This window comes from Callospermophilus lateralis, chromosome X, assembly GCF_048772815.1.
Source record: "Callospermophilus lateralis isolate mCalLat2 chromosome X, mCalLat2.hap1, whole genome shotgun sequence".
Taxonomy (NCBI): Eukaryota; Metazoa; Chordata; class Mammalia; order Rodentia; family Sciuridae; genus Callospermophilus; species Callospermophilus lateralis.
In genome coordinates this window covers 110,000,958-110,073,046 of record NC_135325.1, presented here as the reverse complement: position 1 = coordinate 110,073,046, position 72,089 = coordinate 110,000,958, and the positions used below count along the sequence as shown (strand labels likewise).

At 42.0% G+C, this 72,089-nt stretch overlaps 1 protein-coding gene, 1 long non-coding RNA gene and 1 pseudogene across 2 annotated transcripts; 2 read left to right on the top strand and 1 right to left on the bottom strand.

The window, feature by feature from the left end:
- Window positions 1-26,047: 26,047 nt before the first annotated feature.
- On the top strand, window positions 26,048-50,171 carry LOC143638691 (cancer/testis antigen 55-like). Its single transcript, XM_077106508.1, has 5 exons — window positions 26,048-26,138; window positions 28,879-29,066; window positions 37,304-37,448; window positions 48,780-48,892; window positions 49,980-50,171. The coding sequence occupies exons 1-5, from the start codon at window positions 26,048-26,050 to the stop codon at window positions 50,169-50,171; spliced, it is 729 nt and encodes a 242-aa protein (XP_076962623.1).
- Window positions 50,172-60,752: 10,581 nt separating this feature from the next.
- On the bottom strand, window positions 60,753-61,779 carry LOC143638690 (dol-P-Man:Man(5)GlcNAc(2)-PP-Dol alpha-1,3-mannosyltransferase pseudogene; annotated as a pseudogene).
- A 6,436-nt stretch (window positions 61,780-68,215) lies between these two features.
- On the top strand, window positions 68,216-71,677 carry LOC143638831 (uncharacterized). Its single transcript, XR_013154642.1, has 2 exons — window positions 68,216-68,842; window positions 69,771-71,677. It is a non-coding gene; the product is annotated as an uncharacterized LOC143638831 (long non-coding RNA).
- Window positions 71,678-72,089: the final 412 nt, after the last annotated feature.

Sequence of the window (72,089 nt, the reverse complement as noted above, 5' to 3'; positions counted from 1 at the left end):
TTATTACGTCTATGCGCATCCCTCAGTGTCCACATCTACCGCTCAGATCTTGGCCTGTTTCCTGTTGTTGCTGAGTTGGGAAATCTGGCTCACCCAGTTTAGGCAGGTCCAATTCAATGGCACCCCTCTGTGCAGACCAAGCTGTGCCCTGCTCTGATTGTAAGTATAATATATGTATATAATGAGTTACTGGGGATGGACAGAACAGCAGTTCTTAGACTATGCCTAAACCTGAGTTACTATACTTTATAAAGCAGGAGCTTTTAAGTGCCAAGGAAGAATGGCTCTGTATTTTATTTGTACAAGTAGACAGCCACCATCTGCCTTGTACAACTGAGCAAAAAGCAGACACATAATTATGCTAATAAAATGACTACCTTTGAAACTATTGAATTAATGAGAAACACGTGGATGCACGGGGGCATCAAATGCATGTCAGAAAAGCTAGGCCCATGAGCCTATGGAACACACCAGACCACCAAAGGAAGCAATCCCCTCACTCGAGGCTCATAAAAGGAGGAGCATCCTGAGACAGGACACAGACTTTTACTTCCTGGTAAAAGTCTAGGTGCCCTGATCCATTACCTGGTCATTCATCATAAGCCTTGCCCAGTAAAATTTCCACAGTGACCAACCACTGAATCTCTGTCCTTGGGCGTTAGCACACTGTGGATTGTCCTGCCTGTGAAGATCACACACAGTCCACTCCAAGCTGCTGACACTCCAGGCTGACACTCTGAAACCACTGTCTTTCTGGACCTTGGCCTAGAATAATTTGTGTTCTTTGACAGCTCTGTACCTAAACAACTTCTTGAGCTGGGTTGTATCTTCTCTGGCCACCTACAGTGACTCTTTGACTTTGCATTCATCTCTCTCTCTCTCTGCCTGTGCTGTTCCTTCAGCATCCTGCAACTCTGTGGCCATCTTAACAATTATTCTCTCTGTGACCTATTTATACATCATCGTGTGTGGTGGGAGGTGTGACTTGGCTGTTATAGAAATGAGAAATTAGGACAGGAATAAAGTAACTTGTGCTCACCAACCTTACGACCACCAGGTGACCCACAAGTATTCAATGAACTGCTGCTTTGTTAATGACATAGCTTGCTCACAATACTCCTCCAGGAAACCTTCCAAGAGTTACTGCTCTTGCCCCTACAGGGGAATGAACATTCTTTGCTATTAGGTGAGCACATGGGGGGACATCAGAGCTGGGATGCTGGGGAAGATGTGGTCTCTGAGATGACTAATACCACATGGTCTAGGATCACCTATTCTCCTTGTGCTTCACAGATCATTCTGGCCCATTCACACTTCATACTAGGTCAATGCCCTGGCCTTCAACCTGTGTGGGAAGAATGAGCACCCTCTCATTATATACTGTGGACTCTAGCATGTGGTCATGCGCATGGGCTAGAACAACACTCCTTGGATTCACATCCCATCTCTTGTTCATGCGATGCCTGTGGTGAACCTGAGATGTATGAGTTCTACAAGTCCCCCATGGTGTGCCCCTGCCAATAATCTCCAACCAGCCACAGTGATATCAATCCCCTAAACAGAATGCCGTCCCCATAGGTCTCATGCCCCCACCCCAGACCCCTTACAGGTGCGGCCTGGGCTTCCTTCTCAAGTAAGCTACTTGTAGTCACAGGTTCACCTCCAGGGCTACTTCCTGACAACTCACACTTGGCACCGGGCATGTTCATCTCCCACAATGAAGTCCGGGGCAGGAAGTAAAATCCCATGCTCTGTGGTACTGGGCACCAACCCTCGACAGAGAGGCTCCCCACCATTCTTTGTCTCCTGCACCTGATGCCTCATGACCCTCCTTTTTCTTTTCCTCCATTGATGAACTGTGTCAGGAATACAGAAATGAACAGGTAACAGCAAAAGGAATGCCTCTCTACCCAATTCTGAGGATATGAAACGTCCAACAGAAGGACTCTACTGGTCCCTGAAATCAGTGCTACTCTGAGTCTGGACTTCTTTCTTCCCATATCTGTGTGGCTGGCGCATAGAAAAGCACAGGCTGAAACCAAATAGTTTTGTCCCATGACATCACAGTGCCCAGTCATGTCCATCTGCTGGGTTCCTTCTTCACCATGGCTCACTATCAATCAGAGGGTCAGCTCTATCAAAAGTGACGTTTGGCATCACTTTCAAGCTATACCATGCCTTTGGTGGCCTTGGTATCCCGCCCAGTGAGTGAGTATTCAGTCATTTCTCTGTTCTGTCCAAGGTGATGATCACAGCTCTCCCCTCTCAGGGTTGCAGTTTCTCACTTCCTTCCACTGAGGAAGCCTGCAGTGGGAAAGGCAGTGAGCTGTGCTCTGATCCTTCCAGCTGGACGTGGTCCCATCTTCCCTCCACCCCTTCTGTAGTCTTCTTATGCAGGGTCTGTTAAACAGGGGATAGACACAGATCAGACTCAGGAAGTGGCCCTTATCTGAATGGAGTTCAGAAGCTCTGTTCATCGCATCTCTTCCTCTTCTGGGGACTACCTTCATACCTACTTTGGAGGACACACCATTGAGTGTGCACCTTCTGCTGTCCCAGACACATGGCCTCCATACTGATGTCTTAAGAGAACTCCCTCCCGCCCCCAGCTACTACTGCTTACGTGTGATTTGGACTCCTTCCCACTGATTCCACCAAACTTGCAGGGTGACAAATGAAGCCCCAACTCCACCCCATGGCCACTAGTGGCCTTTTGGAAGCCCTGTCCCTAGTAATTTGGAGGTGGAGGTTATTTCCACAGGTCCAATCAGCCAACCTTAAGGTGCCCTGAACATGACCCACCCTTGGCTTCCAATCCCCACACTTTGCAATGTTAGTATCCACCTTCTTAAGGGTTGGTGGCCAAAGCTCACATGCCTGTGGCCCTGGAGTAGCACCCAGATGTGTCACGAGTACAAAGTCTATGAGAAATGAATAATGTCAATCACAAAGAAATGAAAACTCAGTTTCTGTTTTAATGGTTGCGTCAGGGGAAGGATTTGTTCAGCCACAGCATTTTCCTGGGCTTCTCATCAACCTCAGGGAACTTGAGTGTGGGAGTCACGTGGTGTTTGGGCAGTGGCCAACTCCACCCTGGTGTGGCTTGGGTCAGTTTCCAGAGCCACTGTGCCAGGTGCATATCACTTCTGTAACTCCCCAGTTGTCTACCTAGTAAAACGCTCAGCAAGGATTTAGAGGCCCGGGTTGAGTTTCAGGTATTCATCTGCCTTTCTCCTGGAGTCTTGTGGGGCTGGTGCTGGAACTGACTTCACAGTGTTGTTTATCTGTGATCACTGGCCTCCACAGATGGCTGCAGAAACAAGACACAACAAAGAACACCTGTCAGCAAGGCTGGAGTCCAGAATTACCTTTAAGAGAAACCCCAAGTGGCCCAGAAAACTCTATAGACATGTATGCCTGTACTCTCTCTCTCTCAGTGTGTGTGTGTGTGTGTGTGTGTGTGTGTGTGTGTGTGTGTTTTAAGGGCACAAGTGAATCAAAATGTCGGATGTTTGATCTTCACATGTTCATGAGTCTATTTCTGAAATCTTTGTTTTGGTTCAATGACACACATTTGTCAATTGCTCTTTCTATTTCCAATCCTTACAGTGAATTTTAGGTATTCAGTATGAGAAGACCCCTGACATATATTCCTGCACATTTTCTCTTCAAAATAATTCTAGGGCATGCCTTCCAGATTCACATACATTCACATTCTTGTTGTGATTTATGTTGGGATTGCACTAAATTCATAGATTAATTTAGAGTACAGTGGGCACCATTTCTTTTTTTTTTTAAATTCCCATGAAAGGCTTTAAAGAAGTCCACAAAGAAAAAAGAAAAAGCATCAAACCTCGATAATATTTCATTTAAATGGAAGAGTAGAGTCATAAGAGCATACTCAGATGTCACCTTTACCATTACTATGATCCAGGGATAAAAGTGAACCTTTCAACCTTCATTACATGTTCATTTCATACTTAGTAACTCCATAATTTCTTGTTTGTGTGATACATTAGTTAATTGACATTTACCACTTTTAGCAGTTTTTTTAAGGAGGGAGGGAGGGAGGGAGGGAGGGAGGGAGGGAGGGAGAGAGAGAGAGAGAGAGAGAGAGAGAGAGAGAGAGAGAGAGAATTTTTTAATATTTATTTTTTAGTTTTCGGCAGACACAACATCTTTGTTTGTATGTGGTGCTGAGGATCGAACCCGGGCCGCACGCATGCCAGGCGAGCGCGCTACCGCTTGAGCCACATCCGCAGCCCCTGTGTCATCCCTTGATGCTAACAAAACACTTGTTCTACATCAGAGACCTGGAGGGTTCCTTGGCTTCAGAAGGGTGACTCTTCATCTCAACACCCAATGTTTCTCCATCTAAACACCCACTGATGTGAATGGTGTCTTATAAAAGCAGTGACTGCACAGTCATGACCAAGTCTGGTCCAGAGGTTGACAACTGTGGCATTCCACCAGGAACTAAGCTCCTGATTGAAACAAAAGACTGAATAACTGAGCATTGCCCAGGGGCCCTGTTGAGATGTCATGGATATGGTGAGGCACACAGGTCTGTTGGTAAGATCTTGCACACAGACCTGTTCTCAGAAGGTCTGTTGGGAAGATTTTGCACAAGCCAGGGAAAAGTTCTGAGGATGAGGAAACAAATGTTCTACCAAGGGAATAGCTAATGCAGATGTTCCCATATCCAGATAATGTCTGCCTCCTTTCATGGCCCCTTCCACTCACCTATCATCATTGAACCAGGAAGAGCTCAGGGGCAGGGGAGGCCAGTATGTAGATCCCACCAACTTCTGTGGTTCCAAGGTTCCAAGGCCCATTGTGCCTCACGAAGACTTTCATGAGGCTTAACCAATAAGGCTCTGGGACTCAGAGAACCTGAGTGAACCACGGAGACAGAGACAGTTGCCTCTCACTACTTATCCTGGTTGCCTCTTGCTCTGCTCCTTATTACAGCGCCTCTCACTCCTTATCCTTATCTTTATCTTATCACGTCCTCAATAACTCTCTTCCAGAGAAACCACAGTGGTCTGACAGGTAAGACATCCTGACATAACTGGATACAATGGCATCTTTTGGGCCACCACCCACATTGTCTATGTGGTGACTTCCAACCCTGCTGGGTACTGGGGAGGGCAGGGGACAGTTGTATGTTCCATCTGATAGACTCTCCAGAGGGAAGTGGGTAGGGGCCCAGGCTGTAGATAGCACATTCTCACCTCCCATCTCAGCTCTGGGTCCCCAGGGATGAATCCTTTCATCTCTCCTAGAAAGCAAACACTGAGAACACCTTGGGCACCTACTTCTGGCCTTGGTACTTTGTCAGATTCAAACCAAGTACTGCTCCAGGCTTCTGGGGGTGAGTCATGGGCAGCTCTCTGTGGCAGTGGGGCTGGCAGTGGAGTGCAGGCTGGTGCGGGGTGCGTTTTGAGCTGTTGTGGACTCCAGCTGCTCTGTTGGTGGCCAGTTCTGAGCTCTCAGGACAGACCTGGCCTTGGGAGGCCTACCTGCCCTCTCCTGATTCCTCACTGTTGTCCTAGCCCTGCCTTTTTGCCCCTCTAGACCTTAAACAGGTTCGTCAGTACTTAGTTCCTGGCCTCCGATCCCTTCCTTCCTGAGATGTCTGTGGTGGTTTCTCTTTAACTCTGTCCTTGGCAGATTCAGGGAGCAAGTCAGACAAGTCCCTGCCTTCACCAAACTTGGAATGAAGCGGAATTGGCCAAGGGAGCTCACAGTTACCAAACAGCATGAAGGGTCCCATCAGTCAGGCAGTCAGAAAGATTCGTGAGAACTCACACATTTAGCAATTGAAATGGGTCGTGAAAAGGTGTCAATGGAACAGAAAACAGATACTAGGTATTGACCCATTTATATGACAGAAAGAAAGAACTGATAAAGTTGGTACCGCAAATCAGAGGATGCCCCAAACCTATCTCTTACAACCATTGCTGGATGGCTGTGTGTGTGTGTGTGTGTGTGTGTGTGTGTGTGTGTGTGTGTGTAAGAGAGTGAGAAGAAAAGACCTTTGGTCCTGTTGATCATGGAGGTTTCTTTATCTTTCTCAGGCTTTATCAGTTGTGCTGCCTTCGTGAAGCCATTGGTAGAGTCCACCCGTCATGGACAAAGAAAATGCCATGGATACTTCCACCCCACCTGAGCCGAACATGGTGGAGAAGACAGATCCACAGTTCAAACCCCGTGGGGCCTCCAACAACATACTGACCTATTTAATCAATAGACAACTGGGGAGGCCCAGATACGATGTAGATCTGTCCAAGTGGGTGTGGATGCTCACATGAGCTACCCCACAGTGGAGTGGCCTTTGCCACAGTGTCATTTTGTCATGGGACTCCCCTACTCATCTTTATTTGGAACTATATATTTGAAAAAAATTACAACAAACCTTACCCATGTTTGATCCAATAATTAATTTGTGCTTAACTCCTTTTGGTTTCGTGTGTGTTTTTTGTCATAGTCGCCTTGGGTTACACTGTACAGGGGATCCCAACCATCTCAACACTCCATGTAGTGACTACAGGTAGAAAGGTTTTATTTTTCAACGTATCCTTTACCCTTTTTTTAGACTATTTATCTGATATTTCTTCTGCAGGCTTAAAAAACTCTTAATCCTATATTTGTATTTGCAGAGGCAGGACTTAATTGAGAAAAAGAAGAAAATTTATATCTCAAAAACACAATTTAGCTTAAACATCATTGAGAATGGTCTCCCACAGCAAAGGCCCAATAAAAGCCAAATGGTTTAAATGTGAGGCTTGATATGGAGAATGATATCAATATTTTTCCTTATTTTTAGCCAGCAAGAGATGCATCTACAAATTGAAATTTTTTTATATAAAGAGCTAGAAGTCATACTTTGTGTAACTACCTAGTTATATCCTTGTTAATCTAATTTTGAAGTATATGTTCCCCTTTCAATGAATAAGTCAAAGAGTACATTTTATGCCACCCTTCCTGGGAAAGCTTTCTTTGAACTTTCTCCAAATCTTTTCAAATTTATAAACACACACTAACAGCAACACTAAAAAGACAAAAGAACACATTTAACAATTACCTTAGACAAAAAGAAATCTAAAAGGCAAAAGAACACATTTTACAATTACATTAAACCAGAATGCACTTTCTGTTTTGTGGGAAATAGATGGGAGCCAGAGTAGGAAAGAATGGGAGAAAAATGAATCACAATCAGAGAGGGGACTTAAATTCCTTTTTAAGTAAGCTGTGGGTTCTCACGAATCTTTCTTGACTGCCTTCATTACCTACACTGACTGCCTGACCTTTGCCCTCTGCCTCACAACCATCTTGAAGGGTAACCAACTAAAATCCAGTATTTCAGAGATTAGGGAACTACATAATTGTGACTGGTCCTGTTGTCTGAACCTGTAGTGGAGGGAGATGGGAACTGGGACTCTGGGACAGGTTAGTTGGGGTCTGTGAATCTAGTTTATTGGAATTCAAAATCAGCATTATTATTTTAGTGATAATTGCAATTCATATGTGAGATCTTTAGCCAAGGAAAGTGTTTTTTTCTTTGTTTGTTTTCATTTTAGTTTGTTTTTTGGTAATGCTGGGTAATGAACCCAGGGTCTCAAATACACTAGGCAAATGTTCTAAAACTGAGCTACATCCCTAGCCCAAGAAAACGATTTTTGAATAATAAATAAATTTTCCTACAATTATATAAAAATGAGAAATGTACTTTTGCCAAAAATGGCTAAAATTGAAGGACATAGAATGAAAGGTGAGTGACTCACCCAAGACAGAGATTCAACTAAGAAATTTTATTGGGGGGGCTGCTTGAAGGGGAAGAAAAGGAGAGGCAGAGAGAAAGAGAAAGAGAGTCGAGAGAGGAGAGAAAGAAGAGGAAGACAGCAGAGAGGAAGAGGGCAGAGAGGAAGAGGAAGACAGCAGAGAGGAAGAGGGCAGAGAGCGTGAGCTTGCAAGCTTGGGCTTAAGAAGGGTTGTGTAGGGGACGTGGCAGGTGCTGATTGGCAGGGTGACTCAGGAACAGCGAGTGGACACTGTGTCCAGTGGGAATTGGTGGAGGAAATCTTTGAATTTGGCGCTCTTGCTCTTCGGCTTGGTGTCCTTCAGAGAGGAGGGGGAAGGGTAAGGGATTCCATGATGTTCTCCAAGAAGGGAGAGTCTCCCACAACCCAACACTCCTCCCTTTTTGTTTTTGTGTTGGGAGCAGGGTGAGGAGATCCTCTGGCTTTTTCCGGCTGGAAGGGGACGACAAGTGTGAAGGAAGGGAAAGATGGTCAGGGTGCGGGGACAAGAGAAGCATAGCTGTGAAGTCCAGGGCTCTGAAGATGTGAATTTCCTTGGGGCTGAAATTGATGGAAGTTCCTGGAAGCCATAGGTCATGGATAGTCTCCATCCAATCCTTGTCCCTGCTAATGGGGGAGGCAGCCAGCTGTCCTGTCGGAGGGCCTCCAGGAACTCCATGAACCAGCTGTGCTCCATGTGAGCCTAAGAACACCAAAGGTACCCCGAGACAAGGAGAAGAGGGAGGAGGAGACCCCACATTAGCTTCTGGCTGGAGGTCCAGTGAGAGGGACTGGCTGAGAAAAGACCGGCGGCCAGGAGGAGGCACACGAGAGCGAATGGGCCTAGAAACCCTGGGTGACAGGCTAGTGACGTTCCCAGTCGTGTTTCCTTTGTGTAGTTCCACATCCACCACGGTGAACTCCGTCAGCCGTTGGTGAGGCCTTCACTAAGGGACAGGTGTCCTCCGAGGGAGCAAGTAGCTGGAAATCCCTGAGGAGAGGCTGGTTAAAGGTCTGGTTAGACATGTTGCCTGTGTGGTTCTGCAGGAGTTTATGATGCGTGGGAGAAAGGCCCAAAACAAGAAATCCCAGGGAGAGGGCCATCTGGGGTGTCTGAGGAAGCAGACGGAGTAGGAGTGAGGAGGTGGGTGCCAGGAGGGTGGCGAGGAGCAGGGGGGAATGAGAGTGAGGCCTGTTGTTGGGAGGGTTTCTCGGGTTGAGGAAGGTCCTCCTCGGGAAGGGGGAAGGAACCCTCAGGCGTGAGAAGGGGAGAAGGAATCCTCAGGTATGAGAGGTGGAGCTTTAGAGGATTCTCAGGGATGGTGGAGGAGGTGGGAGGAGGACGGTGGACGGTCAGTCTGGGCTCCCTTGGTTGGAGGTGGGGCCAGATTCAGCCTGGAAATGTGAATTCATGAAGTCAGTTTGCCTGGGGACTCCTGTAGGCGGACAGTGTTGGGAGTGCACAAGACAACCCTTAGGGGGCCCGTCCAGTTAGGTGTCAGGGTAGGCCTGTCACCAGAAGGAGGAGAGAAATACACCCAGTCGCCTGGGGTTAAGGGGAAAGAGACACGTGACCTGGAAGGATCAGGTCGTGGAGTTTCCTGGTGTTTCCAAATCTGTGTTCGGATGAAACTAAGAAGGGATGACTGAGATGTTCTGGAAGAATCCAGGGTGAAGGGGTCCTTCCAGGTGGCAGGGGTGGGCGTCCATACATCACCTCAAAAGGGGACGTTTGACTTGGCCTTTGGGGAGCGCCCGAAGGCGAGACAGGGCGACTGGGAGAAGTTTGACCCAGTCGAGATGTGGTTCGACGGGGAGCTTGGGGAGGGTCTCCTTTAGGGTGCAGTTACCGCGTTCTACCTTCCTGAAGAGGTGGGGTGATAGGGATGTGTAGATCCCAGGGAATGTGGAGAGCCCCAGCAATGCATTGTGTGATTTGTGAGGTAAACTCGGGGCCATTGTCTGATGGCAAGGAGGTAGGGACCCCAAATCTTGGGATGATATCTGGGAGCAAAACAGAGGCGACCGTGGATGCCCTTTTGGTGGTGTTTGGAAAAGCTTCCCCTCGTCCTGAGAAGGTGTCTACAAGGACGAGGAGATAGAGATACCTCAAGACCCTGGGCACATGTGTGAAATCCAACTGCCAGTTGGCTGGGGGAAGTTGTCCTGGAGCCTGGTGGGCGGGAAAGGAGCCTGGCTTGAGGGGGTTTTTGGACTGGTTCTTTACGGCCCAAATTGGAGAGCTGTAAGGGGAGTGGGTAGGTCTTATTAGGCCCTTGCGCCATTGGTCTTAATAATGGGCTGTAGGCCCTGAAGACTGCTAGTTGGAAGAAGGTATTGAGGTTGACAAGGGAAACGCTGAGGTCCTTAAGATGAATTCTGACAGGGACACAGTGAGCCAGAGGCGGGGTGGAAGTGTCCCAAACTTGAGCGTTTACCTCTGGAGGGTGAGAAGGAAGGGAACCTACGGACATGTGGGCTGCTTCTGCAAGGGCCAGGATAAAAGAAAGTCTGGGGTGGAGTGTGATGGAGGCATGGAATTTGGCTAAGATGTCCCTTCCCAATAGGAAAATGGGACATTCAGGCAATACCAAAAACTGGTGGGAGAAAGGATGGTGGTAAAACCTACAAGAAAGCATGGGGGTTTTAAGGGGAAAGATTGTTTGTCCCCCTATCCCAACAATGGGGAAACAGAATGGAACAGTTGGTCCCCAAAACTCCCTCAAGACTGAATAAGTGGCCCCTGTGTCTAAAAGGAAGTTAATCAGGTGTCCATCCACCATAATAGTGACCCTGGGCTCCTGAAAGGTGATGGTGGTCATCGGGGAGGGAGTCCCAAGGCCCCTTCAGTCGTCTGTTGCCAACCCCAAAAGATCCAGGTCTGGGCTTGGGGTGGATGTGGCTCCCCTTCGGGGCCAGGGCATTCCATGGCCCAGTAACCCCTTAATTGGCATTTAGGGCATGGACGTGTAGGCGGCCTGGGATTCGGGCACTCTTGGGCCCAGTGTCCCTCTGTCCCACACTTTAAACAGGGCCAAGGAGCCACCTTGGGTGGTGGGCATTCGGCTGCAAATGAAGGGGCCTGTGGGGTAGGTCCCCATAAAGCCTGCGCCAGCTTCAGGCTTTTTTGCTCTCTGGCCTTCTCATCCCGGTTGTGGTACACCTTAAAGGCTGTGGCCAGGACTTCAGTCTGAGGGGTCAGGGGTCTCCATTCCAGTTTTAAGTTTCACCCGAATGTCAGGGTGGCTCTGGGAGAAGAAGTAGGTCCTTAGGAGCTGTCTGCCATTGGGGTCTCAGGGTCTGAATTAGTCTATTGCTGGAGAGCCTTAGTCAGTCTGTCTAGGAAGGTGGAAGGGCTCTCATTTTTGTCCTGAATGATGTCTTGGAGTGTTTCAAAGTTTACCGCCTTCTGAGCCACCCGTCTGAGTTGGGCAACTAGGCAGGTGGAAAATTGGCCCCTCAGAGCTAATCCTGACAAGTTATTGTAGTCCCAGTTAGGGTCCTGGTCAGGAACTGCCTGGGCGCCTAGAGGGTGGGCCAGGGGGTTTGATGGACCTCATCAGCATAATTACAAGCCTGTTCCCAGACCGGCCTGCTTCCTCTGGGACAAGGGTATTGGCCAGGATCCTGTAAATGTCATGAAAAGTGAGACTCTAGGCTTGGAGCAAGCACTGAAACTCCTTTATGTATGAGGCAGAGTTGGTGATGTAGGGGCCCAAGCGGTTTCTAATCTGTGAAAGGTCCGCTATGGAGAAGGGCACGTGGATCCTAAGGGTCCCTTCTGCCCCAGTAACCTCTCTCAAAGGAGCCATAATTGAAGTAGGGTATGGCTGGACAGACTGTGCGCGGAACAGGTGAGGGAGGACTGAAGGAGGAAGTGGGGACAGGGCCTGAAGAAGGAGGAGCCAAGGGGCAGGGACTGGCACAGATGGGGCAAGAGGAGAGTGGGGGAGGGGTTGGGCAAGATATGACAGTGGCTCCTTGGCTGGATGGAAATCCGTGGATGAGGAGGCAGAAAGAGAGGAGGGCTTATAAACCAAGAGGACACGCTTTGGGTTGCAAGAGGTACAGAGAGACGGATTCCAGCCAAGGAGGAAGAAAGCCTGGCTATATAAAATCTCTGCCCATTTTTTCAATCGCTTACAATAATTGTAGAGATCCCGCAAAATGGCACGGTCTAAGGACCTATAGGGGGCCGATGGTTTTGGTCAGTGTCTTGGGATTGATCTCTGGGGTTAGGCTGAGGGTGTCCAGATTGCGGAGGAGGCATTGGAGAGGGGAGTGACCGGCAGGGAGGAGGCCCCGCCCGCTCGCTCCTGGGGCTCTGAGGAAGGGTGTGCTATGTTGACTGGAGGGGGGTCCCACTAGAAGGACACCTCAGGCCGAGGATACGGTCGTCACCGAAATGCTACGGTGAGGGGCCCTCCCGGAGGGCCATGGGAGCTGTGGGTCACCTGGCGCCACGGTTTTGGACCCAGAGAGGGAAAGAGGAGACCCATGCTCAAGGAGGGGAAGGGGTTTGCCAGTTCTCAAGCTGGTCTGGGTGGGGTGTATTCCTCCCAGAGAGACACCATAGGGGCTGCTGGACGATCAACGGCCAGTTCCCTGTTACTGTGCCTCAGCGGGTTTAGGAGTCTGGAAGGGGGACTCATAAATTCATAGGCCCATGCTATAAAACCTTGTTCCTGGAGAGCTGGGGTGCTGATCTGTACCCCATGTTAGGAGAGACAAGCCGCTGATCAGCTCTCTTTGTGTACACAAATACAAGCTTTCTTTAATTTGATTTAAATTTGGAGTTGGTGGTCTTTTCTTTGTGTCAAGGTTCAACAATCTCTGCCTGGTCTCCTTCTTCTTTTTTTTTTTCTGGTGGACACAACATCTTTATTTTATTTTTATGTGGTGTTGGGGATCGAACCCAGCGCCCCGCCAGGTGAGCGCACTACCGCTTGAGCCACATCCCCAGCCCTGGTCTCCTTCTTTAATTTCTCAGTTGCCTGTCTCCCCATTTCTTGCTTTCTTTTCAAATATTATTTACCCTGTGTTGATAAGTGTTGGGAGTCTCCCTGAGAACTCCCCGGGCCTTTCAGACATGGCAGCGGGCAAGTTGCCAGTGGGCGGATAACAAGTTGTTTTGAAAACCTTCTAATTGGCCCTCCTGTCTTCCGTACACGGGGACAGTTCGTGCCCCCCATGAATCTTATGCAGGGTGGACATGCGTGCACTGTAGGTGATGACCTGACCTGTACTATGATTGGCACAGGGAGCTTCCTGGTTTAAGATAACTGACTCTCACTTTCTATATAAGCTAACACCAGCTTGCAGTAAAGTGCTTCATCTTTGTCACTGCTATCTGTGTGTGTGCATTTTAATCTCCGATGACGAACCTTGGCCTTTCATTGGTGCCGAAACCCAGGAGGGGAAATTCCTCATTCTGAGGACCCCCTCTCTCAAGGTTCGCCATCCTTGTTCACCTTTTTGAGCACTGCTACATTCCACCCAACACCGGCTCTCCAATAGGTAACTCCTTCTGATCAACAACCGGTGAGTCCCCCTCCCCCTCTTTGGAAATTCATCTCCAAATGGTTATATGCAAAGGCTTTGGCTGTGAACGTCTAGCAAGGCCCTTGACGCCTAGTTTGGAGGAGAGAACACACCCCACCAAAACTTTCACAGTTACGGTGGACTCTCTGGATGCCCATCTCATGGTTGATGAGCTATAAGGGACAGAAGAATAGGCACTCCCTGACTCTCTTTCTCCTTCTCCTCTCCTGGAAAAACCCTGACGTCAGGTGGCCTGTGACTCCCGGCCTTAAGGTCTCGCTGGTTGGGTTCTTGGGTGACGACTCATTTGCCCTCCCGGCCCCTGCTCTCCTGAGTCTCTTTGGTTGACTTCTCCTTTCGGGGACGCCTGTAGGAAACTCAACCAAATTCTGTTCCAGTCCAGGCCTTTCACCTCTTCTCTTCCTGCCGAGAGTCATCATGGGAGCCTCTTCTTCCCTCCCCGCTGATTCCCCTCTCAAATGCCTCCTGGCTAACCTTAACCGGTTGTCCCTCACTCCGGACATCAAACCCAAACTCCTCATCAAATTCAGTACACAGAATTGGCCATGTTACCAATTAGACAACCGAAACCGATGGCCCCCAGAGGGGTCTCTAGATCCTCAAATTCTGCGTGACCTTTTTAACTTCTGCAAGTACTCAAAAGGGTGGAAGGAGGTTCCCCTATGTGGAGGCCTTTTCCTCCTTCGCTCCCACCCTGAACTATGCTTCTCCAATAGATATTTATCCTCAGCCTTCTGCCCCAGACTCTCTGCTGTCACTCCCACCTCAGCAACCTGATTTCTCCCCTCCAATTACTAGATCAAAAACCCAAACCTCCGCCGATTCTCAGACCATTGCCCCCTTGCTGAGGTAGCAGGTACTGAGGTACCCCTCCACCCACTCACTCCTCTCTTCTCCTGCCAGTGCCCACACCAGGTCTCACCAGGTCCTCTTATCAGCTAACCCAAATCTCAAACCAGCTGAGGAGAGCCCTCAGACCCCCTATTCAAGATCTGGTAAGCCCTGCCTTATCTTTAAAGTTGCTTTGTCATCACTGAAAACAGGTTACTAAGACTTTAAAGTCCCTTACAGGCTTTTGGGGATACTCACTCCCGTCTTCCCTTCTGCTCTACCTGTTCTACTGCTCAAATTTTCCTTGCTAGGAAAATCCCAAACCCTTTTCCCATTATTCTTTTACATCTCTCCTTCCTCATTCTCAGATCCTCGGAGCTGCTCTCAGCCCCACCTTCCCGTCTTCCCCCTCTGTACCAGGCCCACAGAAAAGTCTTAACTGACCTTCTCCAGAAGTCTTCACCATGGCTGACTTTAGGGCTTTCAGCAAAAGAGTCCCTATAAAAGAGTTCAGTGTAGATAAACTTCCTCTTTTCATGTTGCCCTGTTCTACTCGGCCACTGGCTGGAAAAATCAGCACTCCAAAAGCTAGAAACCCCCTTACTAGTTTTTCACAAAATATGTGAACAAGGCCCCTGGCCTTGAGCTGGGGCTTCACAGAGATGGCTACATTTCTAAGATAAGGAAGTTACCAACTGGGCTCCTTGGTAACAGCTGGCAGGGGGAGGGAGGAAAGAAAAGAAAAAGCTCTCCCCCTCCCAGGTGTCCTTGAAAAGTTAACTTGCCCAGAACAGAGAAAAAAACTGCTTTTTGTGAACTTCTGCAGACTATGAACTTCTGAGCCCCTTCCCTTACATGTTGGGTACAAAATTCTGAAACTACCTAAACTTGGGGTTCAGGGGATTAATTGATTACAACGGAAGCAGTGCCCTCTGAATCCGGTTGCAACCAAATAGGACTGTTTCCCTATCTTCGCTGCTATCTTAGGTGCCTTGCCTTGTCCGTCCCTACAACAGTATAATTCTATATACTTAAACATTGTTTATGTTTTCATGAAATGATCAATAGATGTGATTAATTATGTACTGCAAAAACAAAAATACTTTGCTACTTTTCTACAAAAGGTTGAAAGTTTCAGCCTTTCTTTAATTCGTGTTTTAGATGTGATATTACATTGTGTTAGCTAATATTCATGTGAACTTGAACAACAATTTATTTAAGCTTTGTAAAATGATATTTAAAAAGCAAAGATCAGCTTCAGAACTATAGCACTTAAGATTTATGAAGAGCCCCGTCTTACCTGAGACAAAGCTGTGCCTCCCATCTTACTACATGTAAGAATGACTCCAAAGTAGGCCAGACTTCAGGTAAAGCCCAGTACTCTTAATTTAAAGTGAAACTGACTTTGCTGGATGCCGCAGTCTGGCTGGGCACAAAATCACGAGCCACTCACAGCTTTGTAGATTCAAACAGCAATTCTTTATTCCCGATCTCACACCGGCCCTCTACAAACACGTTCTGGGGAAATCCACGTTCTGGGCCAAATCCACACTCTCCACTGGGCTCTGAATCCCAAATACTCTCTGAATCCCTGAGAACTCAACGGGAACTCCAGGAGCGGGCACGCCTGAGGCAGCAGGATATGCCCTATTCTCAGCAGGGTACACCTTAAACATGGAACCGCCCTAAACCCAAGGAGAGCCCTAAACCCTGATCCGCCCTAAACCCGGATCCGCCCTGGTCCTTGAGCAAGGTCACCTTACATGCAATGTCACTGCAAATGACCTGGGTCCAATATGGAGAGTCCTTCCTCTAAGCAACATTGGGTAGGCTGACAAAGAAATTGCCATGTCATTCCTACTTGGCAATGGCTCTCAGCATCTGGATGTTTATGATCAAGATTTAAAGTTAAATTAAAAAGGGCCAAAAAAACCCAATATTTGGCTCTGGCCCTCTGAGTCAATCTGAATCCAGGGAGCAGGGAACTTTTCTAAAGAGCTTTGCAACTCTGGGCCACATAACCTCCTGATCAGGGAGATTAATGAGACCACTGGAGAATAAAAAGCCAATCCGTACATTTGCTGTGAATAGGAGGGTCACTGAAAAAGGGAGACATCCCTAATGCTTCCAAGGGAAGCCACATGGTCAAGCAAGACCTGGACCCATCCTAGCGCAAATGGCACTAGCAGAACTAAGAAGCTGCTCTCAAGTTCCCCCATGAGGGACCCCTATGGGAACTCAGATGACGCTTAATAGATAGAAACAAAGTCAATTTTGACCAGCTTGATCTTAAATACCTACCAAAAACAGTTAAGCCAAAAAGTCATTCCTAGAAGTAATAAAAGACAATAACAGCTAGAAAAAAGGAGACAGCAACTAGCCAACAGTCTCCATGGGGAATGTTCAGTCAAGTATGGCCTTGGCTTCTCCCCCTCACAGGACCCCTATTAGTCCTCTTTAGTTTTCTCCTAATGGGACCACTAATAGAACCACGGCTGTTAAATTGCCTACAAAAGTTCCTGCAAGATCAGATATATAGATTCACCAACCAGTCAGTCAATCAACTACTTCTTTAAGACTACCAGCCCCGGTGCCCAAGATGGAGACCTATGACTCATGACCAACTCCTCTGGCTCCAGAGACTCTGTGCCCATCTAAAACCCTCTCTAACCCCTTTTTACAGTTTTCACAACCTTTTTTTTTACTTCATAGGAATGAGAACTACTCTCCAGCAGGTCCACTCTGCTTATTCTGTCTGCTCTACAGCATCCCCACAAGGAAGCATCAAACCTAAACTCCCCACACCTCAGATGAGGAGCCACCACCCAGGCAAAGACTGGTAGATCAACTTCACTCATGTGCCTAGGCACAAAAAGCTTCGCTACCTACTTACTTTGGTTGATACTTTTTCAGGTTGGATAGAAGCCTTCCCTACATCCAGGGAAACTGCTGACACTGTTGCCTCCATCCTCATTGAGCAGATCATTCCCAGATTCGAACTTCCCGCCTCCGTCCACTCAGACACAACAGTCCAGCCTTTACTTCTCAGGTTGTTCAACTAGTCTCCAAAGGCCTCAACATCACTTGGAGGCTCCACATCTCCTACCAACCCCAATTGGATAAAGTTGAAAGGCCTAACGGCATTCTCAAGGATCATCTCACTAAACTCGCTATTGAACTTAGGCTCTTCTGGCCCAATCTCCTGCTGTTGGCCCTCACCTGAATTCAGGCAGCCCCAAGGGCTCTCTCAGGCCTTAGCCCCTTTGAGCAACTCTGTGGGTGCCCTTTCTTAACCACCCAAAGCTTTTCAATCACTCCTCCTCCCCCTGTGTCCTACCTGCCCTATCTCACTCTTCTATACAAACTCCTAAGGGAACACACAGACCAATGCCTTCCTGCGCCATTCATTGCCTCAATCCCAACACAACCAACCAACAAGCAGAACTTATGACTTAACTCAAGAGCATGTGAACGAACAAGAGGGAAAAAGCTTTCTCTATACACTGATTCCAAATATGTCTTTCATATACTGGTTTCTCATGCAGCTATCTGGAAGGAGAGGGGACTCCTAACTACTAAAGGAACTGTTATTATAAATGCCAGCCTTATTTCTAATCTGCTATGAGCTTTCACGCTGCCTTTACAGCTGGGAATAGTCCACTGTAAAGCCCATCAGACTGACTCTTCTCTTGCCACAGTGGGCAACTCTAAAGCTGACCAGGTCAGCCGCCTTACAGGCCCCATCCTCTTCCTCATTACTCCATCTTTCCTCTGAGGAGCAACCTCCTGACCCTCACCAAATTCACCATGGAATTAAGCTTAGACTGGACTAAGGTCCTCCCCTTGGCCCTGTTGTGTCTCAGGGCTTTACCAAAGAAACCATCCAACCTTTCCACATTTGAGGTTATGTATGGCCATTCATTCTTAACCCTGGAATACAGACTGAACAATTACCTATACCTGATTCCTACGCTCTACCTCTCCTTTTCCATCTACACTCTGAACTTTGGAAATACCAGGACTGGCTTTTACCTGACCCAACCATTACTCACAACCCCCTCACCCTAACACCTGGCCAACAGGTATATTACTGCCTCCCAGGTGAAAGACCCCAACTGCACCCCAAATGGGAGGGCCCCACCTTGGTCATCATGTGCACTCCCTCACCAGCAAAACTCAGACTCACAAATAATCAATTAACTCCATGGATTCACATTTCCAGGCTCAAACCATGCATCCGGGAAACTGATTCTGGCAACATCGGACCAGAGGACTTGCAAGAATCCACACCTACATACTCTTGCTCTCCCCACCCTACTGACCCTTTAAAAATCCGTCTCTCTCATGTTTCTGCCCTTACACCCATAGCTGAGAACATATCCAAAAATGTACCTTAACTTTCTGATCCTCATCCTCATCCTCACCCCAAGGGTAATGCCTTCACCATCATATGTCTGGAGATTCAAGGTGAAAGAAACATACACACAAAAAAACACCCGGACCACCTGCTTGGCTACCACTTCTGACTGTCCCCTAACAGGGTGCTCCTCAGCCATCTATATTGTACTCTCTTCCTCTTCCTCTGAGCTCATTAAGCAAGCCAGTCTCTCTTACTTATGTTTTTTTATATGACCAAATAAGGATTACTGCAAACAGTGCCCGGAAACCTATGGAGGCTGCCCCTATTGGTCATGCAGAATTCATGATGCATATTCAGGGCAATTAAATGTAGGAAGATTTAAACTTAAGTCTGCCTCCCACCAATACAAGCTGACCATCCCAGACCCTGGGAACCCACGCTGGGCAGCAGGAGTAAAAGCTTCCTTTTATTGTGGTGGGTATGCCTGCACTCCCTGTGGTTCCTTATCCATTACCCGAAAATATGTTTCCATAGGGCCCCCAATCTCTCTTGTCTCAACAAGCAGAACAACGGCTGCTCGCATCCCTAGAAAGCCAATGCACTTCTGACTCTCAGGCTTCACCAATCTATACCTGGTTACAGATCATCACTGACATATTGTCCTACCTAAACCAAACTTTCCCTGCTGCAAGTCCACCAAATTGCTTTCTGTGCGCTTCCCTAGCACGGCCCTTACTTGCCACAGTTCCAATAAAAGTTTCCAGTGCGGATGTTTTCAGCTTGCCCAACTCATTCTACAAAAAGGATCCTATTAAACCCCTGCAGAATGTTCCTTTATGGGAACCTGAGGAAAATAACCACACCATAATTCCTCGGGTTTGCCTTCTGGGATCCGCAACTCCCAATTCCCTTCTGGCAGATTTTTGCCACCGTAATCTAACCATCAACCACACCACTTATTCCCCACCAGGTCTCTTCTTCTGGTGCAATGGCACTCTCACTGCCATTATACTCTCCAACATGCCTAGCCCATGTTTATTAGTCACCATAGTTCCACAACTCACTCTGTATAGCAACTCTGAAGTAAAATCCAGCCTTAACCCTATAAAACATGGAAAATGGGCTGCATTCCTTCCGTTAGTGACAGGCATTTCATTAATGCCCTCAGCAGCAAGCGCAGGGTTATCGGGAGAAGCCTTAGGTCATTCCCTATGGGCTGTCAAGGACATTAATTCGAAACTTGAAGGAGCACTTACTTCCACAGCAGAATCTCTAACATCCTTACAAAAAACAGGTCACCTCATTGGCACAAGTCACCTTCAGAATCACAGGGCCCTAGATTTACTCATAGCCAAAAGGGGTGGAACCTGTCTTTTCCTTAGGGAAGAATACTATTATTATATCAATGAATCGGGTCTTGTAGAAGACAATGTTGTTAAGCTCACTGACCTGGCAGCCACCTTAAGGACCCCAACAAGTCAAAACCTTTTCTCTTCCTTAATGTCCACTCCCCTTCTGGCATGGGTATGGCCCATCCTTGGACCACTATGTGTAATCTTTTTAATGTGTCTATTTTTACCATGTATTATAAAGCTTATTCAAACTCAAGTAGGTAAAATCTCTAACCAAACTTTTAACCAGCTTCTACTTAGAAATTATCAGCTTCTGGCCACAGATGAATCAACCATCTTCTCCAGGGAACACCCCCCACAATGCTGAAAAAACCCTTCAAAGATTCCTGGGATACCTTCCTGAGAACGATATCTGATGATGCCTGGCTTGTACCTGCCGTAGAGACTTATACCGACTGGACTGAAGTGATAATGGACCTTTGGCTACAGGGAACATTTTGTGATGTCTCATCTGACCTTATACTAAATCTTTGCAGCTCTCTTGTGGGGACTCCTAACTTCCCTCTTTCAGACCCCTTCCCCGGCAATGCCCCCACTCAGCAGGAAGTATCCAGAATGAATCAACGTCCCTTTCCATATAATAACAAAAAAGGGGGAATGTTGGGAATCTCCCTGAGAACTCCCTGGGCCTTTCAGACATGGCAGCAGGCAAGTTGCCAGTGGGCAGATAATAAGTTGTTTTGAAAACCTTCTAATTGGCCCTCCCGTGTTCCGTACACGTGGACAGTTCTTGCCTCCCATGAATCTTATGCAGGGTGGACGTGTGTGCACCGTAGGTGATGACCTGACCTTTACTATGATTGGCACAGGGAGCTTCCTGGTTTAAGATAACTGACTCTCACTTTCTATATAAGCTAGCACCAGCTTGCAGTAAAGTGCTTCATCTTTGTCACTGCTATCTGTGTGTGTGCATTTTAATCTCCGATGACAAGCCTTGTATTTTCAATAAGGGTGTGGTAAATAGTATAATTCTCATGCACTATTTGTGCAGAAGTAAAGAAAATAAAACATCCAGATTAAGAAGGGAAAAGAAAAACTACATTTTTCATAAGACATGATCTTACTTGCATAAAATCATAAGGAATCTATAATAACTATTAGAACTAATATATAGGGCTGGAGATATAGCTCAGTTACTACTGAGTGCTTGCCTTGCATGCACAAGGCCGTGAGTTCAATCCCCAGCACCAAAAAAATAGAACTAATATATATGAAAGCAACAAGGTTGAAGAATTCTAAATCAATAAACAAAATTCAATTTTATTTCTATACATGAGAAATGAACAAACTAAAAGAAATTAAGAAAATTCAATTTATGATAGTATCAAAGAGAATAAAATACTTAGGAATAAATTTAACAAAAAGTACAAAACTTGTACTCTGAGAATGACAATAAACTGTTGAAAGAAATTAAAGATTCAAATAAAAGAGAAGACATTCTTATATTTAAGATTGGAAGGCTTAAGATGGCAATATTTCTCAAATTGTTCTGCAGATTCAATACAATCCAAAATTCCAGATTTGTTTCTGCAGAAATTGATGAACTGATCCTAAAAAATATTTCATATTGCAGAGTTTTGCTTGTTTTTTTTGTCTTTTCATTTAAAAAAAATAGTGCATTATAGTTATACAAAATAGTGGGGTTCATTTTGATATAATAATACATGCAGGGAATATAATTTGCTTCACTTCTGTCCCCAGTACTTCTTTCAATCTTCCTCTACCCTACCAGTCTTTCTTCTATGTGTCATTTTTAATTGGTGCATTATAGATATACATAAAGGTGAAAACAATCCTAAAAATTTTATGGCGATACAAGGAACCAATAATAGCCAATACAATCTTGAAAAAGAGAAGAAAGCCAGGTGTGGTGGCACACATCTGTAATCCCAGCATCTCTGGAGGCTGAGGCAGGAGGATCACAAGTTCAAAGCCAGCTTCAGCAGCTTAGTGAGGCCCTAAGCAACTCAGTGAGACCCTGTCTCTAAATAAAACATGAAAAGGGGCTGGGGAGAGCTGGGGTTGTGGCTCAGTGGTAGAATACTCGCCTAGCATGTGTGAGGCCCTGGGTTCAGTCCTCAGCACCACATAATAAATAAATAAATAAAGGTATTTATTTAAATAAATAAATAAAGGTATTGTGTCCAACTACACCTTAAATGTAAATATAAAAAGGGGGGGCTGGGGATGTTATTGGCATCAGATTTGCCATTTTAGGATGGGAACCATTTTATTTAGAGCCTCCGAAGTTTCAATTCTGAGGTAATGCTGTTTAACTTCCCTTAAGAACATGTGCCTGCTAAATGATCAACCTTACCCCAGCTTATAACACAACTCCCAAGCAGCTTATGAAACTCCTTTACTTCCTTTTATTCCCATATAAAGCTTCTCTGTAAGTACCAACACACTGCTGCTCTCCTCCCTGGGACAGCCTTGTTGATTTGCCTTGTGCTACTGACAATAAATCATCTTGAGTGAGATTCCTGTGCGTGGCGTGGTCTTTGTACTTTGTGTAAACTCTCAGAGTGTCCTTTCAGATGTTGCTCAGTGGTTAAGCACCCCTGAGTTCAATCCCCAGTACTAATAAGAAGAGAGAGACAAGAAAGATTGAGGACTCACACTTCTGACTTAACATTTAATACAAAACTATGGTAATTAAGACAATGTGATACCTGCAAAAGAACAGACTTACAGATTAATGGAATACAATTGAGAGTACAGAAATAAAATCATATATCTATGGTCAACAGATTTTCTACAAAGGTGATAAAACTATTCAGTGGGGAAAATAGTCCAGATACAATAAGTTCTGGGATAACTGGATATTCATATTCGTAAGAATAAAGTTGACCCTTACCTTCTGTCATATAGATAGATAGATAGATAGATATGTATTATAGCTATATAATGATATATATTATATTATATCTATATAATGATGGAGGTGGCTGGAGAACAAAGCACCAAGCAACCCATGCATGAAAGAAACACCAATCAGACACTGAGGGATCTGCCTGTCAATCACTGGGATCTCCTGGACAATCCTGGATCTTAGCCAGCTCCCCCAACCAACCCCAGTAGGACAAGGGACTCTAAAAAACCCTTTTTCTGTCCCAAGCCCTCCCTTCCTGCCCTAAGCCCCCCTAAAATTCCAGTCCAGTGGAGCCCCATGCACTTCTCCTTAGACTCACTCTACTGGTCTAAGGATTCTGCCTGGGAGCAAAATCTCAATAAAGCCTCCTTCAGCAGCCTTTTTAAATCTGCCTCCTTTTGGTCGCCAATATCTCACCTTTCTCTCTCTCTCTCTCTCTCTCTCTCTCTCTCTCTCTCTCTCTCTCTCTATATATATATATATATATATATATATATATATATATATATATTTTTTTTTTTTAATTTAGAGATAGGTTCTCTCTAAGTTTCTTGGGGCCTCATTAATTGATGAAACTGGCTTTGAACTTGCAATCATTCTGCCTCACCTACTGGGATTATAGGCATGCCCCACTGCACCTGGCTGTCATACATAAAATTAAGCCAAAAGGAATAAAAGAGCTAAAATATTCAAACTGTCAGAAGAAAATAGAAGAGTAACTCTTTGTGATCTTGGATTAGGCAGAGGCTTCTAAGATAAAACAATGTGATAGTTTTTCATCCCTGTGATCAAATACCTAAGGAAAAACAACTTAAAGGAGGAAAGGTAGAACATTATGACAGAAGGGCATGGAAGAGAAAACTGTTTACCTCATGACATCCAGGAAGCAGAGAGAATGGAAGGGACCAGGGACAAAAAGTACCCTTCGAGAGTATACCCCCAGTGACCTAATTCTTCAAACTAGGCCCCACTTTCTAAAGTTTCTACCACTTTCCACTAATGTAATCAAATTATTAATCCATTAGTGGATTAATTTGCTGCTGAGATCAGAGTTCTCATGATCTAATCATTTCCTGAAAGTTCCAACTCTGAAAATGTTCCATTAAGGAACCAAGCCTTTAACACTTGAATCTTTGGGGAACATTGCAGATCCAAACCATAACAAACACCAAGATCAACAAAAGAAATAGACAAAAATAGCCAATGTGATTGTATTTGAGTTGGAGAGGGAGGAATTTTACAGGATTTGTTGGCTGATGAGGCAGAGAGGATCTCCAGAGAGCAAGCTGATAAAGTGATGCATCTGAGGGGGCAAGGAGCTGTGGGTGTTAAGGCAGTCCTGGAGTTGAGACTCTGCCAAATAATAGCCCAAACAATAAAACTGGAATCTCTGGAGGCTAGGAAAATATTCATTTCAAGGGGAGGTTGGAGAGGGGTGAAGGAGTAAGGTTGCAGGGCATGCACTCCAAAATAAGGAATCACAGGAGGGTAAATGCTTCCACCCCTCTTTATCAGGACACCTTCCAGCATGCAAATAGGGTGGAGATAAGGCTTGGCTGCACCAGAGAATAGATGTGTGGGAGCAGGGCAAAGCCCTAGTAATAGGGGCTCCAGGTGTAGAAGGAGAACCTTTGACTTAGGCAGCTGCCTATAATTTGGGATGGATGCTGGTGAGAAAAGAAGAGGCAAGGAGGATGATTAAGGACTCTATCATAGGCCATGTCCAGGGCCATGGGGACACCTAACTAACCAAGGTTGTATTCGAAGAAGAATATTCACTGAATTATCTATTGGTGGACTTTGGGTAGTAAATGCCTTGCCTCTAAAAGTGTTTCACAGCCTCAGACACATTTGAATCACTTGGGTCTGCAAACAGAAAAATAAAGCCCCCAATGAAAATAGGAATGACACAATCCAAACTCCCCACATGACATTGGATCACTTGCCCCCTAGCTATCCATATCTTAGATAAATTTGATGAGTTGTACTTTAAAAGGTCTTTCAGGTGTAGTGGGGCATGTTGTAAACCCAGAAACTCAGAAGGCTGAGGCAGGAGGATTCCAAGATGGAGGACAGCCTCAGCAACTTCCCAAGGGCCTAAGCAACTTAAATAGACCCTGTCTTAAAAATAAAAAAAATTTTAAAAATTAAAAGGGGCGGGAATGTAGTTCAGTGGTAAAAGTGCTCCTGGATTACAATCTCTAGTACCAAAGAACAAAACAAGTCTCTCACTCTACAATGAGTGCCTTGCTATAAAGTCACGATCAGTCCAGCAGATAGAGTGCTCAGCCTGTGTTTTGAGGCCCAACTGCATGTAAAAGTTAGGATTTTCTACAATATCTATGGCATCAACATTGAACAGAGAGCTCTTGTTTTGTTTTGTTTTACTTTGGTACCAGGAATTGAACTCAGGGGCACTGGATCACTGAGTCACATCCCCAGCTCCCCCCCCTTTTTTGGTATTTTTATTCATTTATTTATTTTATGTCTCACTGAGTTGCTTAGTACCTTGCCATGACTGAGACTGGCTTTGAACTCGAGATCCTCTTGCCTCTGCTTCCCCAGCCACTGGGATTAAAGATGTGCGCTGCTTTGCCCCGCTTTACAGAGAGCTCTTGCTTAGAATTGACCACTAAACCCTTTGTGGGGTGGAGTAAATGTGGGGAAGTGGGGCTGTTTGAGGAGCACATCAGGGAACCCAGAGGTAAAGGAAGAGAAAAGGACCCTGAGGCAATGAAGAATGAGGGCTGGGCATCTGGGAGCGACAGTCGGAGACCACCTCCTTCTTTAGGGCACTGTACCTGCTCCACCTTCCAAGCTAGGTGCAGGCCTTGGATGAATAATCCAACAGACAGAGAACCTCTACCTTAAGAAGTGAACAAAAGAGTCCAAGGCCTCGCGGTTTCAGATTGGCCACCCCATTTATGCCCCTCCCCCAGCACATGATGGAAGGATTTGCAAAGGGGAGGAGCCACGAAGTCCCACCCACCACCTCTCTGCATCTCAGTGGCTTGCTCTGAATGCACTACTCTCCCATTGGCTGGGCCAGGGTGCTGCTCTCCAGAGCTCCACAGGTGGTGATCCACTCCAGACTTGAGTGGAGCCTGCATTAGAAACTGGGCTACTTGGTGAAGAGAAGAAGTGCTGCCCACAACAGCTGCTGTGGGTAGACCTAAATAGAAGCCAACCTCACACTGGCTACAGCACGATGCACCGTCTTATTTCCCAGGCTCTTGCCTTTTTCCGAAGGAAAGCTGATTCGGAGGTAGAGAGGGCACAGCATCAGAGGCTCTTGGAAGGTAACTCATTTATCCCCTCCCCCAAGGGACCAGCCCACAGGGTTGTACCCTACCTCTGTTCTGGGGTATCACAGACTTAGAAAGTCCCTGCACGCCACCTATGGTACTAGGGCGTCCCTGAAAACCAGAGTTCCCCCTGCTGGATGGACTTGGGCCCTCTGACCTGTGGTCCAAAATGACTAAGGGTATAAAAGGCAGACGGAGACCCTGGAGGCCCGTTCCCCATCCTTGCATTTCACCAGATACTTTGAGAACTTACCTTGTGTAGATACCACGTGACTGTGCAACATATTTCTTTTTATATTTACAGTAGTATTTGAGGTTGATTTGATTTTGTATCCTAGCAGGTATGAATTCAAAATCAAATGGATGAGTCATATATATCTGTTGCCAGTAGGAGGCAGAGACCTTCTTTAACTTGTTCAATATTGTATTCTAAAAACCTTCTCTGAGTCTGGCACTGAGTACATGTGGCGAAGAGTCCAATCAAACGTGTGACGGTTCGCTGGGTGGACGCTTGTGTGCTCTGAATTATATTGATTCTAATTTGTGGTCAGCGCTTGTATGGGCTATCGGGGCTGCTTGTCATTAATACCTACAAAACCCCCATGAGAGTAGTCCTAGTATTGCCATGTCCATCTATAGCCCAAACAGGAAAGCAAGGGCACTCAGCTAGTGTGCGGCCCAGCAGAATTCAAACCTGATGCTCATCTCTCACCTCCACTCTCAGCTCTTCCACAAAAGCAAATGCAGTGTCCTCAGGAGGATGGTGAAAGAGACTCCCCTTTGGTCTGTAGTGTTTTCTGGGCACGGCCCCGCCTTCCTGGACTGGGATGTCCTTTGGCTTCATTGCCAATCCAATGTGAACCCCAAAGGGAGATGACTGGGTCACAATAAAGCTTGCCAGAGAAGGTGGTTTCTCTGTGTTTAACTGACATCTCTCACTGAAGCATCTATTATTACCTCTACTTTTGTTATCTGGGATGCATAAAGAGTCCTTGACAATCTTTCCTATGCTTGAATGATGCTTGTCTCCTTTGTCCGTCCATTCTCTTATAATTCATGATTTCAGGTAACAAATTTGGTTATCTTTTTTTTCCAAAATTTCAGCATTTTCTTGGCTTCCATAACCTATTATAATGAAGATTTTTCCCAGCCATCCTATCAAATTACCCAAGACTTTGTGAACGCACCTAAACCACTGTGGTTCACTCCCTGGGATCTTCAGGCACAATCTCTGGGTTCAGATCCCAATCTGTAGCTTGTTAGTGGTGTTTGTTCAGACAAAAAATAAATCTGTACTGGGCGCAGTGGTTCACACCTGTAATCCCAGCAGCTTGGGAGGCTGAGGCAGGAGAACTACAGGTTCAAAGCCAGCCTCAGCAACTTAGCGAGGCCCTAAGTCAGTCAGTGAGATCCTGTCTCCAAATAAAAAGGGCTGGGGATGTGGCTCAGTGTCAAGTGCCCCTGAGTTCAATCCCTGGTACCCACCAACCACAAAAAACAAAATCTGAGTAATCCAGGTAAACATTTGGACTAGACTTAAATCCCCACATCTCTTTTTTTATGTGACATGTTTTTTTTTTCATTTTTTTTTGTTTTTATTAGTGCTTTATAGTTATACATAATGGTGAGGTTCATTTTGATGCAATCATACATGCATGGAATGTAATTTGCTCCATTTAAGACCTCACTACTTCCTCTTTCCCTCCACCTCCACATCTCTTTCTGTGCTCTGTCAGGTAAAATGTTTAAGAATTCCCAGATATTGCTTGGGATGCTGTTGGGGATAATGATGAAATCTTGGGATGCTGTAGAGGATAATGATGAAACCATATAACGATAATGGTTGCTTAAAGGCTTTCTAGAATAAGTTATACTCCATGTATGTATAATATATCAAAATAACCTCTACTGTCATGTATATCTAAAAAGAAGAAATGAAAAAATAAAACTGTGTATACATATATATTTATATATGTGTATTTGTATATATGTATATTTGAATATGTGTATTTCTATATACATAAAGGCTTTCTAGATACAAATAGGATAACAACTCATGTTTTCACTTAAACCTGTGAGAGGCATTCACAGTTCTAAGCAACTTTTAAGTAAGTACCAGTTAATATTTATAACCACTCTATTAGATATTGTTCATGTCCTGGTTTTCCACGTTCTCACGAGTTCAGGGAGGTTAGCAAATGTGTTGGTCTTATTTAGATAGTAAGAGAAGAGCTATGATTCAAATTGGGCAGGTTCACCCCAGACTCAGTATTCTTCACTTTAGCACACTGCTGCCTTGAGTGTGGATTTACTCTGCTGTACAGCTTTTCCACCTAGGCTTTCTGCCTGCAGAATCCTGTACACTTAACCACTGAACTCTACTGTCACATCATCTGTATCTCAATATAGCTCATTTTATTCCTAGATTTAGATCATTCTCTAGTAGGACATATTTGTAGTGTGTATGTTTTAATTTTTTTATATATATATCAGCGATTGAACCCAGGAATGCTTAACCACTGTCCCACATCCCAGCCCCTTTTATTTTATTTTTATTTTGAGACAGGGTCTAGGTAATTTGCTTAGGGCCTCACTAAATTTCTCAGTCTGACATTGAACTTGTGATCCTCCTGCCTCAGCCTCTCTAGTCACTTGGATTACAGGTGTGTGCCATTGCGCCCTACTGTATGTTCAAATTTGAGAATGATTCTTATATTGTTTACCCATCTTCTAGACGATACCAGGCATAAAACTGTGCAGGGAGTTGTGACAAAGTTCTGTAGTGATTATGGCTGGATTGATGAGTCAATCTACTACTTCAATACTGATGTGACAGAAAATATTTTGCCTGTGAAAGCTGGACAAAAGGTTACTGCAGTTGTGGAAGAAGATAAAACATCTCATGGATTGAAAGCAATCAAAGTAAGACCTGCATGAATTTTGAACTATGTTGATTCCTCAGCTCTTTCAACCTTGCTTCTGTTTATTCAACCTCATTGAGGTGCCTGTTAATATAGATGTAGAGTGGAATTTAAAGTCTAACCTATGAGATTGTGTGGGGCATCTTTATTTTTGTTATGACTACTGTTTGCAAAAGTATAAATTATACCTGTTGCTCAGCATTTAAAACTATGACTAACAATGATGATTATTAGAATCTCTGCTATCCTGTAACTTCCCTTTTTGACCCAAGTGATGGATTTCTGCATTTATTGAAATGTAATTGCTAGGTAAACAGACATGATTTTAATCTTTTTTAAAAAATAGCTTTACTGAGATATGATTTATCTACCATAAGCTTCTCTAGTTTTAAAAGTGTACCTTGACATATCTAGTAAATTTGCAGAGCTGGGAAGCCAGCACCCCGGTTCCGATATTTATCATTTTTTATGTATATAGTCAATTTTTGCATATTATTATACTCATTGACACTAACAGGAGCAGGCTGTGAGATGACCTGTTGGACAGCATTGGCAAGGATGGAAATATGGTCAATCTTCACAATCTTTGTTCTTCATCTGAGAAGTAAAAAGCAACCTCATAATTTCATGTGCATTTCTTTAAGTGTTGGTCAAAGTAGAGCAAATAAGAACAGTTATTTATTTGTCAGGGACATTAGAACTATTTGTAATGTTAGGGAAATTAGAGATCTATTAGGAAATTTATGGTATGAAAGTTTTACAGGTACTTCTTCTAAGACTGCCTTACAACTTGGGTTTTTGGTTTTTTTTGTTGGTTGGTTGGTTTGGGTTTTTGTTTTGTTTTATTTGTTTTTAGATAAAGAAGATGACTTTATTAGAAAAATTAACTGAACAAGAAGATATAGGACTCTTGTCCAAAATCCATCATGCCAGGAAACTGATTTAGAAGTGGTCTACATAGACTGGTCATGGGTGTTTTTAGACTGGTGAGTGGGTTCCTTTCCAGTGGAGGATGGGTAATTGCAAACTGGCAGGTATATTCCCATGGGAGGAAAAGGTTCTGAATTGAGGTCAGATGATACACACCTGATCTTAGTTTTCCAGTCACAAGATGTTTTTCAGTTGATTTCAGAGAGTTAGTCCATGGTTGGCCAACTCCATTGCTCTGGGCCTGAGATGTAGCAGAATATCACAGAAGAAGAGTGTGGCAGAGAAAAGCAGCTCAGGACAGAAAACAAGAAGCAGAGTCCAACTTTATTTTATGGAGTTTAATTTGTGCATGCTATAAATGTGTTCATTTTCTCTAAATGGTCTTTGAGTTCAATAAGGATCCTTACAAAGACCTATTATATCTCATAATTCACACAAATCTCATTTAAGCCTTCCTCTGAAAGTTATTTATTTGTTTATATCTAAATATTCACTCTGGCTGGAATTGATTTAGGTGTAGCAATTGAAAGAAAAATCCAGATCTTCTTTTGCTAATGGTTTGTTGGCCCCATAGGTTTAATATAATAATACAATTTCACCTTACTGAGTTCAAAGGCATATCATTCACTATAGTCTCATAGGCATTTGAAACTGGGGATGTCCTAGTATGGCCACTTGACTGTATTATCTTGTCTTGCAAGTATGATCAAATGATTTAGTATATTTCAGTGTTTGGTAACCTGGTTTCCCTGTGGAACTTTTGTTTGTTTGGGGAATTTTCCTGAACATTACTGCATGTTGGTTTTTCTGTATTTTTACAAATCACTGTGTTCTGCTCCCCTACTACTACTGATAATAGCAACAATCACAACAAAATCTGCTGATATTTTTTGTGAGAGGAGATAGGAGATACTGGGGATTGAACTCAGGGGCACTCAACCACTGAACCACATCCCCAGCTCTATTTTGTATTTTATTTAGAGACAGGCTGTCACTTTTACTGAGGCTGTCTTTAAACCCATGATCCTCTTGTCTCTCGAGCTGTTGAGATTATAGGCGTGCACCACCACACCTGGCCTGCTGGGATTTTTTAATTGGAATGACTTTGAGTTTATAGATTTAATTTAGGGAGAACAGACATAATGATAATAGTCTTCTCCCCAAAAAACATGTCTCTCCTTTCATATGCTTTGGAATTTTTTTATAATTTCCTTTGAATGGGGACTGCTTATTTCCCAGATTTTTAATAGTCTTATTCTATTATAAACATACTTTTTATTTAAGTTATTTGTTTAACTTGTAAAAATAAACTATTAATTTTAGGAGAATTTTAAATCATTATCAACATGGTTATATGTTGTATTTTGAAATTAATTTTGCTCTCCTAGGGCTGAGGTTGTAGCTCAGTTGTAAAGTGTTTGCCTAGCACATGTGAGGCGCTGGGTTTGATCCTCAGCACCACATAAAAATAAATAAATAAAATGAAGGTATCATGTCCATCTACAACTAAATGTGTGTGTGTGTGTGTGTGTGTGTGTGTGTGTGTATTAATTTTGCCCTTCTATATAGTTCAGTATTGGTTTTTGTTATATAATTTGTTAAATGGCAAACTTACTAAATTCTTTGAGACATATTTTATCATTATTATCATTTAGATGGTGAATTTAAACTTTCTTTAAATTTGAGTGGTTTTGTTGGGCATGGTGGTGCATGCCTGTAATCCCAGCAGCCCAGGAGGCTGAGGCAAGAGGAACATGGGTTCAAAGCCAGCCTCAGCAACTTAGATAGGCCCTAAGCAACTCAGTGAGACCCTATCTCTAAATAAAATATAGAAAAGGGCTGGATATATGGGTCAGTGGTTAAGCACTCCTGGGTTCAATCCCTGGTACCCTGGTTTTATATTTGCATGAAATAATATATAAATAATTTTAACTCCAGGAAGGATATAATATGAAAAGTAAAAATCCCCTTTTGTGCCCTCCTGGGTTACTTTTTATTCTTCAGACATGGTATTTTTTGTTGTTTTTACTTTTTTATTTTTTAAATTTACTTATTTTTTTTAATTAAAAAAAAATTGAGATGAGATCTCACCATGTTACACAGATTTGGCTCAGAACTCCTGGGCTCAAGCCATTCTTCCTCCTCATTCCAAGTAGCTGGGACTGCAGGCATGTGCCATCACATGGGGCTTGGTTTTTAACTGTTAACTTTTTTTCCAGTACTGGCCATTGAACCCAGAGCTTCATGCAATGCATGCAATTGAGTGGCAGGGTTTTTTATTTTTTTTATTCTAATTTGTTATATATAATAGCAGAATACATTTCAGTTCATATTACATATATAGAGCACAATTTTTCATATCTCTGCTTGTATGCAAAGTTTATTCACATCATTCCTGCCTTCTTCATACATATACTTAGGGTAGTGATGTAGATCTCATTCCACCATCTTTTTTTACCCACTTGTCCCACACTGCCCCTTGCTCCTCTTTGCCCTATCTAGAGTTTGTCTAACTTTCCCATGCTCCCCCTCCCAACCCCACTATGAATCAGCCTCCTTATATCAAAGAAAACATTTGGCATTTGGTTTTGGGGGATTGTCCAACTTCACTTAGCATTATATTCTCCAAGTCCATCCATTTACCTGCAAATACCATGATTTTATTCTCTTTTATTGCTGAGTAATATTCCATTGTATAGATACACCACATTTTCTTTATCCATTCATCTACTGAAGGGCATCTGGGTTGGCTCCACAGTTTAGCTATTGTGAACTGTGCTGCAATAAACATGAATGTGGCTGTGTCCCTGTACTATGCTGCTTTTAATTCCTTTGGGTATAGACCCAGGAGTGGGATAGCTGGGTCAATGGTGGTTCCATTCCCAGTTTTCTAAGGAATCTCCATACTACTTTCCATATTAGCTGCACCATTTTGCAGTCCCATCAGCAATGTAGGACCTCACACATGGTGAGCAAATGTTCTACTCCTTAGGTAGCAGTTTTTAACTTTTAGAAATAGAAACCCTCTTCTCCCAGGCCTATGGATATAGTACACCTAATATTCTCATCCCTTTTATTATTGACTTGCCAGTATTACCCAGTATTTATTGACTTTGCATCATAAAAGATATAGAATTTGGCTAACTTGCATTATGCACTTCTCCATTCCCTTTTATTAGTATTGTATTAATTTACATGCATGTGCACATTCTTTTTCTTTATTCTATAGGTTACCACTGTAACTTTAAAATCAACAAGGCAGTTAATTTTTTCACATGTTTAAGAAATAGTATTTCAGGATTTTTTTGATCTGGGAATGGAATCCAGTGCCTTGAACATGGTAGGAAGCATTCTACCACTGAGCTACACACCCAGCCCTTGATCTCAGGATCTTTTTTGTTTGTTTTTGTTATTTGTACTATGGATTGAATCCAGATGCACTCTACCACTAGCCACATACCCAGCTTGCCCTTCCCCCCACATACACACCTTTTTTTTGAGACAGAGTCTCACTAAGTTGCTTAGGTCCTTGCTACCTTGCTGAGACTGGCCTTGAACTTGTGATCCTCTGTCTCAGCCTCCCAAGATGCTGAGATTACATATGTGCACCACCACACCTGGCTAATTTCAGCATTTTAAAAGGCAATCTTAACATCTAGAAAATGCGTATTTATGCCTATTCAACGCTGTTTGGCCCATTGCAACAGAATTTCATCAATTTAAGGCACACCACTTATTTAATAATGCAAATTTGAATTATACATAGATTATGGCTGTCCTCTTGATTTCAGAAATGTTAAAACATCTTAAAATAACAAGAAAGTATCTTAAAATAACAAGAAAAACTGGTTATAGCCTTTACCTGGTTTCCATTTTATTGAAATACATGGTACTTGAGAGGTGCTTTGAATTACATTAATTTTGGTAGGGAGTGTCCTTTGTATTGCATTTCTAGATTTTTGAAAATTAGGGATTATGAATTTCAAATGCTTTTCTAGTACCCTCAAGATCTTCATCTAGCCCCACCCTACCCCCTGTACTTGAGCTATTATTAGGGGGGAAAATACAAATTATTTTCCTAGTAATGAATCATTCTTACTTTATGGGAATGATGCCATTTAGTTATCATGTATAATTTTTTTTGTAGTCCTGTGGATGGAACTCAGGGCCTCTTGCATACTAAGCAAGTGCTCTGCCACTGAGTTTGTTTTTGTTTTTATTAGTTTGTAGTACTGGGGATTGAACCCAGCAGTGCTCAGTGCTTCATTGAGCTATGTCCCCAGTTCTTTTTTTTTAATTTTGTTTTTTTGAGACAAGGTCTTGCTAAATTGCTGAGGCTAGCCTCAGAATTGCAGTCCTCCTGCTTCAGCCTCCTGAGTTGTTGGGATTACAGGTGTATGCCACTGTCCCTGCCCACCAGTGTTCATTTTTAACCACAAAACCTATAAATTTCCTTTTTACTTCACCTTTTCTCTCCTCTTGTCTTGTTGGAATGGAAAAGATGTTCCTTTTCCTAGGACCAGTCTTCCTTACATGTATTCTAGATTATTCCATCTGCATTCTCTAAAACCTTTCTTTAATGAGTGTCTCTTCCTGTCTTTTAAGCTCTTCCTCTTTTAAGGAGAAGTATCCATCAGCATTTGAACATATTCAAATCTTAGTTTACAAAATACAAGTCCCATCCTCAAGATTGCCTTTTCTTTTAGTTACCCCTTTCCTTTTGTGGGCTGGAAACTTGACCCAAGTTTTTGTCTCCATTGTGTCCATTGCCTTCTCTTCCTGTCATTTGTCATCCTGCCTAAGGCTGATTTCCTCATCCACCTAATTACCACAAATCCCCAAAACACCCCTGCTCAGGAATATAGAAAGCACTTATCAGGGAATAGTAAGGTCGATTTCCAGGCTTTTCCTATTTTTGTAGACAATTTCTATAATATCTTTTTCTGGAACAGGAGCAAAGAAATGAGGACCAAGGGGAGATAAGATCAAAGCAGATTTATTTGTCTTGTTTTTTAAAAGTTTTTTTTAAGAGGAACATAATCTCTTTATTTTATTTATTTTTATGTGGTGCTGAGGATACAACCCAGGGCCTCACATGTGAGGCAAGTGCTCTTCAGCTGAGCTATAACCCCAGCCCCTTATTATTATTTTTTTTGATAGCAGAGTTTCCATTATATTTTTATGATGATTCCTTAGAGAGGGAAATTTTTTTAATATAGGAGAAAGAGAAGTAATAATGGTAAGAACCAAGTCCTCATGCAAAGAGTGGTACCAAGAGCACAGTGGAGGTGCTGGCTTTTGATAAGGGCTGGCATGTCCCTCCATTGTTATAGTAATGAGGGTAAAGAAAGCCACGACAGGTGCTGAGAGGTTCATTAGAGGAGTTCCTGTCCCATGACCTTTATTTTCTCAGAGAAATAAGGAGTAAGCCTTCCTTCTATGTTTACTAATTTTTCATTAATGGATATAAAATACTTGTGTAATTAAAATCTAAGATAACGATGCTATAGTTTTGAGGTACAGATAATTCCAAAGAGTAAAGAGGAAGGCATATTTATTAGGGAGCTAGTGTAAGATTTTGGGGTGGTATTGAGCATCCATGTGAGTATCGTGTTCTTCATTGTGAGTTCAGTCAGCTGGATTTCATGTCTTCATTTTTACAGTGTTCCACTGTTGGAGTAAAGGAGGAGAATAGCTGTGTGGTTGGCCCTTTCTGGGATTGGGGCTTTGCTAGCTAAGAAAAACAAGTGAGTGAAGTTCAATAATTGGTAGTATTTAAAAAGAAGAATCCCCAGTGGCTCAGCAGGCTAGGCAGGAGGATCATGTATTCAAGGTCAGCCTCAGTGACTCATCAGGGCCCTGAGCAACTTACTGAGAACCTGTCTCAAAATGAAAAATTTTATAAAAGGGCTGGGGATGTGGCTCAGTGGTAAAGTGCCCCTGGGTTCAGTCCCTAGTACAAAAAAAAATGTTTAATTATTTGTTTATGCATAGTCAGAACATTTCGTACAAGGTAGGAACCAAAATGTGGTCATTGGTTATCTTTAGATAAGTAGTAAATTTATTGGTTATGTGTAAATGACTTTTGCTTTTTTGTCTTTTTTACATTTTGCATTATGAACATGAATTATTTGTGTAATTAGAAAAACAAAATATAAAATAAAGATAATTAAAATCCCAATAAATAAGGTTTGAAAGGCTATTTTAGATAAGGTCTTAATTTGACTTCTCTTTTTTAAAATTTTTTAAGACATTGATGGACCTTTATTTTATTTATATGTGGTGCTGTGGATCAAACTCAGTGCCTCACACATGCTAGGCAAGTGCTCTACCACTGAGCCACAGCCCCAGCTCCCTTGATATCTCTTTTATAGAACCCCCTGCCCAACTTTACCTGAAATTTTATGGGTTTTCTCCCTGTTTTCCCTGACTTGTTTTTTCTCTCTTCCCTGTCTCTGTCCCCATTTCCAACCTCAACTTATCAAGTGAAATCTTTCTCCCCTCTCACAGCCCAGGTCAAAATCACTTCCTTCAAGTAATTTCCTATAGTCTTCATTTGAAATTCTCTTCCTCCTGGAAATTCCCAGAAACCAATTTTTGAATTTGTTTTTTTACCAACTATCATGACTTACTTTGAATTAGTTATTTTTGTCTTTTATCCCCCTTTGTTAATTCCTAATGACTAGAAACAGTACATATTTTGTTTTGAATCTTATGTTATCAGTGTGTTAAATAAATAGTGGATATGTAAATAACATTTTAAACACAATTTAAAAATATATGACTGGGCTGGGGTTGTAGCTCAGTGATAAAGCACTTGCCTCACATGTGTGAAGTACTGGGTTTGATCCTTAGCACCACATAAAAAAATAAAAAAGATATTATGTCTATCTACAACTAAAAAATATTTTTTAAAAAATATATGTACCACCCAAAGTGAACCCTTATGTAAGCTATGGACTTTATAAAGTGCTGATATAGGTTTATCATTTGTAATCAAGGTAGTATACCAATTCAAGATGCTAATAATAGGAGAAACTTAGGGTTGATTAGAGGGAGTATGTAGGAACTAACTTTTGTACCTTTTGCTCAGTTTTCCTAAGCTGCTCTAAGGAATACAGAAAAAAGATAGATTATTGGGCATTATTTTATCAACTCATGTCTAAAATGTGCTTGTCAACTTAAATATATTCATCAATGTTATTATAATTTTTCAAAAACTATTTCTTGAACTTCATAGATTTAAGCACATATTTTTAGCTTTTAAAATTGTGTTATGTTTGAAGTAACTGTTTTTTTACTTTACAGATGGATGCTTTCTCTGATAATTGTCATATTGATGGACCACCAGACTCCTGTAAACAAGTTTCATTTGGCTGTATTACCACTCTAATGGGTGGTTCTGACTACATTAATCACACAATTTACTTCTCCCTGGATGTTTTCTGTAAAGGTATAATTTTTGATTTTTAGAAGTGAAAATTAGGTCTTACCATTTTTAAGTTTTTGAAGATGGTTAAAGGAATTATTTCCAGGGTCAAATTTGGAACATGCTTATTTGATGAGAATATTTTAATATTAGAACTACTTCTCCAGGGCTGGGATTGTGGCTCAGTGGTAGAGTGCTCGCCTAGCATGCAGAAGGCACTGGGTTCAATCCTCAGCACCACATAAATGTAAAATGAAGATATTGTGTCCACCTACAACTAAGAAATAAACATATAAAAAAAATACTTTTCCAATATTCATGGCTCCTATCACTTCAGTGTTTGAGGTAAATCTTTGGAGTTTGAAAATAATGTGTAGCAAGGGACAGATATATAATGTTTAAAAAACTGCATGCTATCATCTTTTGCATTTTTATTTATTGAATGCAGTTACTAATATTTATGTGATTTTTGTTTACATAGATTTTGAATTTCTATCTAACAAAGTATTGTAAGTATGCAGGGATACTATTTTTAAATACTTTAAATGCTTTTTAAAAATGTTTAGAGCTAGCCTTGTACCTTTATTAATTCTATCTATAATTATTGGATTTAGCATTTAGTTGTTTAATGAATAAATCAATGATTTGTTAATTTTTTTAGTTTAATTTGAGTTTAATTTAGTTCTGGAAAGAGTTCTAGAAATTGAGGGAACCAAAATAAAGCAGACTTTATTGGACTGGAGATGTAACTCAGTGGGGTTTGATCTTTGGCACCAAAGGAAAACAAAGAAAGAAAGAAAAAGAAAAGGCAGATTTTATTAAGCCCTGTATGTGAAAAGCTCATAGTTCAAGTGGGAACAGTAAGCATGTGGATCCATTAAAAGGAGGTGATGAGAATAGCATTAATGAGCAGCACAGTGACCATGACTGACTGCAGTTGGGAGAACTGGGGAAGGTTTCCTGGGTTAGGTGCTGTCCAAGCTGGACTCAATACCTCTGGAATCCCCTGCCAGGACAGATTTTGAAAAACAAATAGAAGCAGAAAATGTATACCTGTTTAGACCTAATCATCTGCCATTTAATTTTGGTACAAAGGGGGACATTGTCTCAGCTTCACCAAGCAGCTTTCTGTTCTATTTTTCTTGGAATGTAAAAGCCAGAACTTCATCTTAGTTGTTAGCCCAGGAAGTCTACAAGGATGATTGATTGTGGCGGCTAGAATTTTATGACCTGTATAGTCAGAAATCATCTATTCTGTAAGGAAAGGCCTATGTAATTGCTAAGCTCCAAAGGCCATTCTTGGTTTCTGTAACCATGCCAACAGAAAGGCACCATCAATGGTAGCCTCACTAAGAGAATTCTCAAGAAGGGAAAGACATGAACATGTTTGCCATGCCAAGGGGATGATCAAAGGTGCAAAAGAGAGGAGGAATGACTAAGGGAACAAGGTCCATGAGGCATAAAGAAAGGATGGGGTTGTAGGCATAGATGGAGGTATTTACTGCTACAAAATCAGTTCAGTCAATCAAAGTAATAGACCTGAATAGGTTAGACAGAGGGTGGCCAAAAAAGCAGTCCTGCCCATCCCAGCACTGAAAAAAAAGTCCTGAGCCCCCATCCAGTCATGCATACAATGATCAGAAGAGCTGCTATTAATCTGATTATAAAACCCAGTGAAAATAGCATAAGAAAATGCAATTTTAAAAATAATGGGAATCTAGGAGCTTGGATTGTGGCTCAGTGGTAGAGCGCTTGCCTGGCATGTATGAGGCACTGGGTTTGATTCTCAGCACCACATATAAATAAATAAATAAAGGTCTATCAACAGCTAAAAACAAAACAAAAAAAATTAATGGGAATCTAAAAGAAGGAAAACAGAAAAAGTTTTAATAGTTTTTGTCCCACATCATGGAGAGCCAAGATAAGTCGATTCCTTATTGTTTATTGGGCAGATATTTGAGTTTCTTACTTTGTTCCAGATACTGTTTTCATAACATTTGCATTCTAATGAGGTAGAATATAGAGAATCATCAAGTAAAGTTCCCCCACTCCTGCCCATGCCCCAATAGTTATAGATTGTTTTCTGCTCTTCAGGATTAAACAAAGTACTGTGATAGTAAAATGGGGATGGGGAGGGATTTACTTTAGATAGCAGATCAGAGAAGGCCTTTCAGAGGAGGTGACACTTGAACAGAGACCTGAAGGGTAAGAAGGAGCCAGCTGGAAAATATTCCAAACCAACGAAGAGCTCATGTAAAAGTCTTGAGGTAGAAGCTGGACACAGTGGCACAACAACACCTATAATCTAAGCAGCTCAGGAGGCTGAAGCAGGAGGATTATGAGTTCAAATCCAGCTTCAGCAAAAACAAGGCACTAAACAACTCAGTGAGACCCTGACTCTAAATAAAATACAAAACAGGGCTGGGGATGTGGCTCAGGGGTCAAGTACCCCTGAGTTCAGTCTCCAGTACCAAAAACAAAAAATGTCTTGCAGTAGAAAAATCTTTACATGACCTAGGAACACAAGGGAGGACAGGACAGGATGACTGGAGTGTTGTGAGTATGTATGGCATGCCTTGAATGAGGGATGATATGAGAAGATAATTGTCAATGCCAATGTCAGTTTTCTTTATAGGATCCAGGTAAAAATTGATCTTGTGTTAAGTACATAATTTACACACTCAGTTTGAATCCTGTTAAGAACCTTCTCAGCAAGTTATAAAAGAATGTCACTCATGTCATGTAATACTGCATTACTTTAATATTTATTCTGCAAATGTATTTAGTTATTGTTTGGTAATGCAATATAATACTAATAACTTCAAAACCATATTGCTTCCTTAGAAATCAATTGAAAATATACATAATTTGATTGGTATCTGCCTTTATACATATCTGTTCTTTCTTTCTCTTTCTGGCTGTATACAAAGTATATTCACACCATTTGTATCTTCATACATGTACTTAGTTATAAGTTATCAACATATCCTTTTGATAAGTTATCTTTTTTTTCCTTTCTTTCTCTTAATCACTTTTTCCTTTTTTTTTCCTTTTTTTATTGATTGTTCAAAACATTACATAGCTCTTGACATATCATATTTCATACATTAGATTCAAGTGGGTTATGAACTCCCATTTTTACCCCAAATACAGATTGCAGAATCACATCGGTTACACATCCACATTTTTACATAATGCCATATTAGTAACTGTTGTATTCTGCTGCCTTTCCTATCCTCTACTATCCTCCCTCCCCTCCCCTCCCATCTTCTCCCTCTACCCCATCTACTGTAATTAATTTCTCACCTTGTTTTTTTTCCCATTCCCCTCATAACCTCTTATATGTAATTTTGTATAACAATGAGGATCTCCTTCCATTTCCATGCAATTTCCCTTTTCTCTCCCTTTCCCTCCCACCTCATGTCTCTGTTTAATGTTAATCTTTTCCTCCTGCTCTTCCTCCCTGCTGTGTTCTTAATTGCTCTAATTATATCAAAGAAGACAGTTGGCATTTGTTTTTTAGGGATTGGCTACCTTCACTTAGCATAATCTGCTCTAATGCCATCCATTTCCCTGCAAATTCCATGATTCTGTCATTTTTTAGTGCAGAGTAATACTCCATTGTGTATAAATGCCACATTTTTTTATCCATTCATCTATTGAAGGGCATCTGGGTTGGTTCCACAGTCTAGCTATTGTGAATTGTGCTGCTATGAACATCAATGTGGCAGTATCCCTGTAGTACGCTCTTTTAAGGTCTTCAGGGAATAATCCGAGAAGGGCAATAGCTGGGTCAAATGGTGGTTCCATTCCCAGCTTTCCCAGGAATCTCCATACTGCTTTCCAAATTGGCCGCACCAATTTGCAGTCCCAAGGGAGGGGAAGATTAGAAGTTCATTGGACTAGACAAAGGGGAATGAAGGAAAGGATGTGGGGATGATAATAGGAGAGACAGTAGAATGAATCTGACATATCATTCCTGTCCTCATACATAAATACATGACTAATGTGAATCCAATTCATGTACAACCACAATCAAATATAAGATAGTTGTAACTTTGTGGGTTAGTCTCTGTGTCCTCTATTCTGTACCATTGGTCCACCAGCCTGTTTTGGTACCAGTACCATGCTGTTTTTGTTACTATTGCTCTGTAGTACAGTTTGAACTCTGGTATCGCTATACCGCCTGATTCACACTTCCTGCTTAGAGTTGCTTTTGCTATTCTGGGTCTTCTATTTCTCCATTGAATTTCATGATTTCTTTATCTATTTCTATAAGAAATGCCACTGGGAATTTGATTGACATTGCATTAAGCCTATAGAGAACTTTTGGTAATATCGCCATTTTGATGATGTTAGTTCTGCCTATCCACAATAATGGAATCCTAATTGGAACAAGTTTTACTCATTCTATGTATGTATAATATATCAAAATACACTCTACTCTCATGTATATCTACAAAGAACAAACTAAAAAATAGTATTACTTTTATATTTTTCAAAACTGAAATTGCTTCTGAAAGAGAAGGTATTTGTATATGTTAATGGAAATTTTAGAACTTTTAAATATTTTGCCAATTTTAGATACAACAACAAATTCACTGCTATCCTTAATTTCCTTCAATTTTGTTATACAATATAAATGAAAAATTATATTTTCCAATGACAAATAAGAGCTACATTAAGAGAGTCTTACCACACTGTTCTATTCTTATGTGACATGTGTCCTGAATTAAAAGCCTGGGGTCATAAATATACAACCATCTAATTTCAAATTTGTAAACAATTTGAGCTGGATGTATATGTTTTTTCACAATCTACATTTTTAAAATTTTTTTATTATCATTATAGATGGACACAATACCTTTATTTTATCCACTTTTTTTTGTGGTGCTGAAGATTGAACCCAGTGCCTCACACATGCTATACAAGCGCTCTACCACTGAGCTACAGTCCCAGCCCCACAACCTCCATTTTTTATAGATAAATTTCAACATTTTTCTCTTTGGAAATTTCATATCCATAATTATAATTCTCCAAAGACTTCAAAACTGAATTCTGATGCTGTTTGTTGAATTTTCAGTTGAAGATTTCCAACTGATTTTACTCATTTGAAAGGACTCATTTCAAAACAAAAAACACTTGCACAGTAGGACAGTTGGGCTTATTTACACAGTAGTCCTTTAGAAGATCAACCATGCTTGAAATCTGGGCTAGGGATGTAGCTCAGTGGCAGAGTGTTTTCCTAGCATGCATGAGGACTTTTGTATTCAGCCCCAAAAGATTTGTAGTTCAGTTATTTTGAATATATAAAATACATGGACACTCATTTTGTACATTTTGATTACTATACCTTCAGTTTCAATTAGTTGCATGCCATACATAGTATATTTGCATGAAGTAATGAATTATGTTTGTACCACAACCAATTCTAAGTACATTTCTGCTCTATCAATTTCTTAATTCCTAAGAACCACATGGTTTACTATGATGCCTTTTTCCAAATTTGTATTTGCATTAGCAGTACAAAAACAGTTTTACTCCACTATAGGACTTTTTAACTGAATTTACAATAGCATTCTTAGTAATGTCATATATTTCACTTCTGCCAGAAAGAACTTCCATTACTGGAATTTACCTAACTCTTTTTCCTTTTTAAAACATCTGCCATCATATAACTCTTTGTGAATTCTTCTAGTGGAGCTAACCTAGTAATAGCTGTTGCTTCATTTTTCTAATGTACCTAAGAAATATTGGAATAAAATTGTTGAAATTATGTTATAGCAGACTTTAAAAGTCACGGATCATAGAATTATATATAAATGTACTTTTTTGTAGTTTCTCATGATAACTTGTTGTCTTTGGGCATGACGTTCTTAAAATATTTAATAAGTTATGAAGTAAATGCTTCAGCACATTTGGGTCTTCTGCTTTTCCTGTGGTTTAGTGATATCACTACGACCTCCACAGTAGAGGAGAAATGTTGAGAGATTATCTTAATCTGCTTGGGCTTCCATAACATAAGACCATCAACTGGGCTTAACCAAAATTTATCTTCTCAGTGTTCTGAAGGCTAGAATTCCAAGAATAGACTACCATGGGTTTTGTTTCTGGTGAAGGCTCTCTTCCAGGATTGCAGATAGCTGCCTTTTTACTATGTCCTCACATGACTTTCCTCAGTGCATGCATACATAGAGAAAAAGAAGGAACAAGTTCACTGGTATCTCTTCTCATAGGAACACTAGTCCCAATTAGGGGTCCATCCTTATGATCTCACTTAAGCTTAGCTACTTCCTTAGGGTCTCTGTCTCCAAAAACAACCACACCAGGGCTCAGTGCTCCAACATATGAATTTGGGGATGAGGGGAAATACAAACATTAATCCCATAACACAGATGTATTGCACAAGCCATGTATTCATCAACTTCTTTGGAAAGCCAATTAATTACTCATTTTCCCTAAGCATACACTTTTTTAAAGCTCATTGTTGCCAAAAGGTTTTATTGAAAACTTAAAGGAAGTATGTTAGCTTGACATCACTGTGACCAAAATACCTGACAAGAACATCTTAGAGAAGGGAGAGTTTATTTTGGCTCACAGTTTTAGAGAGTTTCAGTTCATGGTCAACTCACTCTATTAATTTGGGCCTAAAGTGAGGCAGAACATCATGTGAGAAGGGCATGGCAGAAGGAAGCTGCTTTGCTCAGGACAGCTGGAAGGCAGAGAATGATATGGAAAGAGGTTGCAGGGGAGATACATGCTTCTAGGACATGCTCCTAGTGACCCATCTCCTCCATCCATACCCCACCTGCCTACAGTTACCAGCCACTCCATTCAAACTAGAGTGAACTGATTAGGTTACAGCTCTTATATTCTGATCATTTTACCTCTGCATGTCCCTTTGTTAACACAGGAGCTTTGGGGGGATACCTAGTATTCAAACTACAACAGGAAGGTTGCCAAATTATTAAATAAAGAAATAGTTATAAATGTACACCCTAGTAAGAGCATTAGGACTGATATCTATGTATTAAGACATCTATACTGTTCTTTCCCTTAAGTGTTTCATGTAAACCTAACCTGCAGTATCCCAAATAACCCAGTGATCCTGCCAGCTTGATGATCTGACAAAAATCTTGCCTTTTTAAGGCCATGGCATAGACCATGGAGTGAAGAGTGGTCTACTAAGGGGCTGGCTGGGCGAGGAGCCTCTGATACCTCTCTTATCACTTTGTGAGATGTTGGAGTTAGCTTTCCATAGTCACTCATGTCTAAGGACACTCTGTTTTATGATCAAGCATATTTTATGTGCTCCTTAGAAGGTGGGTGTTAGCTACCTTGTATCTGAAATGAATATGGACGTGAGAGGCATATTACTCATGATTGTATTTCAGATTTTACCATATTAGTGAGATTTCTGTTATCTGTAACAGTAAAAAAAAGTAGGGCACAGCCTACTTTCCACACACCTCTAATAAAAATGGAAAGGAAATAGATGTTCCCTGTCCTAGATAAATTCTTTTTATTAAGAAAGTTTTCAAATATACATCAAATTTGAAATATTTTCACAGTGAATAACCATATAACCACCACCTGAATTCTGTCAGTAACATTTTATTATACTTGTTTATCACATTTTTCACATATCTATCCATATATTCATCATCCCATCTATTCACCAATCTATGTTATATTTTTATGTTGTTGAAAGTTAGATACATTTATATTGTGTACTATGAATTCTAGTATGTGTATCAACAACTCAAGTTCAACATTTGTTTTAGTTTTTTTTTTTTTGTTCTGAGTGTCTTTGGGTTTTAACAAGTGCTTGTAATGAAATATTACCCTCATACACTTCCATAGTCAATCCTTATTCCCACTCCCAGGGAAACATCATTCTATATTTTATCTACCATAGGTTTAATTTTCCTGTTTGAGAATTTTATGAAATGGAATCATATTATGTATGACATTTTTCATTAAGAAGAATGTTTTCAGACTCATCTATGTTTTTATATGTGTCTGTAGGTCCATTCTGTTATATTTAATGCAACGGTTTCTCAATTTTTCTATTGAAAGTCATGTGGCTGATAGTATCTTTCAGCTATTCTGAAAAAAATCCCACCAAAACCTCTTTGTACAAGTCTGTTTATGGACCTATGGCTTTGTCATGTAGCTAATATACTTAAAACTAGAACTAAAACTGCTTAGTCATACTTTAAGGAACAATAGAAATCTAAGGAGCAATGGGTTGAAATTTCAGGTACTGAAAAGGTAAAATTTTAGTAGAGACCTAAAATATTTCCAACTGATTTTACTAATTTTCCAACTGTTCTGAGTGAGCTGTGTCATCAGTATAGACCAAACATGTTTGTGTTTTTGCACAATGTCATAATTTATAGAGTAACAACAAATTCACAGGCTATACTATGAATATATAGTGTGCTATATATTCAGCAGTGGCAATTCACTGAATTCTTGTGGAACACCTGACAGTCATAAGCTGGATAATCACAAATTCTTTTAATCCATTTCAATCTTAATTTAAATGTCTATAAAAACTCAAGTCACACTTCAGAAAGTGATATACATGGATCACAGAAAGATTAAGAAAGAGTTAAGACAGCCTCAGAGTTATAGGATCCTGTGTCAAGAGCAAAGACAGAGAGCAGATATGAGTGCAAGAGTCACTGTAACTGGTCAGATAAGGGTTTTAGTGAACCAGTTCCACAAAGTTGTTAAGGTGAGGGTCCAAACAGCAGCTTCAAAGTGTTAGCTTAGAGTAGGCCATGCATCATCATCAAGGGCAAGAGAAACCATGCGAAGCTGAAGTCCAGGGACAGAAAATCAGAAGTTCATCACTGTGGCAATTTTCTGGGCAAGGAAAATCAGTAGGATCAGAATGTCACTATGTTCAGTCACAGGGGACTTTTCCTTTTATAGGTCTTAGGTGAGTGGGTTACATCTAGTGAAGTTGATAAGCTCATGTGTCTGGAATCTGGAATATGATTTGGGTTATCCACATGTGTGGATGCTCCTGATTTAGTTTGATGAGTTAGCATGAATAAATAACTTATCAATCTGTGCCTTATGATTGTGCTGGGCAGAGGGTGGTTGTTTACTTGTACAAACACAGTATAGAGTCATTCTGCCTTAGCACTTGTACTCAAAATGGAGTAACTAATGGCAAACTACTACTTTATAAAATGGAGTAACTCAGGGTTACGCACAGTCTGAAAATTGTTCAAGTCATCATGGAGTAACTCATCGCAGGGCACAGCCTACTTTCCATACAACTCTAATGAAAATGAAAAGGAACCATTTACCCCCCACCAAAAAAAAAAAATCATTCCCATGGTAAGATGGTGGGCTGATTTATAGACAGCAGTCCTTCAGAGGCTCAAGTATGCCTGAAATCTGATTGGAATAAAAGTATCAGCCACATAGGGATTTGAAGGTCATTGTAAGGATTTGACTTTTAGAGAGGTTATAAGCAATACTGTTGAAAAAAACCCTAATATTAGTTAAATTTAATAGTTTACTTGAGCAAGAGAAATATTCTCAAACCATGCAGCATTCTGGACTAATGATAACTCAGAATGCCTCTATTTCCAATATGATAAGCTGTATTTATTCTAAAAAAACAGAAGAAAATGAAAAAAGAAAGGAATGAGTACAGAGATGACCTAACTGGTAAAATTCAGTGTTTTCCTTATTTGGGCATAATTTGGCAGCCTTTGACCTGAGATTGGCTGAGGCTAAAGTTGCTGTGATTGGTTTGAGGTTCAGTTGCTTGGTATCCAAGGTATATTCTGTTAAGTTACTACTTGTCTACACATCAAGTAAGGTTGCAGTTTACTATATATGGAGGCCTCTCTGGGCTATATTTTTTCACCCAAGTATGGCAACTGATATAGATCAAAGCAAATTCAATTTGACATTGTGATATTTGGTGAATTATATTTTAAGATGTTTATCCTGACTGTGGTGTTCAGAATAGTCTCTATGGGACAAAGATATCTTTAAGAAGACAAGTTAGGAGTCTATCACAATAGCTCTGGTGAGTCATAATGGGTATTTGGACAAGGTAAGTAATAGTTGAGGCTCTAAGGATTGATTTGATTTGGAAAAGATTTTAGAATAGAGGTGAAAGTATTAGCTGATGAATCATCAGACACTTGGTATGAAGAAAAGAGAAGTCACAATTTACTTTAAATGTTTAAATTTGAGTTATGCTAAGGGAAGAGTTTCCATTTCTGAGGTATGAAGAGGTTGAGAAGCAAAATTAGGTATATGACTAGACTAGCAAGGATTTAGCTTCAGACATAATGATTTGAGTAAGAATTGGATGTATGAAACTGAGGTTGATTAGCACTTCAGGCATGTGCATTTTGGAGCTATCAGCTCAAAGATATCCTATAAAGCCACACAAAAAGGAATGTGAAGAGACAAGAATAAAAGAGAACAAAAGGGAAGAGGTCTAATGCATGTCATGGGGCATTCTAAAATTTAGTCATAATGGAAATTGTGGAAAAATGAGAAAAGACTACAAAGAACAAGGAAATGCTGAGTCATAAAGTTCATAATGTTCAGTTTTCTGAAGTGGTTATACCAATTTACATTTCTGGTAGCCAATGTTTGAGAATTATTTTTTAATAACTTTATTACAGCTACTATGGTTTATGTTTATTCACTTATTTTATGTGGTACTGAGGTTAGAACCCAGGCCCTTACACATGCTAGGCAAGTGCTCCACCACTGAGCCACAATGCAGCCCCAGAGAATTATATTTGCTCCAAATCCTCCCTGATCCTTCTTACCTTGTGACTCTCAATTTATTGTACACATATGTATACATTTGTTTGTAACTGTAAGATATAAAGTATATAATGTTTATCTGTCCAAAACACCCGATAAAATTGTTTCTATAGCAATATATGCTATGGCTAATGCTATTACAATTCACAATCATCATTTATTTGGTGCTGATTAGGTGCCAGGCACCATTGTATGAGTTTTATATATATTTTGATTCATTGTCCCTGCAAGTATATGGTAAGTATTACTATGATTGTAGTACTCATTTGATATCTCAAGAACCAAGGCCCAGAGATTGATTTAGATGCACAGTTGACACCTCTTCTCATTTGACTTCGTTAAATCAACATCTGAAGGATTACAAACTTCCCTTTTGATTGGAAGATTAGAAGTTAGTGGTTTGAGGTTCATTTCAAAATGTCCCTTAGATTAAATAGAAACTATTTTAGGGTATTGCAGTTTCAAAATTATTGTAAAATGTAACATTACCAAAAATAAAAGCTATTCTATCTTAATTTCTCACTGTGGCTGTTTTAGATTTTGAGCCATATAAGGGTGACCGAGTAGAAGTTGAATTTGCCATCCATCCAGACACAAAGAGCAGGAAAGCCCTCTCAGTGAAGCCTCTGAGACACAAACATGTGAACAAGGTAGTATGTTTGCATGTTGTATTTTCCTTTTGTTTCTGCTTACCCTTCTTTGTGATAATTTCTGCTACCCAGAATTCTATTAGATATGTGGGAAAACCTAAAATAAAATATACCCCTTGCCAAAAAGGAGCCTATTTTCTTATTGAAAAGGCTGCATGGGGCTGGAGATGTGGCTCAAGTGGTAGCGCACTCGCCTGGCATGCGTGCGGCCCAGGTTCTATTCTCAGCACCACATACAAACAAAGATGTTGTGTCCACCGAAAACTAAAAACAAAACAAAACAAAAAAACCTTAAAAAAAAGAAAAGAAAAGGCTGCACTTGTGAAAGAAAATAATTAGAGAATAATGTAGAACACACCTATAATTATGATCTAAATGATGTTGTTTATTTGGGAGGTATTAAAATATTCCAAGTGCAACAAAAATAGAAATATCGTGTAGCTGGGAATTGCTGGAAAAGAGTGGAGTGGGGCTTGAGATCACCAATAAGAGCTGGTTATGATTTGGTTAGTGGAAACTGAAAATTAGTTGATAAATTAAATTCATTTTGTGCAATAGTAAAATTTTAGGGAGGAACTTGGAATGTGGCTGAGAAAGTAGATAAAGTTATGGTCTGGGCTGGGATTGTGGCTCAGTGGTAGAGCACTTGCCTAGCATATGTGAGGCACTGGGTTCGATTCTCAGCACCACATACCAATAAATGAATAAAATTTAAAAATTCATCAAAAAAAAAGTTATGGTCTGCTTACCACCACAAACCTTTTTTACTCAATCCTGTTTACTCTTTATACTTTAACTATAGAGGTTAATGGCCATTGTGGGTAATATTTAGCTCAAGGTCTCCCAAGGTCTCTCATCAGAGACACAAGGACCATCCCCAGAGATTCCAATTTAATTGGCATGAGGTGGGACCTTGGCACTGGTGTGTTTTAAAAGCACCCCTGGCATTGCCAGTGTGCCAGGCAGGTTGGGAAATCAGTGCCAGGGTTGCAGTTGACCCGCAGGTTAGAGGCAGAGTGAGGAGGTGCAGAGCTGGTGAGGATAGACTGTGCTTTTACACAACCCTTCCCATCATTTCTCATCACAGGTCTGCATTAGCAGCGTACATGGACGACATGGTGTGGTGGACGACACCATCTTTTTCACCTTGGATTCTCTGAAGCTTCCTGCCGGATACGTACCTCAACCAAATGACATCGTTGATGTGGTCATAGTAGAGAGCGTTCAGTCCTGCTATATTTGGAGAGCAGTTTCTATGACCCCAGTGCATATATTGTAAAAGCAAAACCCTTTGTTTCCTCTTGATCTTTATTCCCATGGGCAGTAAAGGGCCTGGTTTCGAGTCTAATGAGCCAAAACAATATATTAAGTATGGTTTTTATGGTAAATGTCATTAAGATACTGCATAGTTCACTTGTGACAATGAACCCACTTTAGAAAAAGTCCTCATCAATGCAAAAACATGCTAAAGCTGTCTATTATAGAAAAGAAATGATACTACCATTAAGTTAAATCTCTTGTTTTTCATGTTCAGGAGTGGACTGTGTGCTAACGGTGGCCTGATATGACCCAGAAATAACCTGGGAATTCAAAGTATTTAACTCCAGAGGCAGCAAGACACACTTGTTTAATGGGCAGGATTTAAACTGACAGCTTGCCTTTGGTTTCAAGTCTCCCTTATAGTATCTGTTCAATTATTATTTTTCCATAGTATTTCTATCTCCTGTCATCTACTTAATTTGTAAAATTCATTATTGACCTATAATTATTCTTCCCCATGACAGAAATTAAGCTCCATAAAGGTAAGGCATTAGGAGGTGTTTTTCTTTATGAACTCATCAGCAAGCCTTTAGAATAGTGCCTTAGACATACTATGCGCATGTTACATGTTATTAAGTTCAATAAATAAATTCTCTGAGCAGCAACAATGCTTTTGTGTGGTTAATTCATCATTCACTCCCTAGGTATAAAATCATTTAGCATCCCATTAAGACCTCAATTGATTTTTTTATTTTTTAAAATATTTACTTATTTACACATTTATTTCAGGAATTGAACCCAGAAACACTTAACAACTGAGCAACATCCTAAGTCATCTTTTTGTTTTATTTTTTATTTTGAGACAGGGTCTTGCTAAGTTGCTGAGGCTGGCTTTGAACTTGTGATCCTCTTGTGTCAGCACTCCCGGCCACCAACCATACCACCATGCCCAAACAAAAACATTGTCCTTATGGTACCCTTCAGCCCCCTTGAGCCACTCTGTGGGAGAGGTGCATACTGCCTACAGACATGGTTCAGGGGTCAAACACAGAGCCCCTTGACGTGTGTGTGTGTGTGTGTGTGTGTGTGTGTGTGTTGGGGGGTTGCTCGCCCAGAGGGAAGGATGTTACCTAAATCCCACAGGTATACACCATGAAGCTTCCTGCCTTGCCTTCAGAGAACATCTAACGAGGTAACTGTGTCGTTTTAAAGCTTTCAGCATCACAGAGAAGTGGCTGTGAGCTCAGCCCCAGTCCTGGGATTCCTAATTCCACTGTAACTCCCTGGCCCCCGGAATAAACAGGGTTTGCTTCTGGGTTTGTTTTACGGGTCTAGTGGGACCTCCCAACCATCCAGTGGTTACTTCTCCATTTGAAGGGAGTGGGGTAGTCAGGAATAGCTTGTGGAGGCTGTGTTTCCACTCACAAATTCTTGTCGATCCCATTTTACATGCCAGGCACTGGAGTGAAGCCAACAGGACCAAATCCCAGGCCCTAATGGAACTTGGCTTCTGTCACTGCCCCCCTGGGCTTCCTGACCCATGGAGCAGGAACTCCCAGGAGAGAAAGGGCCAGAGGGAGCTGTGGCAGCTGCAGGTCCCTGGGGAAGTCATCATTCCAAAGCAGCTTCACACCAGTGGGAATTACACAGAAAGGCCAGGGTTGGAACTGAGAGGTGCATGGGTACATCTATATGAATGCTGCCACCTCCCATTTGATGGAGAATCAAATGGGAGGTGACAGCATTCATAGAGATGGAGATTTTGACTGAAGAGAGCAACATTGGATTTGGTCAGCCCAGTCAGGTTGTGAATCAGTCACAGCCTTGTTTCCAGACTCCTCTCTGGACAGAGGGAATTATTCAGCCCCTGGGGAGCATCAGTTGTGGGGGTGGATAAGTTCCCTTCACCTTTGTAAATGGCACAGCCCAGAATGCACTTGCTTTCATAGGTAGGCCCAGCACATCTGCCCTTTAAACCTTTTACCTCAGAGATATGTTAATTTTAAGGCTGTTTGCCATAATTTGGAAGGCAGGGTCCTTTGTTATCTCATACTCATTGGAGTGTCATGCTGGTCTTCCTAAAAGACTCCTGAAAGCAAGAAATTGTGAGCTGGGTTAGATTCGTGGTTTTTGCAGGTGACTCAAAAGTAACATGCAATTTATGAGGATCTACAACCCAAAATCTCTGGGGCACCAGCATTTTGCAGTATAGCTTCCAAATAGCATGTTGTGAATGGGGTGCTATGTCCCAATATATAATGCTCATAGTATAATACAATAAGGAAAGGGATGGAAGACAATAATCTTGACCAGAAGTTGACAAGCTATAGTCCTTGGGCCAAGTTTGGCCTGCTGTGCCTGTTTCAAACAGCTATTGAGATAATTCACATAACATATAATTCTGTTTGAAGTATAGAATTCAGTTTTTAAAGTACATTTTCAGTGTTATGCAATCATTACTACAATCTTAATTTTAGAACATTTTCTCTCCCACTTAAAAACACTTCAGAGCAGAAATATAAATATGATTCTAAATTTAATCTTTTTGATAGAATCAGAAATACAGTCACTCTGTTACGTACATTTTAAAATTCAACTCTTCAAGTTGTTTTGAAACCCTATAAATATTGAGATCTGCTAAATTGAATTGTTCACACATATGACATCAGATATCACTTCCAATCCCATCTCCATTCCTACCCAAGTGTACTGCTGAAGTTCCTTAAATGCATAATCAATTACCTACTGCAATCAACCTTTGGTCAATCTCAACTGTTCTAAAACAACTTTTCCTCTTCCATCTCTGGAACCACACCTTGGATTCAGTGGAGTCCCAGTTCTAGTGACAGTGACTACCAAACTCTTCATCTAAAGGGGACATTAAGTGTTCTTCAAATGTTGCATGCTTTCCAATTACTTTATTCTTGGTGATGCTGTTCATTCTTTTCTAGAATTTAGTCTATAGTTTGTGTGTGTGTATGTGTGTGTTTTCCTGGGGATGGAACCCAGGGCCTTGTACATACTAAGCAAGCACTCTACCACTGAGCTGCATCCCAGGCCTTCATCTCTACAGTCCTAAAAATCCATCTCTTTCAGGCTAAAGGCAAATGTAAATGTGAAACAGAGACTTAAATTAGCAATGGAAATGTCATGGGCTTGAAGAAGTGGGAGTTTACTTAAACAATTATATAAAAAATAGTTGGGGCTAGAGTTGTGGCTCAGTGGTAGAGTGCCTGCTTCGCATGCTTGAGGCACTGGGTTCGATCCTCAGCACCACATAAATGTAAAATAAAGATTTTGTGTCTACCTAAAAAAAAAAACAACAACAAAAAATAGTCATACTGGGCTTTCCTAGTGGAACTAATCTTGTTGTCCTACAGAGACTAGAAATTTATTTATATCCCTTTATTATCCTCTCTTCTGTTATAGAATCTACTCATTCAAATCATATTAGTATATTTCTGCTGAACATAAATTACCATTTAATGTCATGCATGATGATCTCGCATTACCAAACTACTGAAATATAAAGTTGAAAAATTCTCTAGAAATTTTATTTGCCACATGAGTTTCCAAGAGATCTATTAAAGCTACAATGGTGGCATTTGAAGACTTTCAATTATTTTTTCAAGAATAAAAGCTCTTTTTAGTTTCCAGATTTTGTAATCATAGTTTATTGTTAGTCTAAAACATTGGCTTATAAACAATGATTTCCACAATAGAATGAGAAAAAAAAATATTAAAACTTCTATTTAATTAGACTTAATTTTAAAATAATCGAGCATTTTAGCATTTGGTATATACTGTGACAGACACACACCCACACCCTCTATCCTGACTTTGAACATTGTGGGTTGGCATTCATCACCTTTCTCTGGGTCATCTTGCCAGTCTACATAGATTGGAAAGGTAAAAGCACATTTCCCAGATTTCTTTCCATCTAGGGCTATGCATTTAGCTGAGCCTTCACCAGCTTTGTCTATATTTCTAGAATAATAAGAAATATCCTTTACCAGGCATGGTGGAGCATGCCTGTAATCCTAGTGGCTCTGGAGGCTGAGGCAGGATTGTGAGTTCAAAGCCAGCCTCAGTAACTTAGTAAGGCCCTAAGCAACTTAGTGAGATTCTGTCTCTAAATAAAATGTAAAAAGGGCTGGGGATGTAGCTCAGTGGTTAATGGTTAAGTACCCCTGGGTTCAATCCCTGGTACCAAAAAAAAAAAAAAAGAAAGAAAGAAAGAAGGAAAGAAAAGAAATATGAATTAGCTTATCAAGGAAAGAAAACCATTAAACATTATCAAAGGGGTTACAAAAACAACCTACAGAATGAACCTTTCCATTAATGAATAATTCTCCCATCTGCAAGGTTTTAACTAGTTCTCTCAAGATTAGAGAGATATATTTGTAATAAATACACCACTAATAGCAGCACCTTTTACATACATACTACTATAACTGGATTGTGTTCATCTAATAATGAATGACACCTTAAAAAATAGAAGTTGACTTATCTTGCACAAGAAGTCTGGAAGTATTAGTTCAGGGCTTATACAATGTGGTTCAATAGTATTAAAGCCTCAGGCTCCCTCTCTTCTGATGCTTCACCATCCTCAGTGTGTTGACTGTTTTTCTTGGAGCCATGAGATGCAGGAATGATGGGAAGGTAGTACATGAACTGTTTTCAAGAAAGCAAGAACCATTGCATAAAACTTAGCATTTTTCTACTTTTAATTCTCAGATATATGCCATATGACACTACTGACTACAAAAGAGGTGGGGAAGAGAAAATTTAGGTTTCCCATTTTTGTAGAAGATGCCAGAAAAGGAGAAGCTGGTTGAATTTGGTCAAACTTTGGTACCTTTGAACTTTACAAGCTCAAAGTGTTATAGTCATGCTTGTTTAATTAAGAGTAGTAGCTGTTATAGTTTACAGAGAGGTGATTTATGTCAAGTTTAATGATTACTAACTCTGGGAAAAATAAAATTTTGTGTAATTTAATTATGTAAATATTCTCTTTTTACTGATCTATTAGGACAAACTTGTTAAAATGCCTGATTAAATAAGATAAAAACCTAATGCTGCATTCCCAAGCTGTACACAATGCCAATCATTTTTGGATCTTTCTTAATTTTGCCTTTTCTTCTCGCTAAGAATATAAAGTGTTCTGCAGAGGCAATGCAAAAAGATAAAAGTTAAGCATATAGCAAAAAAAGCAGCTTAAATAGAATTATCTTCATCATTTAAAAATGATAGATGAAGTACTTGGATTACCATATTTCAGCATGTAATAAGTACCACCATATAATTGGTACATCCTGTTTTTTCAGTGCAAAACTTGATTCAGATCCTTTCATCACATAATCATTGCATGGTACAGTTCAGCTTGTCACACTGCTTAAAAGGAAAACAGAGCAGCAATGTATTGACCAGTGGCATATGGATTTGCATTTGTCTTCTCCTGCACTGTGAGCCACAAGCCTAGAATTCTCAGCACACCCACATTGTTAGTATGTTCCTGAAAGCCAACTCACCTGATTTGTTTGTGCTGTAGGAGTAACTGGAAACACATCTTGTATGCTTGGTGCTAAGGACAGAGTCTCAGATAACAAAACCAATGATAGTGGTGCAGAATCTTTGGACACAGATTAAAATTTATCAATCCATACTTTGTAACATGGTAGTAAATTTTCTCAAGTATAATATTTCAACTATAATGCACAAATCTATATCACCTAATGTGTTAACTTTGATTTTCAGATCAGAAAAAAAAATGTTTGCTTATCTGGCATGAAAAAATGATATGCGTTGATTTGGACTATTCTATTTCAATGTATATCATAAGTATTCTCTGCTTTCTAAACTTGTACCAAAGAAACTTTAATAATAAATGATCTTTAAGTAATATGAGCACAATTTTATTTTTTTTAATCTTTTATTGATTTTATTTTTTTAAATACACAACAGCAGTGGAAAGCATTACAATTCTTATTACACATTTAGAGCACAATTCTTCATATCTTTGTATATAAAGTATGTTCACACCAATTCATGTCTTTATACATGTACTTTTTTGCACTACAATTCTTATTACACATATATACCACAATTTTTCATATCTCTGTTTATATATAAATTATGTTGACACCAGTTCATGTCTTCGTACATGCACTTTGGATAATGATGTCCATCACATTCCACCATTCTTGCTAATCCCCTGCGTCCTCCCTTTCCCTCTCTCCATTCTTCCCTATCTAGAATTCATCTATTCCTCCCATGTTCCCCCTCCCTACCCCACTATGAGTCAGCCTCTTTATACAGAAAAAATATTCGGCATTTTTTTTGGGGGGGGAATTGGCTAACTTCACTTAGCATTATCTTCTCCTAGGCCATCCATTTACCTGCAAATACCATGATTTTATTTTATTTTATTTTATTTTTTATTGTTGGTTGTTCAAAACATTACATAGTTCTTGATATATCATATTTCACACTTTGATTCAAGTGGGTTATGGACTCCCATTTTTACCCCGTATACAGATTGCAGAATCACATCTGTTACACATCCATTGATTTACATATTGCCATACTAGTGTCTGTTGTATTCTGCTGCCTTTCCTATCCTCTACTGTCTCCCCTCCCCCCGCTTCTCTCTCTACCCCCTCTACTGTAATTCATTTCTTCCCCTTGTATTTTTTTCCCTTTCCCCTCACTTCCTCTTGTATGTAATTTTGTATACCCCTGAGGGTCTCCTTCCATTTCCATGCAATTTCCCTTCTCTCTCCCACCTTTCATCCCTGTTTAATGTTAATCTTCTTCTCATGCTCTTCCTCCCTACTCTGTTCTTAGTTACTCTCCTTATATCAAAGAAGACATTTGGCATTTGTTTTTAAGGGATTGGCTGGCTTCACTTAGCATAATCTGCTCTAATGCCATCCATTTCCCTGCAAATTCTATGATTTTGTCATTTTTTAATGCAGAGTAATACTCCATTGTGTATAAATGCCACATTTTTTTTTTATCCATTCGTCTATTGAAGGGCATCTAGGTTGGTTCCACAGTCTTGCTATTGTGAATTGTGCTGCTATGAACATCAATGTAGCAGTGTTTTAGGTCTTTAGGGAATAGACCGAGAAGGGGAATAGCTGGGTCAAATGGTGGTTCCATTCCCAGCTTTCCAAGAAATCTCCATACTGCTTTCCAAATTGGCCGCACCAATTTGCAGTCCCACCAGCAGTGTACAAGTGTACCCTTTTCCCCACATCCTCACAATTTTATTTTTAAAAAGCTTCACACAGTCTGGGATTGTGGCTCAGGGGTAAAGCACTTGCCTCACATGTGTGAGCCACTGGGTTCGATTCTCAACACTGCATATAAATAAATGAATAATATAAAGTCCATCAACAACTAAAAAATTTTTTTTAAAGCTTTACATAATGGTCACTCTCCACCTTTCTGCAAAAAATGGCATAATATCTGAGACAACTGCTGGGCACATGCCTGTAATCCCAGGGGCTCAGGAGGCTGAGACAGGAGGATCTTGAGTTCAAAGCCAGCCTCAGCAATTTAGCGAGGTGCTGAGCAATTCAGTGAGACCCTGTCTCTAAATAAAATACAAAATAGGTCTGGGGATGTGGCTCAGTGGTCAAGTACTCCTGAGTTCAATCCCTGGTACCAAAGAGAGAGAGAGAGAAATTCTATAAAATGGGTCCACTGTGCTGACCCCCACATGCTTTCTTTGCCAAAAAGAAATTTACCTGCATCCCTGCCTGGCCTACATGAACAGGATATGTCACATTCCTCAGCAAACTACCTGTTTTCTGCAAGGAAAGACAGGCAGAAAATAACATTGATAAGAGGAACCCAAGTTACTTTGAAGGGAAATAATTTTGTGAACTTTTTCACTGACCAAATTTTGGAAGATAAGGAAAATTCTATGGTTAAGGATCCAATCAGGGGGCTGGGGTTGTGGCTCAGTGGTAGAGCATTTGCCCAGCGTATGTGAGGCTATGGGTTTGACTCTCAGTACCACATAAAGATAAATAAATAAAATACAAGTATTGTGTCCGTCTACAACTACAAAAGTCTAATCAGAAGTCTCAGCATGGGCAAGGTAACATAGAATTTTCATGGCAGTGGGGACTTGAAAGTCTTATGTCACATTGTTGTCAGTCAAAAGTCAAGAGGTGGACCTGAGTGAGACTCTCTGGACACTTCCCTGGGATCCCCAATAAAATTGGAATGCAGGAGAGGCACTTTGTGTCTTTCCTCTCTGAGAGGACCCACTCTCTACCTTGAGAGAGCCCGCCTTTCCTTTTACTATCCTTTTACTAAACTCATTGTTGTTACTCTGAGCAACATTTCTAGTGTTTGAAGAGGGGGTCTTCACAATGCCTCAGTTTTTTGGAAAGCCTCAGCTTTGAAACTACCAAGAGGTAGATATTTATGAAAGTGCCTGTACCAATTCATTTAAAATTCAGGAATGCTGTGTTTGGTGCTAGAGAATATAAAATCATTTTGAATGTAAGACATTTAAAAGAAATCCAAGGAGATCTCACACTGTAGTGAGACAACTAGACAGATGACTCTAATACCATTAAAAAGTCCCCTGGCTCTCCAGAGAGTAATAGATAAAAATCAAAGAAAGACTGATTCAAGATGAGATTTCATAGAACAACAACAACAACAACAAAAAGAATTGGAATACATTTTGAAACTATAATTATTAATACATATTATACACATTAACTGTACAAATTAATTTAATTCACCATAATATTTTCATACTTTCATGTCCATCCACCTTTCTACCCTCTCTCCCCAACCTCTCTTTTTTCCATTCCCCCTGACCTCCTTCCCAATTCTTAGTAGTCCCTCTTCTCTTCTCCATCATATCTTATCCAGAGCCTAATTGTACCAGGGCAGTGGTATAGGCCAAAGAAAGTTTCTGGAGAGAGCATGGGAGATATATGGTTTATTGGTTTGGTGTATTGGGGAAAGCTTACAAGCTTAGACTTGAAAGCTTAGACTGCTCTAAGAAGTGTTCAGTGGTGACAGGCTGACATATAGCACCTCTGTCCCTCACTGTGCTTTCCAAGAAGTGCCTCATCTCCATCAGGGTGTTTTGTCTAGTGGTGGCTGACTGGACAAGTGACACATATCCTTTCCACAATGCCTTCAGTTCTGCACCCATCTCCACTCAGAGATGGGTTTTAGATGTTAGGCTGCTGGTGCTGTGATGTCATCAGCATTGGCTTGCTCTGTTCATTTGTTTGAGCAACATCCTGAGAAGCAACTGTCCTGGTGTACATTCAAGAAAGTAACTTTCTACACATAGTGCTAACTTGCTGTAATTCCCTGTGTGCATAAGAGAAAGCCAGTATCCTTTAAGGTAATATGCATCTCAGACTTTCCAGCCCAGGTTTGCTTTCATTGTTCTCTTAACTTGGTAAGAATTCTGGGAACAGATAGAGATGATTCAGGGTCATGGTGTTTTACTGTTCCCCTTTGTTATAGGGATTATACAGGTGTTCCTTTTTTCTGCAGTTTCCACATGTGAATGAAAACATGCAATACTTGTCTTTCTGTGCCTGGCTTATTTTGCTTAACACAATGTCCTCCAGTTCCATTTATCTTCCTGCAAATAACAAGATTTCATTCTTCTTTATGACAGAATAATAATCCATTGTGTATATATACCTAAAGGAAAGCGAGGAACTGGGAAACGGGCAAGCGAGAAATGAAAGATGGAGACCAGGCAGAGATACACATGAGAGTTTGTCAGGGCTGACAAATAAAGGCCATCTCTCCATAGATGGAGAGAAGCAACACAGGCTTGGGATTTGGGGCTTTTATGGGGCCAGCTCAGGGATTAAAGCCCAGCAGGTCCTAATAAGAGCTTAACCATGAGGTGGGATTAGTATGATTGAGTGGTGAGCCTTTCTCAGAAACACCCTTGGGTGGGAAAGTGAAATTTTTCTTAAAATGGCAATTGTCACTTAAGATGGCCATCCAGATGCTAAACAAGGACCTTACATATACCATATTTTCTGTATGAATTCATCTATAGACATGCACCTAGGCTGATTCTACACCTTGGCCACAATAAACATAGGTATGCAGAAGTCTGTTTTGTATGCAGAAGTCTGTTTTGTATGCAGACTTCATTTCCTTTGTATATATACCCAAGAATGGTATAGCTGGATTGTATGGTAGTTCTATATTTAGTTTTTAAGGAAACTCCATACTCTTTTCCATAGTAGCTGTACTTACATTCCCACCAACAGTTTATAAGTGTTCCTATAATTGTTCCTGATTCTCCACATTCTCACCAGCATTTGTTCTTTTCTTTTTTCTTTTTGGACTTGGAAAGATTTATTTGAAAGGGCACAGAGTCCATCCCACCCGGGTCCCCAGAGTGGACTGGAGGGAAGGGGGTGGATTTCAGGGGACTTATTTGCTATGCTGGATGATCTTGGGGAAAGACTGTGGGCCCAGCCAGAGCTGCAGCAGAATGACAACATGGCATACATGCAGAGCAGCAGGACATATACAGGTATGTATTCCTGGAGAGCAAAATGTGCTCCAACACCAGCAACCTGTGTCATCTGCAGAGGACACACAGCAAGAGCATGGTGAGGTGGGCAGCCAACAGGGTCAGGTGGAAAGTATAATGCAGGAATAGGACCTCAGAGAGGGGAAGCGCCAGTTCACTGTCCTATGAAAGAGAAATTGGCAGCCAAGGTCAAATGACTGGGATAGATACTCAATGGGGTTCTCCAACATGAAGGGGAACTTCAGCATCATCTGAAAGACAGCGCAGGTGTCCAACTTGGGGAAGAAACCACACAAACCAAACTGCATGAGGAGAAGGAATAGCAATCCAGGGGTGAAGAGTAGTACATTCATCTCCACAACCAGGCTGAAACAGCAGCAGCCCTACCCCAACACTGGGCCAGGAAGAGGTTGATACTGAGAAAGAACAGTGCCTTGGCCACTGGGTCATTGAAGAGCCACAGCACAAAGATGCAATGGACATGGTAAGAAGTGAAGCATGTGAAGAAAAAGACAAAGGGAGATACCTTGCAGTAGATGGTAGATTAAGAAATCAAGTAGCAAAGTGACCAGGTAGAGCACAGAAAAGATGTTCTGTGCAGCTGGACACAGTGGCACACAGTGGACTGTAATCCCAGCAGCTTGGGAGGCTGAGGCAGGAGGATTGTGAGTTAAAAGACAGCCTGAGCAAAAGTGAGGCCCTAAGTAGCTCAGTGAGACTGTCTCTAAATAAAATACAAAAATAGGGCTGGGGATGTTCCCATAAGCTCAATCCCCAGTACCAAAAAAAAAAAAAAAAAAATGTTCTGTGCCATGTGGATATCAATGTCCCAGCCAGTGGCATAGTATAGTCCCATAAAGATGTACAGAAAGCTAGCCAGGTAGGCAAGAGGTCCAGTGTCACCCTGCAGTTGTGTATAATCATATATGCCATTGATGATGCCCTATACCTAGGTCATGTAGGCTGTCCTGTCAATCTCTGTATCTCCACCAGGCAGAGGCAGGAGGCTACCAGCAGCATGTAGCACAGCTCCTGCAGCAGTAGGCACCAGTCTTGTCAGGTGCATTGTAGCCATTGTTCCCAGACTCTTGCTGGCTGAGCCATGGCCCACCCTTCTTTTTTTTTTTTTTAATAATAGCCATTCTAACTGAATTGAGATGGAATCCCATTGTAGTTTTCAGTTGCATTTGCTTGATAAGATGTTGAACACTTTTCTCACATATTTGTTGACCACCTGTACTAATTATTTTGAGAAGTGTCTATTCAAGTCATTTTCTATGTTTATTGGATTAATTGATTTTGCAGTTTATTGAGTTCTTCATGTATTCTTAATATTAATCTTCTGTCAGATGAATAACTGGCAAAGATTTTCCACCATTCTGTGGGTTTTATCTTCACCCTGTTGATTGTTTCCTCTGCTGGGCAGAAGCTTTTCAATGTGATGTAATCCCACTTGTCAATTCTTGCTTTTGTTTATTGTGCTTCTGGAGTCATATCCAGGAAATCATTACCTGTGCCAGCAATGTCTTGAAGTGTTGCCTCTAGGTTTTCTTCTAGCAATATCAGAGTTTCAGGTCTTATATTGAGATCTTTGATGAATTTGGGGTTGATTTTTGTACCAAATGAGAGATGGGATCAAGTTTCAATCTTTAGCACCATCTTGTTGAAGAGGCTGTCCTTTCTCTAATGTAGGTTTTTTTGGCAACTTTGTTGAGAATCAGTTGGCTGAAGGTGCATGGATTTATTTCTGGGTCCCCCATTCTGTTCCACTGGTCTTCATGTCAGTTTCCATGCCAATACCTTGCAGTTTTTTTTTGTCAGAAGCCATCCATGTACTGTGCATAGACCAAACTGGTATCATAGCCAGTGAATAGGAAAATCTGGTATCTGGGAACTTCCTGCAACCATCCTGTTGATAAGAGTGCCCAGATACATGTGAGCTCCTATTTAGCTCTGCAAAAATGTTCCACACAGCACAAGAGATGGGGTGACATGCTGCAGCCACATACCCTCACAGCCTCTTAGAGATGGGTGTGGCCTACCAAGATGCCAATCAACCTGTCCACTGCAAGACATCACTCCACCCCTGAAACTTTATCCCTGCTTTTGATGTACTCCCTTAAATGAACTACTGGAGTCATTTTCTAACTGTTCTATTTCACCTCCTACCAGGACTGGAAGAATCTATCAGGTACTCCCTTAAAACTAATTTTGACTTTGTCTCTTATTTATTCACTATACTTCAGACTTTAATTTTCTCAGGTGGCTTATTCCCTCCTGCACAGGAAGAATTACCCTGGCAAGGTGCTGGCCACCTTGTGATAGTTTTTATTATGGCTTGGTAGTATGTCTTAAAATCAGATATTGTGATGCCTCCTGCTTTGTTCTATTTGCTCAAGATTGCTTTGGCTATTCAGGGACTTTTGTGCTTCCATATGAATTCTAGAATTGCTTTTCTAGTTCTGTGAAGTTACCTCACTGTGCACACCCCAGATCTGTTATCTATTTAGGTTGTATGTTTGCAGAGTGCCATCTTCTCCACCATTAGAGCTCACTGAGACTCTCTTTCACCTTTATCCCTGCAGAAAGGAGACTCGCTATCCCTTGGCTATTGTGCTAGACAGCATGTGCTGTGGCACCCTGTTTCTTTTGCTATTCTGCAAAATTTCACCAGGTCTGTTTCTCTGCTGTTGAGTTCCGCTGCTCTCCCCAAAACCACTCACCTCCATATGCAAGTATACATCTGTTGCTTTGCTTTCATCCCATAGAGGAGCAGGTGAGTTCTGGTACCACTATTCTGGCATCTTTGTAAATGTCTTTCATTGGATGATTAGATAAACAAAATATAGTATACTCATACAATGGAACATTATTCAGCCATAAAAAGAAATAAAGTACTGAATATGTTGCAACACGGATAGATTTTTAAAATGCAACAAGTGAAATGAGTCAATCACAAAGTCCACAAATTGTATGATTCCATTAATATTCAATATGCAGAATAGGCAAAATCTATAGACACATAGATTAGTGGTTACCATGGGCTGGAAGCAGGAAGTGTATTGAGTTGTGACTGTTTGATTGGTCTGGGATTTCCATTTGGATTGATGAAAAAGTTCTCAAAGAAGATAGTGCTAATGGTTGCATATCATTTTGAATGTACCTAAGGCCACTGAAGTAAATAGTTTAAAATGGTTAAAATGGTAAGTGTCTTTTTATGTCTATATAACTTCAATTTGAAAATCAGCAAAGGATCTGAATGGACATTTCTTTTTTTGGAGTTAAAATTTAATATTTATTTTACAAATTGATATAAAGTAAGGGCAAGAAAAGAAACAAAGAGAAAATTATTCAAAGAAAATAGATTTTAGAAAGTAAAGCCAAATGATGCAACAAAGTACTAATTACAATTTCTGAAGGAAATAGACCTACAACTTTGTAATAGAGCCAACTGAAAAATAAATTGGTATATCATAAAATAAGATAAACACAATTTTCAATGTCAGAGATAGTAAAATCTTGATAATAAACATCCTGGAAACAGGTAGAAGTAAAACAGGGTGGGAATTGATGGGTGAAATTATAGAGGGTAAAAGGTGTTAATAGGAATAATGTTCTGACCTTGGGTCTTTTAATCCCTGACTACTGATGCAGGCTCTTCATTTATTCTGCTCTGTATTACCAGGGGCCCCAGCACCATCTAAATTCCCATTGGATGAATGGACATTTCTTAAGAGATGGCCAACAAGTACATGTGTGAGAAATAGAAATTATTATCTGGGACTGGAATCCTGAAAACATCTGCTTCCCCATAGAATAGTGACCACCTCAACAAATGGAGGCTAAGACCAAATGATCATTCCCTGACACCACAAAAATCCCCCTACTTCTTCATTCTCCTATTGTGCCCCAAGCCTCATGTCCTCCACTAGCCCCCCCACCCACGTTTCTACCCTGAATAAACCTGTTACTATTGAGCTACTGCCACTAATTCCTTCATTCGCTTCTTTCCTTCCACGTAAAATATCTTAAATGTATTTTGCAAACCAAGTCACATTCCCAACAGCATAACTGAGAAGACTTCTTTAAAAGTCAGACTTATCCTGGGCACAGTGGCTCATGTCTGTAATCCCAGAGGTTCTGCAAGCTGAGGGAGGAGGACTAAAAGTTCAAAGACAGCCTCAGCAATGGCGAAATGCTAAGCCACACAGTGAGACCCTGTCTCTAATAAAATACAAAAAAAAAAAAAAACTGGGGCTGGGGATGTGGCTCAGTGATCAAGTGCCCCTGAGTTCAATCCCTGCCCGCCCCTCACAACAAAAGGTTAAAGTCAGACTTAAGTCTTAATAAATCTTTAATTTCAAATGTTTCATGAGATAGAGGATGTATAAAGTAAGATTGCCACTTGCTAACTACAGGCACATGGCTCATAGCATCTAAAACGATTACTAAAAATATATAAGACATTATTACTATATGGAGAGTTTAGTAACTTAGCAAAACAGTTTGCTAACCTTTGTGGCATGCTAAGACATCAAGCATTATATCAGAACTATCTGATTTCTAGAACTTTATAGTTTGCTTCAATAAAACTTTGGAGTCAGGTGGGGTGGCACATGCCTGTAATCCTAAGTACTCTGGAATCTGAGGAAAAAGGATTCCAAGTTCAGGGGAAAGCCTAGGCAACTTAGTTTGGCCCTATATTAAAATTTAAAAATAATAAAAAGAACTGGAGATGTAGCTCAGTGCTATATTGCTCCTGGGTTCAATCCCCAATGCCACAAAACAAGCAAACAGTCCCCCCAGGTCATTATAAAAGTAGTTCATTTATCCAGCCTTATAAACCAAAAAGAACCTTTAGAACAACTAAAGATTTAAATAAACCCTAATGAGGGGGGATAATAGAGGATAGGAAAGGTAGCAGAATACAACAGTTACTAATAGGGCATTATGTAAAATTGTGAATGTGTAACCAATGTGATTCTGCAATCTGTATTTGGGGTAAAAATGGGAGTTCATAACCCACTTGAATCTAATGTATGAAATATGATATGTCAAGAGCTTTGTAATGTTTTGAACAACCAATAAAAAATAAATAAATAAATAAATAAATAAATAGAAAAAAAATTAAATAAACCCTAATTAATAAGAATATCAATGGTCTTATTCAAACGCAGGAACTACACCTGGAGGCTAACCCAGAAACATTATAATGGCATCCTCAAGGCTGATTTCAAATGTAAATGACCTTAAGTCTCACATGGGGGAACACCTGCAGCCAACTCCTTTGTCCCACTGGTCAAATCAGAAGTGGGGGTGAACCAAACTAGACTATTGACATCAGGTATAAGTCCATTTCTTATAGTACTGTCATGGGAGGAATTCCCAGAGAGGAGGAACTCTACTTAAGACAAGTGGAGTCCTTGTGGTATGTAATGTATAAGAATTTCAGCACCCATCAGAGACGCAGACGTTTATTTAGGAAAGCAGATGCATATTCAAGGGAGAATGTGGGCTATCTCAGTTAAGAGACATTTGGGGGGTAGAGTAAGAAACACACATTCAAGCAAGCACTTGTGGAAACCAAATGTTTAACATATATTAAAAACACAATACCATGCATAGTCACTGCAAAGAGAACGAAATAGGCTTATATATAACAAAATATGTACAGGGTGGCTGTGTGTGAGGGCCAAGAGGTAGCCCAAATTGGGTGATGAAACATTTGTGTAATTTCATTGTAGTGATAGTTCCACAAATTTTCAAATGATATAACATTGCTAGAGCTAATATCACACATACATGACATCAATGCAGGTTAAAAAATGGCAAAAGTAGAATTATACCTGTGTTCTAGTTAGTAGGAATAAACCAATGTCAAGTTCCTGGATTTGATATACTGCAACATCTACAGAAATTGTCACCTTTGGATGAAAGGCACAACATGTTTATTATACTACTTGGGAAATTTCCTGTGAGTTTATAATTATTTTAAAATTAAATATTAAAAATAAACAAGAAAAGGTCAAGGTGAGTTTCAGAAATGATTGGAGGAAACAGGCTTTGCAAATGAATGGTGCTCAATCCAGGCTGGAATAAAAAGGTTTCTATGTGGCTTAAGTCTATATTTATGTGATTGTTTTCTTTCATAACATTTTTCATTGTATTAAATAGTATGTGTAGACACATTGTGTGTGTGTGTGTGTGTGTGTGTGTGTGTGTATATATATATATATATATATATATATAGAGAGAGAGAGAGAGAGAGAGAGAGAGACTAAAAAGTCTAGTCCTCCCTCCTACCGCCCTTACCCAGAGATGAACAATGTTGAACAATTTTCACACAAAAAAATCATGTTACACAAAACCTGGTGGCTCTGGAGCTGCCTTTCTCTCCCCCCCCCCCCCAATTTGAACATGTAGGTAGGCAATTGCCCAAGTGTATGTGAATCTTTTGGGTTCCCTAAACAGTTGTATAGGATGCAATAGAAATGTTCAACTGTGACAGGGAACAGGCATTTTGAGAGGGTATAAATACCCAGGGCTGTTTTGTAAAATTGGAATGGGGTCATAGTGAGTGCTTTTAAAGTCTTAAACCTAAGGAAACATAAGCATTTCCTCATTTCACTACTCTGTAAAAACATCCTCCAATTTGCAATGGGTTTGCTTTAGCTTATGTAAAGATTAGATGAAACCAGGAAAGGGCTTTTAAGCACACCAGCAAGAAAATGCCATAACCCAGGACAGATGAAAACCAACTTTGTGCACGAACCAGGGCCAACAATGGGCCACCCCATGGGTCCACGCTCCTGTAGGTCAGCAGGTCAGCGGGGCCTGCAGAGGCCCTGGCCCATGGCAGGGTGCTTAGATGAGTGCTGAGAAAGGGACAAGAAAAAGATTCCCCAATAACGAAGTATACAGGACCAGTGAATAGACGAAAATCAGAAAAAGGCTCTCGTCTGTTTGGTGGCACTTACTGGTAGAGTTCCTGCACAATGTGTAATAAAGAAAGAGAAATGCAAAATAAAGAAAGCTACGGTGGGTTGTCTGGCCAGGTTTTCTGGGACACTGTGGGAGAAGGCTGGTGCTGTGAATGCACAGGGCCTTCTGGATGAGCTTCTGTATGGACTCCCGCCATTCCTGACTCCCACTACACTCTAGAGGATTCTGCAAGAGCAAACCCTGGCAGCAGGGCCTTCCGGTCCTTTCAGGCCTCTGCCTTGGCTCTTAGGGACTTGAGGAGGCTACGCGGTAGAGGTGGGGCGGGTCCCATGGGCGGGGCTGTGCCGGTGAGGTGCAACCTTGTGGGCGGGGCCTCGGGAGTAGGGGCCCCTCTGTAGATCGTGGATGTGGGCGGGACCACTGTGTGGGCGGAGCTACGCTGGAGGCTGCCGCGGGAAGGGGCGGGGCTGTGCGACCAGCGGGTCCCTCGGGCGGGAGGGGGGCCGGAGGCGGAGGCTGCAGGATGGCCTGAGCCCGGTGTGGGCGGGGAGATCTGGAGGGCAGGGCTTGGAGAGGTTAGAGGCGCTCCACACCTCTTATCGGCCTCGCCGTGGGTCCGCGCTCCTGTAGGTCAGCGGGTCAGCGGGGCCTGCGGCGGCCCTGGCCCATGGCAGGGTCTGCGGCGCCGGCGGCGGCTCTGTCGGGCCAGACGGTGTGGCTGTCGCGCTTTGCCTCGGTGCGCGGCTCCTACAGCGCCTTCTGCAAGGGGCTCACCCGCACTCTGATCACCTTCTTCGACCTGGCCTGGCGGCTGCGCACGAACTTCCCCTACTGCTACGTGTTGGCCTCGGTGATACTCAACGTCCGCCTGCAGGTGCGGATCGAGTGAGCGTCAGCAGCGGTGGTGGCCGGGTCAGAGTCGCCTGCCCACTAGAGCTGAGCCTGGACACCTTGTGAAGGACAGCGGGGCCGCCGGACGCTTTGGGGTGCAGAGGAAGAGTGGCCTGGGTACCTGCAACTGTAGACTACCCGACCCCCGTCACCACCGCAAGAAAACTCACGCAATGGGTCCTTTGCATTGGGCTCGAAAAAATTACGAGTCCAGCTGACCTGTTGCCTCACACTGGCCAAAACCGGGAAATCGGAAAGAAGGAATTTTACTGCAGCGAATTCATTTGCCAAGTCTGAGCAAAAAGGTAGGAGAAAGGGTGGGATGGGGGTGGGGGTTCAGCTGCTAAGCCACGAAGATATCGAGGACCCCTAGAGGTTTGGGGCAGTAGAGAAGACACCCGGACAAAACAGCCCGAAAAGATGCAAAGGCAAGCTGGGGAAAGGCAAGGCAGACTCAGACTCTCCTCTGCTCCCCTGTTGTGATTCCTCAAGGGGGTTAGGGGCAGCAGTGGCCTGAGCTTCTTGGAGAGTCAGGATATCACCACGGGACAGATAAGAAGCCCCCTCCCATACACAGCACGGATCCCCTCTCCCTTTACAGAGACTGGGGTGGTGTCACCTGAATGCTGGGGAATGGGTCAGTAAGGTCCCAGGAAGTCCCTGGAGCACAAAAGATGTGCCCACCCTTCTCCACCCACCTTGGGGGATTCATGGCAAGGATGGTTGCCTTATAGCCAAGCCCCAGGTCTGTCCCCTTTTCAGATCTCAGGACCCTGGGCCTCTCTTCATCTCCACACAGCCATTTGCAAATCTGCCTCTTTGCCTATATTTGGGGCCAAAGGACTGGTCTGTACCCTCTGCTGAAATCCCTCTTGCTCCCCTAATCCCATCTGGGGTCATTCTCATTTGCAGATCTGCAGGAGTAGGGAAGAGATGATCCTGCCTCTCCCTTTCCCCCACAGGCTTGCTCTGTGACCAACAGCTCAGGCTCCCTGCAGGGCCAGCCACTGCCCTATCAGAGCCACAGAAGCCCATCCTCTAACCCAGGAAGCCTGCTGTGTGCCCAGGGAATTTGGGAAAATGGAAGGATCTCCCTGAGCAGGCAGCAGCTCTCAGTCTGGGTAGGTGGGGAGGGCAGAAGGAGAAGGGGGGTTGCAGAGAAGGCTACACAGGAAACAAGGCCCTCTGTCTGTGGCCAGGCAAATCTGAGGTCTCCATCTTTTTCTTTTTCAGGCATTGGTCTTTATAGGTGGTGTCCAGCCACTTATCTGGCTTGTCAAGAATCTGATCCCTGCCTGGAAGTGCCTCTGTTCCTGCAGCCACCTGGGGAGCAACTGAGTGAAATGCCCAGGAGGAGGGGAAGGGCCTTCTTGGTAGAGGCCCAGCATGGACAGAGGCCTTGAAGCTTGAAGGGTGGGTGGCCCAGGGATTGGGCCCTGGCATGGGAAGGAGGGTCATGTTTCCTTGGGAACAGAGATCTCCTAGCAACACTGTGAGGGAGATATATTCTCCCCACTAATGGGGCTCCAGGGAAGGGGCTGGGATTTGCCCTTGTCACATAGGTGGGAGGGTGGAGCTGAGTCTGCTGTTGGACCTGCAATCTCCCACTCCCTCCATAGAATTCCTTAAGATCTGGCAGCCTGTGGAACAGGGAAGGAGTACAGAGCTCCCAGGTACCTAGGAGGAGAGGCATCCAGGGGTAGGAAATCTGGGGATCTGGCTTTCCTTGGAGTGGTATGGAAGGTCCCAGGGAAGACAAAACAGTGAGCTGAGATGGGTCTCTGAACCCTCTCTCTGTCCCTGGACTCAGGCTCCATCCCCAGGATCACACAGGTGAATCTCATCCAGATGACCTGGGATTGACTCTGGAGGCCCCAGGCATGCTGCTATTTGGGATCCCAAAATAGCCAGAAGCTGCCCAAGGGGAGTCCTCACCACCCATGCCTATTCCCTCAGCTCCTCTGGCACTGGTAGCTCAAGTCCCATGTACTGAGTTCCTGGGACCAAAACCTGCAGAAGCCTGGCCAGTCCCAGGGACAGAGTGGCCCAGCCTCCTACTGCTGTCCTTCTCAGCTGCCCACTGGATCTGGGGTCTCCAATGAAGATCTCAGTTTACTCCACCCCAAGGATGGAGGCTTTAACACGGCTGCCATGTGTCCCTGTGGTTTCCCAAAGTCTAGGCCTGGTAGCTTCCTTCCTTGTGCCAAGTCCCTCTGGAGCCCTGCATCCTGCTGACCCTTCTCATCTTGTTCACTCAGGACCACTTCTGGAGACCTGTCAGCCTCTGACCTCATCCACAGGTCTCTGGGCCACCTCTATGGGACAAGAGACACAGGGTAGAAGAAAGCAGGAGCCAAGGGGCCTCTTTGGGTCGGCTACCCAGTTTTGGCCCTTTCAGACCCTGGTCCCACCTTCTGGTGACAGGATCCCCAGCTCAAGCTTCTTCCTCAGTCAGCCGGGAAGGAAGGAGGATGGCCCTCACTCCTCACTGAGTGTGTGTGCATGTTTGAGTACGCATGTGTGTGTGTGAGTGAGCCAGCAAGCTTGTGGGTGTGTGATGGAGGGGATGGAGCTGTTGAGTATGAGGAGCTGCTCTGGCTGCCCAGCCCTCTCTGCAAAGGGCTCCACTTGGGGCCTAGGAGCCCTTTTCTATAGGGAGAAAAGTAAGTGGAGCCTCAGGGCCACCCTCAGACCTCCACTCCAGGGAAACCCAACCCTGCCCAGCACCCTGGCTTGGTCTTTTGCTGCCTCTGCCAAAAGGGATTGGCCCCAGGCCCCACCCAGCCTTGTGTTCCTCCACTGTTGGGGCCTTGACCCATGGGTGAGCTTCTGCTTTCCTGCCTCCCCTCTTGCCCGCTTTCTCTCCCTCAAGGGCCCTTGCTGCGTGATGGGGTCTCCATGTCAAGGGCCCTTGCTGCGTGATGGGGTCTCCATGCACTTTATTTATTTGCAGTCTGTGTTCCAGGTGGCGGAGCTTCTACATATTCAGAGACCCAGCCTGGATGACCTTACATTTATGTGTGATGATCTCTGCGCTGGCCAGCACTGTCTGGTCAGGGATATGTTCTTGCTTCTGATATTGTCACATGTTGTTGTCCCCCTATGTTAAAAAGAAAGTCCTTGAGTTCAGAACACTACAATACTGACTGGAGTCCTCTTTTTGCTGGGTTTGGTGCATTTGCCAAGGGCAGGTGGGGAGGAAGTTCCTAGGGTCAGGGGCTGGGGAAGCCTCAGAGGGCCAGGGCCAGGCTGTGTCAGGACCTGCTGCTTCATCAGAAGCTGCTCCAGGACGAGACTTGGCAGGACCACCACCCTCCTCCCCGAGGAGCGAGTGGCAGCAGAGCCTGGCCCAGGAGAGGGTGGCTGGTCCCATTCACAACTTTGTTCAAAGGACCTGAAATGAGTCTTGTCTTCCATTGTAGAGCTGGGGGTTCAAAGTGCTTAATGCAGCTGAACCTCTAGGGTAAAGAGAAGCAGGCAGACCATCTGCAGGTCCCATTGTGTGGCCCAGAGACCCCCTCAGCAGCAGGGAAAGGACATCACTGCATTTCT

Bases quoted from the DNA above. Each gene is read 5' to 3' on its own strand.
- LOC143638691 (XM_077106508.1), top strand. From the start codon at position 26,048: ATGCACCGTCTTATTTCCCAGGCTCTTGCCTTTTTCCGAAGGAAAGCT. The intron at 26,139-28,878 runs GTAACTCATTTA...CCCATCTTCTAG, and splicing joins GCATCAGAGGCTCTTGGAAG to ACGATACCAGGCATAAAACT. The intron at 29,067-37,303 runs GTAAGACCTGCA...TTTACTTTACAG, and splicing joins ATGGATTGAAAGCAATCAAA to ATGGATGCTTTCTCTGATAA.